The sequence below is a fragment of the Heterocephalus glaber genome, unplaced genomic scaffold (assembly GCF_053883595.1).
Source record: "Heterocephalus glaber isolate CG9 unplaced genomic scaffold, H.glaber_assembly_v1.0 deba00001067, whole genome shotgun sequence".
Taxonomy (NCBI): domain Eukaryota; kingdom Metazoa; phylum Chordata; class Mammalia; order Rodentia; family Bathyergidae; genus Heterocephalus; species Heterocephalus glaber.
The window spans coordinates 1906651-1976925 of NW_028258187.1; the positions used below are offsets into that span (position 1 = coordinate 1906651).

At 51.5% G+C, this 70275-nt stretch overlaps 1 protein-coding gene and 1 pseudogene across 4 annotated transcripts; both read left to right on the plus strand.

The window, feature by feature from the left end:
- Nucleotides 1-9404: 9404 nt before the first annotated feature.
- Dusp10 (dual specificity phosphatase 10) lies at nucleotides 9405-42072 on the plus strand. 3 transcript variants are annotated; one of them, XM_021246431.2, is made up of 5 exons: nucleotides 9405-10263; nucleotides 11214-11365; nucleotides 12147-12998; nucleotides 38017-38385; nucleotides 40884-42072. In XM_021246431.2, exons 3-5 carry the CDS (start codon nucleotides 12188-12190, stop codon nucleotides 41147-41149), a joined length of 1446 nt encoding a protein of 481 aa, XP_021102090.1. In that variant the 5' UTR covers nucleotides 9405-10263; nucleotides 11214-11365; nucleotides 12147-12187; the 3' UTR covers nucleotides 41150-42072. The 3 variants fall into 3 exon arrangements, with proteins under 3 accessions (XP_021102090.1, XP_004867470.1, XP_087065981.1); XM_004867413.3 differs by lacking the exon at nucleotides 11214-11365 and having other exon boundaries at nucleotides 9406-10263; XM_087209855.1 differs by lacking the exon at nucleotides 9405-10263 and having other exon boundaries at nucleotides 10271-11365.
- An 11165-nt stretch (nucleotides 42073-53237) lies between these two features.
- Nucleotides 53238-63984, plus strand: LOC147828475 (ATM interactor pseudogene; annotated as a pseudogene). Its single transcript, XR_015450735.1, has one exon. The product of XR_015450735.1 is annotated as an ATM interactor pseudogene (transcript).
- The last annotated feature ends 6291 nt before the right edge of the window (nucleotides 63985-70275 follow it).

Consider the following 70275-nt stretch of genomic DNA (forward strand, 5'->3'; position numbering starts at 1 on the left):
CCCGTGGGACTCAGATCCCTCTCTGTGTCCCAGTGCTGCACTGCAAAGCCTGGATCCCCGAGACCCTTGGCATCCCCTGCGGTCCCCACTCCCCTCCACAGGAGCTGAGGGCCACCTGTTTCCTGCTCCCTCACCTGTCCTGCCCCGGCCACGCCCTCTGTGCACAGGGTGACTGCTGCCACTTCCCTCGCACCAGCCACATCTCTGCTCAGCAGCCCGCATCCTCTGCTTTGCTTCAGAGCCCAGAGCTCCCTGCCCTCACTGGGCACTCTGCCACCCCACAGCCCACTGCTGCCTGGGTCCCAGGACTCCTCCCAAGCCTTCCTCCCACCTCAGCCTCCTAACACTCCCTGCCAGGAGGTCTGCTAGTCACTCAGCAGTCACCCCTTCCCACTGGTTCCTACTGTCCCTGCCCCTTCCCCTCTCACTTCTCTGACCACGTGCCCCCTTTCCTCTTCCGCGGGTCCCTGAAGATGGGATCTATAGGCTCCTCTCCCCAGCAGCGGTGGAAGTGCGTTCTTGGGTTCAGAGCTTCAGCTCTGCTTCTATTACCTTCTGCAAAATGAAGACACTTGCACTGGGGCACTTCCAAAGCCAGGTGTAGTTTGCACCAAGAAAACCCATGCACATGTGGTATGGGCTATGGAGGGACAGAGGGAATGCACTTTGAAAACGGGAGTCAGACCAGGAACCATACAGCGATGAAGACACTTCTCAGAAGGAGGCAGCCCGCAGAAGCCATAGGAGAGGCCCAGGGCTGCTGTTTTTGTGGAGCAAGCCCCTGGGCACAATGGGCACTCTAAGCTCGGATCTGGATTCACACAGACCTTAACTGAAGTGTGCAGCAGGCCACACGCTGCTGCCGAGCTGAACCCATGAGCCTCTTGGGCCATGTGTGGCAAGTGGCCCCGCAGCATCGACGTCCCTAGAAACAGTGGTGCAAAGCAAGGCTCTGGTGTCCCGAGCTCCTGAGTCAGGTCCGGCACCTGTGTGCGCTCAGAGGATGCTGATCTTGGTGAGGAGCCAGCGAGAGTTGTGCATTCACAGCTGAGCACCCACTCACCCCGGGCAGAGAGCGGGAAGACAAGGGCCCTACACCTGCAGAGGGAGCGAGTTCCTATCTCCCAGGTGTTTCTGTAGACTGTGGCTTCTCCTAGAGCCAGCTGGCAGCCCTTAAGCTGAGATTTCACAGTAATTCTGCCACATGCCAATTAACTTGGGAAGGCAGGAGAAAGGGGAATAAAGAACCATACGAGGTGTCATTAACCCTGGGTTGAAAATGTCTTTCTTTAATACATGCTGGCAAACCGGGAAAGCAGTGTGTGCTTAGCATGGAGAGTCCGGATGCACTCAAACATTGGGATCCTTGGATCACGGTTAAATGTACGTTTCGGGGAAAGCAAGCACATCCACTCTCTCTTCCCTCAGGCTGCAGGGATGCATCAGAGGCTCAGGAACATATCTTTACTTTTATCTGTCCGGCTTCCAGACTGCTCTAGAATCCCTAAGCAGGAAGACCTGTTGGGACTTTCCTCCAATGAAGGGTGGGGAAATTTGTTTTCTTTTTTATTAGTAATCTAAGTTTCTTAAATGTACCCCTGTTGCCCTTTCAGGGGAATTTTAAACTCTTGTGAATGAAGACACGTGAAAGTAAAGATTAACTCAATTAAGATATCATGGGTAATGTGGACAGGTATGAATGTTACCTGCTACAGTGCCCATCTCTCTGGCTTTGCTCTCTGACCCTTGTTCACCAAAGAGGGAAATGGTGCATTAGTCAGAGCTTCCAGAGAAACAGAACCGAGAAGACCAGGTGTGCCATGCACAGAGAGGGATCTGCTCAAGGCATGTTTGCAGGCTGGCAAGGCTGGACCCACAGGCACAGGCTGGGGAGAGCCAGGGCTGCCGCTGGCATCCAAGCATCACCTGGCAACATCCTTTCTTGCTAGCAGGTTCTGGCCAGGCCTTCTCCTGATTACATGAGGCCCAGCGACATCTTGGAGGACAGTCTGCTTTATTCACAGCCAAAGATGGCCTGGCAGGAACAACCAGAGTGGGCTGTTTCTGGCCCGAGGCCCAGTCAAGCTGACACACAAAGTTAAGCACTCCAGGTGAAAATCCCCCTGGCTTCAACACACACAGGGCTGAGGCCTCACCCACAGGTGGGGCATGAGCCGCTCTCTGCACCAGGGGTCAGAGGGGCTGCCTTTGGGGTTCCCCTGGTTTGCAGACAGTGGAGCCAAGCATGGTGGATGCTCTGAAGGGCCTCACTCTGGCTCCGCTCAGTGCAGGGCAGGGGTCAGCGTGCCCCTGTCTGAAATGCTGAGCTGCACAGGAGCAGCCCTGGCCACTCCTTCCCGCCCTTGAGCGCCTTCTGCCAGGGAGCAGCTCGGGCTCCAGACCCCGCCTGTGTCTGGGCCGTGCTCACCCAGCCAGCCGGTGAGCCTGGACCTGCCCCTGCCTCCCTAGGCCTGCTCTGCCCAAACCCAGCCTTCCCACCCTGATGCCAGAAAGACAAAGAACGTGCGCACGACGCCCAGGCCTGCCCATCTGCATGTGGTCCCTCCCTCCTGGTTTCACAGGGTCACCTCGGTGGTTAGAGGGTGGCGAGGGTATAGGAGTCTATACCAGGGACAGCGGTCACAGCAGGCAGAAGGGCTGACACAGCTGGCAGCTGTCCTGAGCGCCCTGGGGAGCTTGCAGGGAGAGGGTCCATGTGACAGGATGCCTGGGGAGCCCCGGCCTACTGGTGCCTCCACCCTGTGCAGAATGCAGCCGTCTCTCTGTAGCCCTGGTTGTGCTACTAATCCAGTTTAAAGTTCAAGGTGTCCCTTTTCCCGGGCATGGGCACTGCACATGGAAGGATGGAGGTGGCCCGGCATGTCCCTCCCAGAGGAAGGTGATTCGCTGCCTGGCTGCCGGCCTGCCTCTCTGCATGGGCAGATGTGGGACACGGGGCCCCACTCAGCCTGGCCACTTCCAGATCCAGTCTGTTTATTTGTGCTGCGCCTCCTTGGAGAAGGCCCCTACTCCAGCTGAAAGGCTAGTGGAGTCCGCAGAAACTGCCTGCTTAATTCTCAGATGACTTGAGCTGACCTGGATTCGCCCAAGCACCTGCTACATGCATGGTGCTCTGGGCTCAGGACCCACGGCCTGCGGGGGCCAAGAGCACACAGACAGGTGCAGCTCAGGGCTCCACACAGAGCGGACTCTGCCCCGCCTGGGAGGGCCTGCAGGCACCAGTATAAGTCTCAGATGGTGGCGTCATTCGCTGTGTCAGAAGCCAGGGACCCTCAGAGTGCCGTCCCTGGGTGGGCCTCCAGCAGGTGTGGCCACCTTCCCAGAGCCACCACAGGCAGGGCTTCTGGTCCTGCTCCCTGGCCACTGCAGGGTCAGGGGATGTATTTCTGTTCAGAGCACCTGCCCGGACACAAAGAACTTGTTGACATCCAGTGTCCAGGATAAAATGCCTTTTTTATGACAGCAATTCACAGTATCAGTCAGGTGTCAGTGACTATGCAGGAGATTAACACCAGGAAATGTATAGCTTTGGGGTCTCCAAGAAGAAAGATGCTGAAAATGTAGTCGGGTCTGGAATGATCACTAAAGACCCACATCTTTATCTCCAGAGATAAACACGTGGTCCAGCCTGTGGGCAGTGACTGAGTGGTGGTGGAGACTTCAGGAGGTGGGGCCCAGTGGGAGGAAGTGAGGTCACTGGGGGTGGGGCCTTGAAAGGGGGTTATGGGACCCAGCCACTTCCTGTTTCCTCTGCGACGTGCTGCCTCACCACAGGCCCAAGAGAGCAGAGCCAACCAAGTAGGACTGGAACCTCTGAAACTGTGAGAAAAACAAACCTTTCCTCCTTTTAAGTGGATAATCTTGGTATTTTGTCACAGCTAACACAATAGAGCAAAGGGAGATATTGTACCTTTCCTCTCCTGAAAATGATAAGAAGGAAACATTTTCCCATGCCTCAGGACAATCGTAATTGCAGGGTCCTGGCTAACCACAGCATCAGGTATGTGTGGATTAGAAGGAACTGTAATGAGAAAGACATTGATATTGACATAGATGTCAGGGAGAAAGAGGTTGAAGTTAAAATGTTAAAGGAGAACATGGTAAAAGGCAGAAGAAAACCCCCAAGTGATGCATGAACACTGGAATTCTCCTGAGATAAACACCTGGTTGGTATCTGCATAAATAGTTCAAAAGAGGGATTGAATTTACTGACTTCAGAGGTCCCTACACTTCCAGTTAGTGAAGAAAATGAAATCAGTGGCTAAAATCCAAGCATCAGTTGAGTCCAGGAATGTATCTACGAAAAACACAATTCAAAGGTGTGTCCACTCCGTGGTCTGGATGTTTGTGTCCTCCCGGTTTCTATGTTGAAATCCCAAGACCCAACGTGATGGTGTGGGGTTGTGGGTCCTTTATGCACTGGGGGAACAGAGCCCTCCTGAAGGGTGAGCACCCATATAAAGAGACCTGACAGGCCCCTGGCGCTTCCTCCACATCAGGACACAGGAACAGGCTGGCACTCTGCAGCCTGGGGAGGGTGCTCAGCAGAACCCAGCCAACTGGCAGCACAGGCTTGGGTGTCCAGTGTCCAGAATGGCAAGGAATGACCTTCCATTGTCCTTAAGCCACTCCGGCTATGGTACTGTGCTGCAGCAGCCCAAGGAGCCTAGGGCAGTGAGTGTCAGAGCACTCTGCTCCTCCATCTGGGCGTCTCCTCCCACTCACTCAGCAGGAGCGCCCTGAGCTCACAGCCACACTGGTGCTGCTCCTGCGACCATCCACGCATTTGGACCCTCGGCCAACTTCTTTACAGAATCCACGGTAAGAGTCGGGCTATTTCTGGAGAAGAAAGCAGCAGTTCTGATCTGGTTTCCTACTTGGAGGATGCGGTTGTGAGACTGAGACCACATGAGGATGAAGATGCTCAGAGGGTTTGGAAGAAAACAGAGGAAGACAGACAGCTCTCAGCAGTAGTCAGCCTGAGATATACTGCAGCCAGGGGGCAGAAGTCAGTAAACCATGAGAGTTCAATAGTGCCCCCCGCCCCGGCTAAAGGCAGATGCTCTGAGTCTGGCTTTTTGTGTTGGTTGTGCTGTTTTCTGGCTGTGTGGGCTTGGGCAGGTTACTTAACCCGTCTGTGTCTGTTTCCTCATCTTTAAATCAAAGTGAATAAATCAAAGTGCACCTTCAGTACGGGTGTGAAGATTTAACTGAGCTGATGTGAGTAGCTCAGAACAGGCTGGGCAGAGTAAAACGCTCAGGAAGTGCTGCCTGTCATAATTTTATTTCTGAACTCTAGATCTGTAGAACAGGTTGTGTTAATATTTACTTGCAGAGATAAACGAGGTAGGTTGTGATGCCTTTGGTCGCCCACAGGGCCGTGGTCCAGGATGCAGAAACAGTGCATCATGACTCTTGGTTCTCAGCATGGGTGACCTCTCATTGGTCCACACTGGTCGAGACTTGTGAACTTTGGAACGTCTGCATCCTGAGGTACCGCGGGGATGGAAGCCGAGTCTCAATGCAAAGTGTGTGCTTATAGCCAAATCCTACGCACAGCCTGGGGGTAATTTTCTGACATGTTCTTAGCGCACCTTTGTTTCGACTGTGATATCACACAAGATCAGACATGGAATTTTCCACTGTGATCATCTCAGTGCTCAAAAGCTGTCGGGTTTTGGAGCATTGCTGATTTCAGAGTGAGAATCTCCACCTGCATGAGGCCTGCAGCCTGTCAGGGTCATGCTCAGGCGGCACCTGGCCTTTGGACCTCACACCGTATGGCACACCTGGGTAGCACAGTCAGATGCAGTCTCCGGAGGAGAGGCCCAGACCTCCACCTCGGGAGCCTGGCAGCGTCTCCCAGGCACGCAAAGCAGCTGCTCAGCTGGGAGGGGAAACCCTGACAGTCACTGAAGGAGGCGTTCATCTCGGAGTGTGTGGCTGGACCCACATGGCCGGTGCCTTAGCTGTGTGGTTGGTTGGTCCGTGATGGGTGTAAGCTTGTGCAGGCGGTCCACATCCTCAGCTGGAACCATGACAACAGCAGGCATCTGTGAGGTCAGCCAAGGAGCTGCCTGGGAAGGGGGCTCGCCCTTCATGAATACAGGGAGCTTGTGGGTCGTCCCTGTCAGTACCTTCCGGGTGGCCAGGAGAGGCTGGGCCGAGCTCCACTGTTGTTGTTAGACAGGGTCTCATTATGTGGTCCAAGCTGACCTTGAACACACACTGATCCTCCTGCCTCAGCCTCCAGATTGCTGAGATTACAGGTGTGCACCCCCACTCCTGTCTTGGGCCCGACTTTGAGGAGAGGGCAGAAGCCACATGCTGAGGCCATGCGCAGCTGGGGCATGTTGTCTCCATTCTCTGGGCCTCAGATGCTGTACAGGTCAACATCCGACAAGCATGGAACCACAGAGGAGCCCAAAGGCCAGCAGGGCCCTTTCTGCAAATGCCCTGCTGTTGTGTTGTCTTCGGAGTGAAGCCTTCCACCACGTGTCCATGTGCAGGATGGAGGGGTGGGGTAGGTGTGTGGTCACTCACCTTGGGGTTCTGTCCCTCGGGGTCTCCCTGAAACAGCTTAAGAACCAGTGGCCTAGAAAGGCTCTAAAGTCCCGTCCAGACCCAACATTGTGTGGTTCCAGTGGCTTTGGGGTCAAAGTGACCTGAAATCCAAGAAGCAATTAGGTTCTACAACAGCACTGTCCAAAAGAAATGGGCAAATTGTGTCAGTCATTGGAAGTTTTCCAATAACCATATTCTACATAAAAAATAATTGGAGAAAATTCATTTTAATAACATTTAGCTCAATATAGCCAATATATAAGCAGTTGAATGTGTAATCAGTGTAAAAATCACTGAGCTCTTTTACATTTGTATATGAAACTTGCAAAATCCAATGTGTGCTTGAACCTCAGGTGCCTCTCAGTTGCACAGGGTGAGTGGCCGCTGCTTCGGGCACTTGGACATGCATGGCCCCGAGCCTGGGGCTGTCCTGGGCAGGACCACAGTGGTCCCACACTGTGGACCAAGCATGTGGCCTGCCTCTGGTCCAGCCCACAGAGCCACAGTCCCACTCGTGCTGCTGTGACGAAATACCTGAGACTCGGTAACTTACTCGGAACAGACTTATTTCTCAGGGTTCCAGAGGCTGAGGAGTCTCAGGGAGGTGCAGGCCGTTCCCGTTTTCCCCTCTGGCCAGCGCCTGGTCTCTGCTTCTTCAGAGCATGCTCACACGGCAGAGGGGACAGGGATGGAAGGGAGGACCCCATTCCTCATCCCATCCACACGGTGGCAGCCATGCTTGGGGGCCCCCCTTAGCCGTTCCTTCCTTAGCCAGAGCTTGGTGTGGGACGGCTCCCGGCTCCTGGGCCTGGCCACAGTGACTCCACCCTGATGCTGTGACCTCATCACTGCCCTGCACTTTCCCATGCTCAGCTCGTCCCCACTTCTGGTTGACTGAATATCTTCTTTATCAGGAATTTAAGATTGCCATGTTTTCTCTAAGCCTTTCTCTGCCTAATGCTACAATCTCCAGAAATTTACCTTGACCTTGAAGATTACATTGAAGGTATCATTCGAAACGCTTCACTATTTGAACACACATAGGGAAGTAATTTAAATACCATGTTTGTTTGACGTCATCCATCTTAATATCGTATGTCTTACATCTGGGCCTAAGTTGTCTTCATCTCTCGACAGGAATACACAGCCTGTTGCTTGACTTATGTGCAGGACCAAAGCTGTGACCCAGTGCGGCTGTTACAGCACCCAGACACGGTGAGGATGCTTCCTTGTTCTCTGGGACTAAAAGTGCATGGAGACTGCTGGTTATTGGTATGCAGATGAGGTTGCTGGCCACTGGCTGAATGCACTGCAAACTTAGAGCCACAGGCAGTAAGTATTTCAGGCATTTTCACTGCCTACACCAGACTCAGAAACAGAGGCCAAATCACCTCTTCTGGTCCAGAGGGAGCTGAGAAGTGCCTGGAAAGCAATGCCTCTAGGTAGTGATGTTTTTCTACCACTCTATAATCTGCACATAAGATTTACACATAGAGATGCCTAATTGAAAAAAGAATCACGCCTGTGTATATACCCAGGGTCTGGCAATCACCCATTTTTAGGGTTTTATAACTGATGAGCACTTTTACCATCTTTCTCAATTTTTCAGCCTGGATGATTTAGATTCTTAGTTAACTGAATTATAAGAATTCAGAGCTTGAAACTATTATAAAATACTTGTCTCATTAGAGGAGTTACACTTCTTGGGGTTGTGTCCCCTTGAAGACTTTGAAGCACACTTCTGGAGTTGTGCACATCCCTGCCTTGGGGGCAGAGCCTGGTGGCAGTAGCAATGCATGAATCATAGATAGACCTTGAGGTGCATGAGAGGACACAGGAAAATGACCCTTTTCTGAACGCCTTTGAGCCACGGGGAGTCTGTATTTCCCACCATCACTTGCACAAGTATTCTTCTTTGTCTTCTGAGCTGGGGTCTCGCTGTCTTACAGGTATACAAATGAGCACGATCCTCAGCAGCCACAACAGTCAGAACCAGGACCTAGAATTCTTCAGTCTTGGGTGTGCACGTCTTCCCCACAGTTGTGCTTAGGAAGAGGCCTCAAGCCTCTCAGTCCCAAACCATCTGCGCTGGCCTCTGGGAAGCTCTCTTCTGCTTTCTTTGGAGATCACCCGGGACCCACCTCAGAGGCGGAAGGACAGAGACCTGGGGTGGCTCCCAGGTACCACCCAGGGGCAAGGGGCAGGGGGAGGGCCGCACCCCAAACCCTAGCTGTGCCGGATGCATGCGGGAACACAGGCATGCAGTGGCGGGGCTGTGTATGTGTGCGCACATGGATTTGTGCTCTCCAGGGTTTCTGGTAACATCTGAGCTGAGAACAGGTAGCCAGCGGTGGTTGGTGCCTTCTGACTTCGGATCACTTAGCGTGTTTCTCAGGCCTGGATCTAAGGTAAGCCTTCAGGTAAGGGAGAAGACCACGGGCAAATAGGCCACAGTGCTCAGAACACGTTACTCCTCTGTAATTATTTCGCTTTGGCCCTGATCCGGGCTCCAGGGAGCGGAGCGGGGCAGGACTGGCTGTTTCACCAAGAGTAGGAATCTTCAGGTGTAGACTCCAGGGGCGGCCAGGCTTTGCCACTCCTCCCAGTCGTCCAAGGCAGCCTCCTTGCAGATTCCAGAGGTTCCTGGGACCCCGGGCGGCTGGGGCTACCTCCTGCTCTTCCGCGACCCCTCTGCTGGCCACAGTTGGGAGTCGCGCGAGAGAGGCGGTGTCGCCTGCCCAGGTGCCTCCACCCGGTCCAGCGTGGCTCTGACCTAGGTTCCGGCTCCTTTCCGCCCGCGGGGGCCAATCCGAGGGAGAGGAGGGGCCGGGTGGAGGGGTCCAGGCGCTGGGGCTCCGACCCCCCCGCCCCCCGCGCAGCCTCCTCCGAGCAGCCTGGGGCGGGGCGGCTGCTCCTGTGGGGAGCACCCGGGCAGCCCGAGAGCCGCGACTTCTGCGGGCGCCCGCGGTTCCCTAGGGACCCGGACCGAGCGGGGCCGCGGTTCGCCTTGGAAAACCAGCCCTGCGCTTCGCATCTTCTGCCTGGGTCCCGAGTGAGGGGGGCCCGTGGGGTTTCCGCGGTGGCCCGAGGTGGGCGGCGGAGGCTGCGCAGTGTCCCTGGGTGCGGAACTCCGCGGTTGCCAGGTATCCGCGGGATGCGGGTGTCCGCGGGTGCGGGATCTCGGAGGCCCGGCTACAGAAGGGCACCGGCTTCACCTCGGGCGAGCGCAGCCCCGGGCTCGGGCCGGGAAGGGTTAACGGGCGGCCGGCCTGGCTTCCCGGGAAATAGAGAGCAGCTGCCCGCCAGCCGGCCGGACTTCTCAAGGGTTTGATTGGCTGCCAATGACATCACCGCCAGAGTCTCAGCATCGAGGCCCCAGGCCCCGGCCGACAGACCCGCCCAAACGCCGCGCGGCCACGCCCCCAGACACGCCCCCGACCGCACATTGGCTGCTGGTCTCGATGAGGTGGCGGTCCGCCTTCTCTGGCTTCTGATTGGCTTAACTCGCCGTCGGTTGGCGGCCGGCCCGCCCCCTCGGAATCATACATTTACAGTGTAGCAAAAGAGAAAGTAACTATGTTGCTGCTGGAGATCAATGAAACCCGGTGAATGGGCTGCCCGCGCGAGTCCACAGCAGAGGCGCAGCGCCCGGCAGTGCAAGGCTGGTCGGTCGAGGAAGTAAGTGGAAGTCCCTCGACCACTCAGGGGCGGTGTGTGCGCGCGCGTGTGTGCGCGCGTGTGTGAGTGTGCGCGCGTGTGTGTGCGTGTGTGTGCGCACGGGAGGCGGAGAGGGGGAACGGTGGACGCAGGACCGCGGGTGCTGCCCGGGCCCTGCGCGCCCACGCCGCGGGCCCCTTGCCCTGGCCGGAGGGAGCCAGGTTTGTTGGGATGCTTTGCGGCAGTTTCGCCGCCGGCGTGTGAGCGCCCTGCGCGGCGAGGACCGGGCGGTGGGTGCCGCGAGCAAGGAAGGCGTTCTCCAAGCGCCGTCTCCTCCGGGCCCTGCGCCGGCGAGCCGGGTCCTCGTCCCGGGGCTGCCAGGCCGGGCCGGCGGTTCGGGGCGCCGCGCACACCGCTTCTCTGCTGCAGGGACGCAGCCCACCGGGAGCGCTGGCCCAGGCGAGGGTCCTTAGCGTCGGTGAGCGGGCCCGCGTGTGCGCACTGGCGGAGGGCAGCGGGCTGGTCCTGGACGTCCGCCTCGGTACCACCAAGGCAGGCTTCTGCCCCCCAGTCCAGCTGGGAAACAGTTGCAGCAGCGGGAATAGTACTCGCTCTCCAAAAAATACTACGCAAGGGGGTGGGGAGTGAGGGCGGGAGGCTGGGTCTTCGTTCCCATCCAGGGATGCGGGGAGAAGCCCGAGTCTGTGGGGACCTGTGCCTGGCTGTGCGTGCGTGTGTGGACTCCGCCTGTGACACTTTGGCTGGATGTCAGAGAGCGGTGTCGGCCGAGTGTAGACAGATGATAGATGATATTTTTCCAGACAGCTCTTAAAGTTCGCTTAGGTGAGCCGCTGTTGCATGGGTTTGGTTTCACGGCTGTGTGCATCTGTTAGAGAGGAGCCAGCAGAGCCGTGGAAGCCTCTAGTGCCCACAAGGAGTGGGGAGCGAGGGACTGCCCCTTCCCTTCGCAGGCTCCCGGGAGCAGACCGCAGGTGGACCTCTGTAAGGACCCCAGCTCCCTCCCGCAGGGCACGGCAGTGCGGCTGCTCCAGCCCGGACGCAGCCTGTGCAGGACATTCGAGGGCAGGGAGGCCAGGCCATCGGTCCTGTCCTCAGAGGCCAGGTGAGCGCCGGCAGGGGATCGGTGGGTGATGGAACTCAGGATGGGATTTCCAGACCTGGCTCCTCGGCCGGCCATCGTGACTTCATTTTAGCATACCAGTTGGTAGTGCAAAGGGGAAATGTAGGTTAGTTTATAAGAGGCCAAGAAGGGACATGAGGTCCGAGTGTGACTGCTGTGGTCTCCAGAGGACCTACTAGGATGGGGAGCAAGAGTAGCTCCTACTTAAGTTGATTCTCTCAAGAGGTGCCTTCACTCTGACCGGTAGAAAGTTGACATCCACCCTGAGGTATATTTAGCGGCTGAGTACTTCTGTGTGCCAGGCCAGTGTTCTTGGTTGGCTCTGAATTGCAGTGGGTTAAGGAATTAAATAGCAAGCACCCGAGGGTACACAATCGGGCTTCCTCCGTGGAGAGTCCTTCTGCCTGGGAGATGTGGCCCAGAATAGATCCTCTGAACAACTCCCTTCTGTCTGCAGCTTTCTGATTCTCTGAACCCTCACTTTCCGGAGGCTGAACTTTGATGCTGCCCATGAAAGTTTGTTCATTAACATTTGCAACATGAAGTCCAACGTCAGGGTAGACTTAGTGGCCAGATACACAGGGCCCCAGTCCGCATCCTGTTGAATCCATCAGAACGGGTGTCAGGCTTTGGTAGCTGTGACAAAGGGCAATTTGCACTTCGCCCAGAGATAGGCAAAGGCTCCCCCCAGAGAATGGATGAGACTGCCTTTTGTGCCACATGGTGACTTTATTCTTTCTTTTCCCCTTCCCCTTCTTTGCAGACTCTTGAGTTCTTCTTGAATTACCAGTGTTCAGCCTCTTCATGCCTCCGTCTCCTCTAGATGACAGGGTAGTAGTAGCACTGTCTAGGCCCGTCCGACCTCAAGATCTCAGCCTTTGTTTAGACTCTAGCTACCTTGGCTCTGCCACCCCCGGCAGTAGCAGCCATCCTTCTGTCATTGCCACCACTGTTGTGTCCCTCAAGGCTGCGAATCTGACATATATGCCCTCATCCAGCGGCTCTGCCCGCTCCCTGAATTGTGGATGCAGCAGTGCCAGTTGCTGCACTGTGGCAGCCTACGACAAGGACAGTCAGGCCCAGACCCAAGCCATTGCTGCCGGCACTGCCGCCACTGCCATCGGAACCTCTGCCGCCAGCCCTGCCAACCAGATGGTCAACAACAATGAGAACACAGGCTCTCTAGGTCCATCGGGTGAAGTGGGCAGCCCTGTGACAGGGGTCCCCAAGCAGCTCACCAGCATCAAAATCATCTACCCCAACGACTTGGCCAAGAGGATGACCAAGGGCAGCAAGAGCCACCTGCCCAGCCAGAGCCCTGTCATCATCGACTGCAGGCCCTTCATGGAGTACAACAAGAGCCACATCCAAGGAGCTGTCCACATCAACTGTGCCGACAAGATCAGCCGGCGGAGGCTGCAGCAGGGCAAGATCACTGTCCTGGACTTGATTTCCTGCAGGGAAGGCAAGGACTCTTTCAAGAGGATCTTTTCCAAAGAAATCATAGTTTACGATGAGAACACCAATGAGCCAAGCCGCGTGATGCCCTCACAGCCTCTTCATATAGTCCTCGAGTCCCTGAAGAGAGAAGGCAAAGATCCTCTGGTGCTGAAAGGTAAGGATCCTGCTCCCCTCCCACCACATCCTTCTTCTTGCCGGAATCCCCCCAGACCAAGATAGACTTTCTGCCCACCTTCTCCGTGCCCATTCTTTAGGGTTTGGCTATTGTGAGAAAAATGCAGCAGCCTCGGGCTGCTGGCTGGAAGATCTGAGTGAGTCCTTGCCTGGACTGGCTTCTGATGCATGGCTAGGGCAGGCCACGTCACCTCTCAGAGATGGTGCTCACCTCGAACCAGGGCCGATGGGAAGTGAAGCGTGGCTGGGAGCTGGGTGAGACTCATTGCCTGTTAGACCCAGTGCTGTGGATGGAGCAGAGGAACAGAGTAGTGCTGAGCTGGAGAGGACTGTTCTTTGGGAGGAAACCTCCTCTTTCTCCCTCTCTGGCCAGCTTGGCTTTGGATGGTTGCTAAAGTGACCTTTGAGAAGGGCAGAGATCTGTATGAAGGCCCCAGTGAAGAGGAAAAGTTCACCCCTGCAGCCATCACTCTGCCCCATCCCCAGGGGGACAGAGGCAGTTTAGTGACCTTCTCCCTGGCCTGCGGTGGTTTTGGGCCTCACTTGATGTCAGCTGGCATCGTGGCTTTTCCCAAGAAGGCGTGGTGGGTGGCTTTCCCTGTCCATGGAATGTGGAATGACTGTGGTCAAAGGAGCTGCACCTGGAGGAGGAATTCAGGACCCTCCTCTGGGTGCCTGGTAGCAGGGCTGCCTGGGCTGGCAGGGGGGGTCCCGTGCCTGGCCCGCCTGTCCTCGTCACCCCTCGTGTCCTGACCCTGTGCCCTTCTCCTCTGGGCATCTTCTGCCTGGTGGCGGTAGCAAGACAGTCATCTTCCTCCCTTTCTCCTCCTTTGTGTTTTGACCAAGGTGACGGTGGTTTCTGGGGCCCAGCTCAGCCAGCTCCCAGACGTGTTGAGCCCCGGTGTTGCTGGTTGCCCCCTCACCGTGTGTGTTTAAATTGCCACCATCCGCTTAGGTGAGCCCAGTAGTTTGTCTTTGTCTTTGGGGAGCCCCTCTGCCATTGCCTCCTGGGTGACGCCTCCTGCCTTCTCTCATGCAGTGGCCTTGGGGGTTCGATCCTAGGTCCCTTTGCTGTCACTCCCCTCCCCACTCTCCACTCCTGTCCTCAGGCATGCTCCTTGGGCCCCACTGTCACAAAGACTTGGCTTTCCCTGCGAAGGGGTCTTCGGTGAAGGAGAACATCTCACAACTGTATGCAGAGAGATCCGGAAGTCGGGCAGTGTTGGGTGATGGTAGAATGTTTTCTTGGAGTCTCACACAGGTTCAGGATCCTCCACAAGCTCTGTATTCCATTTCTGTTTTCGAGTGTGGTTGGCTCCTAGTATTTCCTAGTGGGCTCCCCCTGCCCTTGTTCTTGCGTGGTAATCTTGGCTGGGCTTGTGTATCTCAGATGAGAAAATACTGTCCACAGAGTTCCACTTGTGACAGTTTGCCTCGGGAAACAATGACAAACAGTCTTGCTGGTCTCATTTCTCCCGTAGAGTCGATATTCTTGATGAAAAGCAGGCTTCTTGTGTCTCCATAGTCTGAAAGGCATCAAGCAGTACACATTCAGATGACCCTGAACTTGGGTGTGGGTGATTAGGAGGAGGTAGATCCTGACTCTGCTGTGCTGTGGGCCTGTCAGGTGGTGAGCAGAGAGTGTCTTGGGGCCACTGAGAAGGTGAGGTTCCTCTCACTCTGCTCTGGGTGCAGCTGGGTGCCAGGCAGCCGGCTGCCCCGTGCCTGGGTAAGATTGCCTTGTGGGGCGGGGCGGACTGCACTGACCTCACCACGCGCAGCCGCAGGGAGCACTGGGTGTTTTCGGGCTGCTGAGCCTCGGCTGCGATGGTCAATTTGCAAGACGCTCTGGTAATAGGGGTTGGGTTATTTGTAATTTGGGGGGCCTTTTCTTCAAATATCTGGGGATCTGGTGGAAAATACATAGTTCAGGAGCAAAAGGGTCTCATTCTGTGGGTTGTTCTCATCGCTCATGTGGCATTGATGGCAGAGTGCAAAGGGAAGCAGGCCTGGGTGGTTAGCAGAGCGCCTCGCTGCGCTTTCTCCCGGGTGAGCCTGCGGCTAATTCCAGGCAGCACTGAGGCAAGGGTAGGTTGGGCTTCCCTCAAGGGCTCGGTCAGCAACTTCTCCCGGGGCTCGAGTGGGTCCGACAGACCACGCTGCTCTGGCTTTTCCTGTGAGGTTTATTTTAGGAGCCCTGTCCCTTGGTGATCTGAGATTGCATTTCAGCAGGGGTGGTAGTGGTGTCATTGGGGCTGCGTGTCTTTGGCAGGGCAGTTGCGTGGCTGGGCTGGGGTGGTTGGGTGATGAGGGAGACACATGCAAGGCCTTGTGCGTTTATTTCGGGGATTTCAGTGCAGTCTCGGGTAATCTATGACTGCCCCGGACGAGTCCCTGGCCGTGTTTGTAAACACTGGTTGCTACCCTTGCCACCCAAGCGCTCCTCCGGCCCCATCCGTGCCAGGCTGTCCGCTGTGTTGCTGCCCGTCAAGCGCGGCTGCTGGTTGCCGTTTTGGTGATGCTGGGTCAGGTCGGGAAGAGGTGCTGAGCACAGAAGCCCCTGGGATTACGTCCCTGCTCTAATTTACAGCCCCCTCCCCTCGTGACCCAGGCTGGACCCGGCTTAGTCTCATCTTCCGAAGAGTAAGTGGCGTTGAGCCCCAGCTTCTGCTCAACCTGACGAAAATGACCAAGATGAATACTCAAGGCTTCTCGACATCTGTGAAGGATTACAGTCGGCTTCACTGAAAGCTGATTTTTAATCAGCTGTTACTTGGTTTCTGGCCACAATGCATAAGACGGCAGGCAACCCTTGACCTTTCCTAACCAAAGCACCACGCTTGCTGTGGTCCCCGGAGGACCCCTTTGTTCCTAACAAAGCTAGGTTCAGGGAAAGAATTTATCTGTCTTTTACCTGGATAGGGAGACTCTACTGCTGCCTCCTTTCTAAACACAATATATGCCTTTAAAACTTTTATCATAAAAAATGTTGTTTAGAGAAGTAGAAAAGTATAGAATGAATATCCTTGTCCCTGTCAACCAATAATGGTTGAGTTTCCCTGTTTGCTTTCTCTTTTCTCTTTGTTGAAATTTTGTATGGTACAGACAACATTCAGATATGGTTAAGTATGTTGGCTAAGACTTAATATTTTAAACTTAGTAATGCTGGGAATATTTTATAGGGTAGTCGGATGTGTTTGCTGCCAGCTACCTCAGTGTCATGTTCCTGTCTGAGTGTTTTTCAAAGACAGGGTCCCAGGCATCAGAAGAAGCTGCCCACAGAGGGGAGTGAGGTCGCTGGGCACCTTAGGGTGCGTCCTGGCTCCCGTGTATGTCTGAGAGCCCTGGCCTTGCTGCCATGTGCTGCCATGGAACACTGACTGGCTGAGCTCCGATCTGTGATGCTACTGGGAGTTACTTTCCTACTTCCAAACATCCCATGCACCCTCTGAGAGGGCGGCAACCTCAACTGCATGTTTTCCCTGCTCACAAAGGGTTCCGAAATAGACGCATGCAGGTGGTGGCCATGAGATGGTGCTGGGAATGACCACGCTCAGAAATCAGAGGCCCTGGGAAAACAGTTTTTTCTCTGCTTTGTTTGGGAGGAGGTGTGAATAAAAATCACCCCTCCCCCCCCACAGGACGTCAAGAGGATTTTTAATTGAAAAAATTAATTTTTAATATAGCTCTTGTATGAAATAAAATCCATATCTATGTTCACAAGCTTAACTGTCAATATTCTCAGCCCCTGACTCACGCCCAAGGCTGGATGCCAAACATTGGCTTTGCAGCAAAAAGGGGAGAAGTTGAGGCCGAACTTCAGACTCACTGTGTCCAGTGGTGGCGTGGCCCTAGGGCAGGGCGCTTAAGCCCTGCAGTCCTTGCTTTCCTCCCTCACAGGAGGTGACGCCGTTGCTACTCACTCTCTCCTAGTGGCGGTTCAGGAGCTAAGCGCAGTAATGTGTTTCCAGTGTTCAGCGTAGCACCTCGTACCAACAACCACTTTGTAAAGGCGGCTCGCTGTTATTATTACTATTGATCGAACAGAAATACGGTGCCAGTAAAAATGTAATCTTGCCTCTTCTTACAAAGGAGCACAAATAACAAGCTACGTCTAGCAGTGCGTACTTGGGGTGTGTGTGTGTGTGTGTGTGTGTGTTGCTATGGCCTAAAAATAACTTGGTGACTGTGACCTAATTTAAGTAGATACAGTTGGAGTGCCAAGTAATTGCAAAAACATGTTGAGTCAAGAGGCTAGAGTAATTTGGACCTATCTTAGAATTATTTGTAGGGTAATTTCTAAAAACGTGATGATAAGTCTGTCCAGCTAATGTCCTGTCCTAAGTAATGAAAGTACAAAACTTTTGAGCTTTGCTTTTCCTGGTGTCTCCTCAGGCGGACTTATTTTTAGAAGGAGGGTTGTAGTCTGACTATAAAAGGGTAGGTGGGGGCGGGGTCCTGGACCAGGGGCTGGCTGCTGCCCTGTCCCTCAGTCCGCCCCAGAGCCTGGCCCTCAAGGGCACAGGGTGACCTGGGGTCCTGCTGCTCGGCAGGGTGGAGCTTGGTTCCTCACACCTGGCCACAGTCTGCCTCCCCAGGTACCCCTGTGTCCAGCAGCACAGAGGGGTCCAGGTGCCTGCCACGGTGGGGGTTCCAGCAGCACAGAGGAGTGAGGGGTGCATGTGGACAGGGCACGCAGCTCCGGGGCTGGGCTGCCACACCGGCTGCCGGCCACCCCACAGAACCTTTCACCTAGAGGAGGGCGGGGTCCAGGTGCCCCAGCCCAGGGCTGTGGGAATGGGTGGCAGCCGAGTTCACATCCTCCCAGGCCCATCCTCGAGGCCAGGGCCGGCAGACTGGTCAAGGTCAAGCTCAGGAAACCCAGGACGCTGGGGGAGGATGCGATGGATCGGGGAAAGCTAGGCAGGGGCGGAAACTCAGGGGGCAGAGCTGCTTGTCCAGTTCTGCTTAAAAACTCGCTTGCCAGAGAAGGGCGGGTGGGTACACATTCCCTACCTGTCCGCAGCAGAACTCTCCCTCCCGGCCTCTGCAGGTGCCTGGGGCTGGGTGGAGCCTTTGCTGCAGGGCCCTGACCAGGCAGCAGAGCCAGGCCCACCTCTTGGGATTTGAGAATCTACTCTCGGAGCTGCAGGGTCCCAGCCCTTAGGGTCTCAGCTCCCGAGGCTGCTCCTCCGGATCCCTGGGGGTGGCTTCAGACCTCAGGTGCTCAGTTCCTTCCCGAGTCTGGTCGAATTGGCCCAGGCTGCAGCCTGCGTTCAGATGGAGGTGTTGAAAGCTCCCTGGGTGATTCTAAGACGCAGCAGAATTGAAGAACCATGACCTAGTGGAGTCTCCTCATCCTACGGTCATGGAGATGAGACCGAGGTTGGTGACTTGTCCAGGATCACACGCACGATTGCCAGATTGATAGGTGGATCTATGGGTGTGTTATCGAGCAACAGTACCTAATATATAGCATAAAATATAAACTAATGTATTAAATTAATACTTTTGAGCAAAAATACCTTTTTTCTTTTTTAAATTCTGACATTTCAGACCAGAACCAAAGGTTCTAAGTCTAAGCACTTTGAACTGCTGGTTAGCAAGCAGTTCATGGTCTAGATTTTACCTGGCCCTAGAAATACAGCCAGATATTAACACTGATTTAATTCCATCTTCTGAGTAGCTTAATGGCTTAAGCAAGAGCTGAAAACACACATATCAAGATGCACTCCCGTATCTCAAGCTTCCACGACATTTGTGTAGTGGCCGTGTGTGGGCCAGCTAGGGGCAGAGGGTGCTGCTTGTCCTCGGCCCTTGCCAGGGGCCCGTAGCCCCGTATGCAGGGCTGGCAGGGTCCCCGGCCATGTGGGAGGGGTCCCCTCGGCCTCGCTCTGGTTTATGGGCCACTCACCTTCAGGGGGTGCCTTAGTTTACCTCTCTTGAAAAATAGCACACCTGTTTTAAGCACCCCGTGGGCCAGCAGAATTTCCCCCAGCCCCGATGTGAAAAGCAGGGGTCTGCTGGGTGCTCACGGCCTGAGCCTGAAAGCTGCTCTCCACTGGCCAAGCTCGCCTGGTGCGGCCCCCTCTGCAGAGCACAGTGGAGCTTGGTCGCTTGGACCAGAGGTTGTGGACGCGCCGCTGACAGGAACAAGGCCTGGGTTTGTTTTCCTACGCGCTCTGTGAAGAGAGGACGTGCTGGGCGTCTGAGCCCGGCAGACAGTTTCAGTGGCGAGGCTTTGCCTGCTTTCCAGAGACCGTGCCAGCCGCGCCCTGGTGGCGGCTGGGGTGCGGCCCTGAGCGCCGAGAGTCCCGTACCCTGCTGCTCCCTGAGCCCTGTGGCTCCCGCTCAGGCAGATTCTCTGGTGATGCTTTCCTACACCATAATCCGATGGATTCAAAGAGACGGAGAAAACACTGAGGCTGTTACTGTGAGACATTTGGAATGCACGGTTTCGTATTCATCTCGATGGGATTTCCCAGCTATGAAGTCTTTGACTCTTCAGTGTTTTTATCCACACCCTGAGGGGCCACAGCCTCGTTTGCAGGCCCGCCTGCAACTCCTGTTCCCACATGGCAGCCGGGAGCCCTGCTCCCCAGCAGGGCCTGCATTTTCTGTGACCTAGAGGAAAAGGACCCGGGCCTTTGCACAGGGAGCCCGCTGAACCTGCCTGCGACTTTCTTACTAGACAAAGGAGGCGGTTGCCCCACACCCTGCCTCTGGTGAAGCAGGAGATCAGTTACAGGAAGAGAGGGGCTCAGGAGTCATCAGAGGATCTGAGTTCCAAAGTGATTGACTTGTAGGAAGACTGCTCCTCCTCTGCAGCCCCAGACCGAGAGTTCATGGAGAAGAGCATGCAGCTGACACTGGTCTGTGCTCCTGCCCTCCCGTGTCCCCATGGGCCCAGGAGCCTCATCATCTGCTGTCCACGTCCACTGTCAGCTGAGGCCTGAGCCGCCGTCAGCCGCTGCTCTGCCGTCCAGCTCCATGAACCTGAATTTTGTCCCGGTCAGGAGGTTGCTGTCCACTTCCTCAACACCTTGCATTTATTCTGTGGAGAAATTATCTTGTGTTCTTTAAACCATGGCCCTGGAGCCCACTGTGCTGGACTCAAGAGAATGAAGGACAGCCTGGGAGGAGAGGTGGTGGCAGGAGGGACGGCAGGAAGGTAGGGCTGGCTCATGGCAGCAGCACATCCTGCCCTCGGGCGTCTGGGTTCAGAGCTCAGTGGACATTTTGGCACAATCATTACAGTGTCTCTGCCTCAGGAACAGTCACACTGGAGCAAACATCCGGAGGCCTTTCCCAGAGGGACAGGCAGTGTTTTCTTAGGACTTGTACAGTATGTCTGTTCTCACTGTGTAGTACATGCTGGCCTTGAGCTCACAGGGATCCTCCTGCCTCAGCCTCCCGCGTGCTGGGATCACAGGTGTGCACCACCAGACCTGGCCTCTATTCTCATCCAAATGCTACATTTTTATGATAAGCCTTCAAAAGGATGAGTCTGGTTCCCATGCAGTGATATTTTAATCCACCGGCAAACATTACTCAATGACATGTGAGTGCTCTGGATCTGACCAATCTATCATCCTTGAAATTACAAAATTACTTTCCAGAGAGCTCAGAAGCATAGGAAGAAAGGTGCAGCTCCTGGCCACTTTCTCTGCTGGCATCTCCCTCAGCTACCAGAGCGGCCTAGCGGAAGGAATTTGAGGGACAGATTTGCTCCTTCTCTCCCATGAGTGACTGGTGAGTGGAGAACAAGGATTCAGACCTGGTTCTTGGGCTGGGCTCTGGCTGTGTAGTGTGTGCTTAGCACACACCTGTTCCTGGCTTTGCCCCCAGAATCATCAGAAACAATAAACAAAGAGCAGGAAGGGGGTGGGGCGGGGCTCAGTGTAGAGCACCTGCCTGGAGTGAGTTCCAAAGCCTGGGCTTCCATCCTCAGCCACAAAATACAACAACAACAACACACACAAACACACAAAACCCAACAGAATCCACAAACCCAGGCCTTGGGGTTTCAAATCCGGCTGTCTTTGGACTGGGCCTGCATCTGGATTCCTCAGCTGGTTGTGTTCATCCTGGCACTGCCTGCTGAGTTTTCTGAGGCTCACTCAGCCCCCACCCTCTGCACTCTGCTGCTGGTGCACCCTCGAGTGACAATTCCAGTGTGAAGGAGCATGGCCTGCTGTTCTGAGAGCAGAGCAGGCTTCCCTGGGACCCCACCCCAGGTTCTAGCTCAGCCTTTGGAAACGTCACGTTGGGTTGTGGCAGAGCTTTGTAAGGAGTAAGGAATTAAAGAAAGTTTTGGAGAAAGGCAGTGATCATGGCTGGCATTTTTGTTGTGTTTTTGAGCTAGGGTCTTGCTGTGTATACCAGGCTGGCCTTGAACTCATGGCAATCCTCCTGCCTCAGCCTCCTGAGTTCTGGGATTACAAGCATGCAGTACCACACTCAGTATTTCGGGCATGTATGAAGTGTGTCTTATATTCCAGATGTGCTGTGAGTGTCAGATCTTGTGATCACACTCGATTACCTGTGGTGAGCAGGACTCAGGAAGCGCCAGGTCTGGTCCGGAGTCCCTGGACTGGCACACACGCTGCTGGGCACAGTGTGGCTGCACTTCTGCTTGGTGCAGTCTTACAGCCTGGGGCTCGAAACCCATACACCCCCTGGGAGCCTGCGGAGGAGAAGAGGATGCTGCTTCCTTCCTCCACATCTCTTCATTCATTCCCAAGTGGGAAGCAGAAGCGGAGATGGTACGGGAGATGTGAGCTGTGACTGTCTCAAAGCCCCTCACACGCACACATGCTCAGCTTGTGTTGAGCTCATTATTGTCCTTGAGTGTAGACGATAATGCAGCTACAGACTTTCCCTGGTGGCTGTGAGGAGAGACTATTGAGAAGCTGTCATCCCCCTCAAGAAGGCGAGGTCCCAGGGACAGGGTCAGAGACCCTGTCAGGGCTCCACAGCTCCTTCCTGTGCCTCCCTCATGACTGCGACCCCTTCTGCATGGAAGGCTACAGGTGCAGTGTGGGTGACCTGGGGCACTGCCATGAGGGCCCATGGAGAAGGACCCTTGGAGGAAGGGCAGCAGGTGCCCAGACCCCGGCTGGGAGCCGCATTTGTCAGGCAGAGTTCTGTCTCCTGGGGTGCCAGCTCCACCCCTGGGGAGCACGTGACTTGTGCCCCTGCTCTCCGTGCCCCCCGAAGCTTTGTCTGGTGGCTCCAGCCCCAGGACCTCCAGGAAATAAGAGCAGTCCTTAGTCTGCAAAGCAAAAGTAATTGATTTAAAGTTTTCAACAATTCCAGGCTCCATGTTGGTGGCAAACGCTCACACTGACATTGCGCAGTGAATTTTCTGAGCCCCCAGGCACTTTGGTGTTGAAATCCGTGTTCTTTGGGGTCCCTTACACAGTAGGCTGTCACTGTGAGGTGAATGAGAAAGAGTGAAGGGGACTTTTCTGGGTGCATGGGGGTTCCCGAGCATCGGCTCCGTCCTCTGTTCACAAAGTGGGAGCCCGGTCACCCACCGAGGGGAGGCCGGCAGCTGGCAGCAGGGATGACACAGGGCTTCACAGGTTTGTTTTTAATCCCAGTGAATGCATCACCCTTTGCCTGTGGGAAGCTGGTGTCAGTCATCAGGCCTGTGGGGCTGACCCGTCAGTCCGCTGCGACTTTCTCCTCCTTACAGGTCACCATGTGACTTCTCCGTGCATGGCCGCAGTGCCCCGGAGTCCACATGGGGCCTGCCCGGGGACACCCTCTTCCCGCAGAGGATGGATGGTAGGTGGTCAGGAGCACGGACGCTCGGTCCACTTCCCTGCCACTGTGACCTTCAGCAAGTAGCTCTCCTGTGACTCATTCAGCTGGTCCGTAAAATGGGGAGGCAATGGCATGGGCCCAAGGGAAGATCACCGCAGATGATGCACAGGGCCATAGCTGCACTGCCACTGGGAGGCTGACATGCACTAGCAGTTCACCATCACTGTGATATCAGACATCTGTATGATTCATCATCTGCTTATACCCCAGGGACACGTGAGTGGTCTGCTTCCTCAAAACATGGTGATGTCACCACTGACCCAATGTAAGGGAAGATTCTTTGTTGCTTAGTAGATCTTTTTGTGTGTAGCATTGGAAAAATCTGGTATCTAGTGAGGTGGGCAAATGATGAGGTTCTTTTTCTAAATTGGTGCCATACTGGACCATTACTGTATACACTGTTTCCATGTAAGAAAATCTCATCAAATTAAGTCTTGGCAAAGACTCAGTGTACACTTTTTGCTGGAATGTGAAGAAAATTTTGGAAAAGAGACAAAGAGGGAGGTGTGTGTGGCTCCGACAGACCTGGTTTCCTCCTTGCCGGTCGCCCTTGCTGCTTACCCCTGTGAGCTGTGTGACTGATTTCCCGTGGAAACCGAAGTTCATTTTCGCCTCGCAGCCACACTCTGGCCTCCAGTGCCCTCTTCGTCATCTGCAGTGTTCCGCTCCCATCTGCCCGGGCCCTGGAGGAGCCCTGGAGGAGCCCTGGAGGAGCCCTGCGGGGCCCTGTCCGCCCACCCTCTTGGAGGAGCAGGGAGAGCGGCCAGTGGTCTGGGTTTATCTCTGTATTCCCTTGATTCACTTCTACCTTTTCGTTTCTAGTTTGCTCCCCCAGATACAAGAGCCAGGAAGCTGTCTCAGTCACTCATGTTAAGGGCAGTGGGGCGCGTGTCTCTGGGCATAGATCTTTCACGCGTGCTGTATGTGCACCACGGGCCCCCTGAGCTTGGGGGGCGGGGGTGCGCCCTGAGGACCCCGGCTCACTCCCACAGTGAGCAGGCAGTAGGGCCACAGCCGCTCAGGTTGCATGAATGTGATGTGGGCCTGAGTCGCGCCCAGCTTTGCACAGTGGCTGTGCCTGCACCCCACCTGGACCCTTCTCCCCAGCCTGGGTCTGGACTGCGCCGAGGCCCCGAGTCGAGTCCTCACCCAGGCGCAGGAGCAGGGCCCCAGGCAGGGTGGGAAGAGGCTCTCGTAGCCCTGCCTACCTGGTCGAGGGAGAGTGACCTGTGAGCGGCAGATAGTTAGCTCTTCTTCCTGCACAGTGGCTGGAGTGGGGCTGTGCCCCTGATCCCCGCCTGGCCTCGCACCGTGTATGAAAGTGCACGCCTGTGCTTAGGCTGATCTCTTTGCTCCCGCCTTGAGGGTGCAGGGAGGCCCACTGGCTGTGGGGTCTCAGCAGAGCAGGGCGGAAGCAGAGTGATGGGTGCCTTGCTGTGTGTCCCAGACCCAGAGAGGCTGCACAGGAACTGCCATTCTGTGGAAGGTGCTTGGGGCCTGAGACTCCATGACAACACTGCCACTGCTGAGAGTAACTGCCTGACACCAGACCCTGCTAGTGACGTTCTCCCGGACATAGAGCGGGCTCATCGGGTGGTGTGATGGGCTCTAGGGGCCTGCAACAGCTGGGCACTGCCACTGCCCCGTGAGCCCGGGCACCTCCCTGCAGCCTTCCCGGGGTCTTCACCCACTTCGAGTCCCAGCCTTGTGGCTCCTTGGCTTTGTGCGTCTTCCACGGGAGCTGGGAGCCAGAGGGGCCTGTGGGAGAGTGGGCCACGGGCCCGTGCTGTGGGTTCACGTGTTCCTTCCCCTGAGAAGTGGCTGATGGTGTCCTGTGTGGCCCGCTGACTTCCTGGCATAGACTAGCATGTAGTGCTTTAGAGTTTAGTCTCTGGTCGCTGTCCCTACATGCGAGTCAGCACATGCTCATACACATATGTGCACACATGCAGCATTTGGTTGACATTTATAAACAGGGGTGAACGTGGCATCCACATTTGCTCATTTAATGAGTGCATACCTGCTCTTCCTGGCCCATTTCTCCCTGCCGTGTCCAGTGTGGCAGCTGTGGGTCAGCAGGGCTGCTGAGGCCCTGAGACAGGTATGTGGTGTCTCACATGCACTGCAGCCATGCAAGATGTGTCAGTCATTGTTTCAGTATTGATTACATGTTGAAATGCTAAGATTGGAACCTGTTAAGTAAAATATATCACCAATGTTACTTTGTAACATTGCTTTGTTCTGCTTCTTCGAATGTAGCTACTAGAGAGAAAATCTTGTTAGTTGCTCTCAAGTGCTGCTGATCTCACAAGTGACAGAGCCCTTGATAAGTACTATTATTATCCCCAGTGATCAGTATTATTGACAAGTGTTATTATTATTCCCAGGCTTTTGCTGAGGAGACTGAGGTTGAGAGAGGCTAGGGAAGTTCCTGGAGTCACAGAGCAGGAACAGCCTCCATCACCCGGTGGAGTGCAGCAGAGGCTGAGTTGCCTTTGTCCTGATTTCTGGGAGATAACCTCTCCCCCTGGATCTGCAGAGTGCTGGGCCAGTCTGCACTGCTGATGGCCCTGGGCCACACCTGGGCGTGTGCAGAGGCTGACTTGACTGGAGGTGGAGCTGGTCAACAGACAGCCACACCACCGGGGGTCCAGGCTCCAGTTGCTTGCTCAGCCCTCCAAAGGGAGCTGGCTGGGGTGCCGCTCAGGCCAGGGCCAGTGGTCTGACCAGCTGTGCTCGAGTGCAGAAGCCTGCCAGACAGACTGGGCACCCGAGCCCTAGGGGCTCTCGATGCTGATCGCCCTGCTGTATCAGCTGGGCCATGGGTCCTGCATCCAGGGGACAGGGCACACAAGCCCGCGTTCAAGACCCTCCCAGACCCGCCCTGTGTGTCTCCTCACTCTCCTGTCTTGATCTGTGTCCCCGTGGTGACACTGTGACCCTGGGGGAAGTGTCCGTTGGAGCTCTGAATCATTCTCGTGAGTCGGTGAACCCAAGGGCCGTGGAAGCCTGGAGCTGTGGCCCTGTTGGAGGTGATCTGGAGATGCGGACGTCTTGTTGGGGGTAGCAGCCTTCATTGTGGAGTCTGCACAGAACGCGTTTAGCATCGAAAGCACAAACATCTGCCCTGCCCGCATGTAGGTCCTGGGGATGGTGGTGGGCACCACGGGCAGCTTCACGTGGCCTCTCCAAGCCCATTTTCTCGGTGGCTGAGACACTGAGCTCTGGACTTGGAACTGACTCAGGCTTGGATCAGCTGCTCCAGGCCCCTAGGCCTAACCTGGAGGCAGTAGACCCATGACTGCTGCAAGCCCCTCACCCTGCAGGCTGCGACCTTCGAGGCCCTTTGTGTCTTCTCCCAGTGGCGTCACATGAGAGGTGACGTGTGCGTCTGCTGGCCTGTATATATCCTGCACAAGTCCCCTTGGACCCGGGATTCCTGTTTGCCAACAGTGGGATCGGTGCAACCGAGTTCCGTGTGCAAACTGATGAGCAGTACTACAGGTAGGCAGCTCTGGGGCTTGTGGTAGCTTTGTGATCGTGTGTGTGGTCGGGTATCACACTTCTGCACTGCAGCATGTCCTGCTCCATCTGCTCAACAGGCTTAACCATACATTGGCTTTCCTTTGGGCACTTACTTTGGATCTGTTTGTTTTTCCTTTGATGTTTTGGGCTCTCCTTCCCTGCCTGTACTGGAGCCACCTCCTGGCTGGCTCTGCTAACCCTCTGCCCACACTTGGGCCCAGCCTGGGTCCTGCGCAGCCTCTTAGGTCAGCAGCTCCTAGAAATCGGATGCCCAGGAGGCCAGAGTTCTAGGAAGAGACAAGGGCAAACCCCGTCTTGCTGCTGGGAAGTTTCCCAGTCCTCGAGAACTGGAATTGGAACCACTGGGTTCCTTCCCTGTGAGGAACTTCCCTGGGCACAGTGCTGCCCATCGGGCATGTCCAGCTGGAGGCTGGGGACATTTCTGCCCGACACTGGGCCTTCGAGTGGCTACTAAAGGAGGTGGAGCGGAATCGTGGACAGCAGTAGGTGAGGCCAGAACCTTGGGTCCCCTTCCCGTGTGCCTGCAAGGTCTCACCTTCCTGGGGATCCAGGCTGTGAGGGTTCCTTGCCCACCTTTGAGAGCCACCAGAATGTGTCACAGCCCTGAGGCAGTCTTTCTTGAGAGAGGAGGAAGTTCCTGGATTTGGAAAAAAGCTCTTTAGAGACAATCATGTGATTCTAGATGACCACAGGGTTAAGTGACTGCCTGAAGGCCAGAGTTAGGGTGGGGAATGGGAGGAATTCCTGACTACAGACCTGTGCTGGGTCCCTCCATCAGCAGGCAGGAGAAGCAGAGCCATGGGCACAGGGCACAGGGCCCTGTCTGGGTGTTGTGTGCAGCTGAGGAGTCTGGGTGGAAGGCCGCCAGCCCCCAGAGCCATGGTGACCTTTCTGTGAGCCCTCAAGCCCTTGGTTTGAGCAGTCCCTTCCTGTTGCCGAGGGCCCTCAGGCTGCTTCTCCCTCCTCAGCCTCCTGCCCTCTCCTCTGCCCGGCACCATGGTGTCTGTCCCACGGCCTGGCCCAGGAGGCCTGGAGAGGGACAAAGGCCTTGGCTCCCGGGCACCCGCTTGTGCACTGGAGCGGCACCCAGCCGCACTCCTCCACCCCTCCAGCCTGCCCTGCCTGGGGCAGCGGGTTATGGTGCTGTCCTGGAGCTGAGGTCCCTGGCCAAGCTGCTCCTGTGCATGCCCAGCCTATGGCCTTGCCAGGCCAGCGACCAGCTGGTCCTTAGCGTTGTCCACCAGCCTCTGCTCCGGTTCCTGCCTTCTTTCCTGGGGAGACTATTTTTAATCCCCAAGTTCCCAGCTTCATGCTGAATGAGCATCGCATAACTAATGGCCCTTTCTGTCTCCTCCCAATGTTCATTTACCTAAAAATATTTGATGAGAACTTCCTGTACGCATCAGATGCTAAGCACTGAACGCTACAGTTCTTGTGGACGCCGAGTAGTAGCTCATTTAATTGCCATGATGACCAGGGCAACCTCGGGCGTTGTTGGTTCTATTATACACACAGGGCAAAGGGGTCAAGGTCACAGGGAGGTCATGGGGCAGCCCGGCCCTGCACGCTGGACGTCATGCTCTGCGTCCCCCAGGACAGCCTCAGCTTTGGGGCTCACACTTCATAATAACAGTGAGCAAGGAAGGAGTACAGCTTTGGTGGGTGCACGCCGGGTGGACAGTGCCTGCCTCTGGGTGTGTGGGGAAGGACCCTGGCACGGAGTCTCGGGGATCTGGTTTCCTTGAGGTGTAGGTGTCCCTGCGTCCTGGGAGCCCCTGTCCTGCTGTCCCTGTTCTGTGACCCTCGCGGGGTCTTCGGCCCCCAGAGGCTCCTGTGCTGGAAACCCTGTCCCAGGGGCGGCTGGAGGTGAACTGGTGCCCTGCAGGGACGGCTCTGTCTCCTGTCTTCATCCCCAGGGCTGCAGGAAGCAGCTACGCTCCTCTGAGCTGGAAGCCAGTCCAGGAGAAGGCTCCTAATGGTGATTAGGAGTCTGATTGCTTCCCCACCCCCTCCCCTTCCCCGGGCCTCCAGGTGATGTGGAAAGCAGAGGCCGTGCCTCCCTGGGGCCTGGGCTTCACCCCTAGCAGGCTCGGATGATGACCTTTCCTGCCTGGGCTTCCAGCGGAAGGCTCCGCAGCCAGCCGGAGAGCGTGCTACCCCAGCACGATGCCCTCGCCTGTGGAGAGTTATGTAATTGGACTTCACTTGCCTCCCCTGGGGGAACACATTTTTGCTGTGAAACTGTGATGTGTTTAATTTGGGGTCTAAGATAAATGTTGATCCTGGGGGGAGGGTTGTTAAGCAGCAGTTTTCTCTGGGTACTGTGGGCTGGGTTAATGAATAGCTTTCCTCTGTTTGTTTGTTTAGCAGCGCTCAGTTATTAGACTTCTGTACTCCACAGCAAAGCCAATTTCTGGTCAGAGCTTCTGGTTGGATGCATGGGGGAAGTATGGCTGTGTTGTATAGCCCTCCTCTGGTTCACATTCTCCCTGCCTCTCAGGAGAGGCGTTCTCCCTCTCGTGTAATCCAGCTCCATGGATTAACCAGCAAGGAGCTTTTCAGAGGGCAAGGAAGGTGGGGTTTTACCGGTAGTAGAGGAGCTTCCAGCTTCAGTCCACTGGGCCCAGAATGATGTCATCTGGAGGGCGTGGGCAGATGCTGGTCTCTGGTAAAGGGTGCATGTGATGAGAGGGACATGGCTTTAGGAAAGGACCTGAGTCTGTGTCATTGCCTGCCCAGGAGTTGAGGTTCTGAACCAGCTTTGAGGGGCATTTGTGTTCCAGCAGGGAGCACTCCCATCCATACCTCGGCCCGCTTCCGGCCTGACTCTGAGGAATGGCTCTGGCCTGGGCAGCCCGCATGGCTCTGTGTGGCTTTAACAGTGGGCATTGCAATTTACGCTTCTGTGAGCTTTCCTGGGGTTCTCATGGAAATGGTGCTCCTACGCTTGGCTGATGGATTAGTCCATTTCTGCAGCTACAACAAACAACCCAGGGCCAGGTACTTTAGAAAGACAAGGAGTTCATTCAGTTTGCAGTCGTGGTGAGGCCACATCCCATCAGTGCCATGCTGGGGCTGGAGCAGAAGAGACCCTGGGACAAGACAGGAAGACTCAGGCCCAGGCCAGGGCGTGCACATCCTCACCAGTCGGCAAGTGGAGATCCCAAGTCTGCACTGCCGGGTTCCAGCCAGGGCTCTGTCCTGGTGTGTGACAGCTGCCTGTCTGCCATGTTCTCCGAGGCAGAGAGGACATCAGCACACAGTGCTCTCATCTTCTTCTAGTCTTCTAAAGGCTCCGCCCTATGGTGCCCCAATGAAGACCCCAGCCAGGCCTGTCCACACCTGGTCTCCAGTGCCCTCACATCGAGCCCTGGGAACCAACAGCGGAAGTTCTGAGAGAGAGAATTAGTCCATAACATGAGCATTCGGGGAAAGAAAGAAGAATTCCATGTGAGCTTTGGAGTGTGTAAGTTGCTGTGTGAATCAGCTTTCCCAAACTCTCATGAAATCCAGAGGTAGCAGCTTGGAAGGAGGAAGGGTTTGTTCTGGCTCACGGCTCCACAGGTGTCTGTCCATGGTCCATGCTCCACTGTCTGGCCCTTGGGCAGCACAGCGTGGCGGAGCAGAACTGCTTGTCCGGTGTAGTGCAAAGTGGTGGGAAGCAGACAGGAGACCAGGCCCATCCCTCACCTGCACCCCCTTTTCTAGATGTGCCCTTGGTTCCTCACCCACACCCCCTCTCTGGGGAGGCCCTAGTTCCCTAACCCTAGCCCTGCATTCCTCCTGAAGGCTCCACCCCTCCCTGTAGCACCAGGCTGGACTCAGGTCCTTCAACACACGGCCCAGACCCAAGTGATGAGGGTGGGTGTGCTGCTGGTGGCGCCACGCCTTCTCTCCCTCTCCCTTTTCCTCTTGAGCATTTATTGGCCACCTGTCATATACTCTTGACCATTCAGGCTCTCTCACTGGGCTCAGAATGAGACCAGCCGGAGACCCCTTCCCCCTCCTCCTAGCTTGCTCTGCTCCCCACCGACTGTGAGGCCCTCACGCCCGCTCTGATCTCTGGGACCCTGTCCTGCCCAAGCCTGCCAGCCCCTCTCATCCTCCAGGCCCCCGCCAGGCCCATCTCATCAGCCTCCTCTGCAAGCACCGGCGACTCCCTGGCTGTGTATCCACCCGTGTCGCCTGTGTGTACCCCTGTGTGCCACCTGTGTGACTGGTGAGAGGGCTGGGGAACAGGGAAGGGACACCAACACATGGCATCGCCTGCTCTGGCCCTCGTGTGTTGGGCTGGGTTTGACCTGGAGGCAGGAGGTCAGACCGGGGCAGAGCATGCTGAGCGGCTGGAGACTGAGCCTTGCCTACCCGAGGCCCACCTGCGGTGAGGTGCGGACTGGACCCCGCTGTCTTCTCTCAGCCCTGACCCAGCCCCAGCCTCTGTTCCTCTGCTTCCTGGCAGACAGCCGGTCACAAGTTGGCTTTTCAAAAATAAGTTGAACGCATGCTCTGTAGATTCATGGAAGAGCATCCCAGGTCTCGTCCACCTCTCCAGCCATCCACGCCGGTGGGTTGGGGAGCTCTGGAGGGGAGGTTGAGGCATTCCTAGGCTCCCCTTGGGAAGCAGCCCTTTCTCTTCCCCTTTCAGCTGCACCCGCTTCTCCCAACCTGGGGGTTCCTGAGCCCTGTGCACTTAAGTTGGACTCGCTCATCTCCAAGTCATCTGCTCATTAGAGTAACACAAAGCCGCCTAATTGGAGCCTTTGTGGAAAACTGCGGGAGTGTCATCAGCTGTTGCTTCTGTCAGAGCTTTCTGTGCTAATGTAAATACATGAGGTAACAGATTTGAAGGAGCAGGCTGTGTTTACAGAGGTGGGGGATCCTCCGGAACATTCTGCCAGTGTTATTCAAATGTACACAAACGAGGCCTGCTCTCCCAAACTGGCTTCTCCCGAGCCCTACAGGGGAAGGGTAGGACAGCTTCTGGAGGGCACCCCCTTGGTGGGGTGAGATTCGGTTCCCAGCCCCTCTGAGGCACCTGTGTGGTCAGAGGGGACCTGGGGGCTGGGGATTTTAAACTCAAACACCTCTGGGATTAGCCTTTCTGGGAGGGTTTTCTAAGAAAGCTTTGTTTCAATTTTTAAAGATCACAGTTCTCAAATCCTTTATCTTTCCTATCAGTCCACTTGAGAGAGGTAAATATTTAGGCAAGACTTTCTTTTGAGAGTCTAGTGAAGATTTTATCAAAGAAGGAAGCAATATATTTGAAGACAGCGGAAAAAATTACAAAAGTCTCCCCCCCCCCTCCAAAATAGTTGTAGTGATTGAAAATAATAGTAGAAGCTGGCAGAGCCAGACCATGAGAAGGAAGCACACTGCTCAGGAGACAAAGCTGGGGAAGGAGCAGGCCACTGTTCTCTGTTCTGGGGTCTAGGTTACTTACTATTCTCACTGCTGAGACAAATACTCAACCCCCAAAGTTAAAGGAGAAAAGGTTTATTTAGCTCACAGTTTGTAGAGGATTCAGTCCATAGTCAGCTGGCTCCAAGGCAGGGCAGCAGGACAGAGGAGAAACAGTCCATGGCAGGGTAGAAGGCAGCAAGGCAACAAAGCAGCAAAGTAGTGAAACAGCAGAAGCAGCAGCAGCAAGCCGTGGCAGCAGCCTCTTTCTGCCCCTTATATTCTGTCCAGACTACATGCCCTTGGGGCAGGTATCGATCCCACCCAGGGTGGGGCACCCTTAATCCTACCGGGCCCTGTGCCAAACCAATCGGACCAACTTAGTAAGCACACACCCTTGATCCCAGCATCACACACCCTAGATCCCTCCACCTCTTAAAAGCCCCACCTGTGACCACATGAGGCTTTGGGGGAGATCTAGATATAAGCCATAATATCTGGGTAAGTGACTTCACCGTTGAGCATCAGCTTCTTCCCAGAAGGCTGGAATTTTTAATGTCACAAATCTGAGGGCAAGAAAAATCATGATGAAGCCAGAGTGACAAGGATTGGATAGTGCACCTTCCGGAAGCATCATTGAGCTAAATGATGGGACTTTGTCCGGCAGAAAATCCCAAAACAAGACTCAATAAGCTCAAAATTCAATCAAGTGCTGGTATAGATTTTGTAGGAATTTTCTTTTCTCCCTTAAAACTGCTAAATACAACTAGGTCCAATTAATATGAGGTAAGATCAAAACTGATCATTGGTCTCTTGTAGGAGATAGTTTTGTGATGGGTGCTTTGGGATTGATGTCTGCCTGTCACTTGTCACTAAGGTAGACACCAGCAAAACCCCTTTGCTTTATTGTTTAATCAATTGCTTCCATACAGACACTGCCCACCTAGCCTATGCCTGTCCCTGTGGCTCCCCTTGGTGTCCAGCGCATGAGCAGCTCCCTGTCCTCCTGTGGCAGAGGAGGAGGTCCTGGGCTCGGAGACGCCCCCCAGGGACAGCGCTGCTCATCAGGAAGTGCACAGAAGGAGGGTCGGAAGTGGGCATCTCCACGGGGTGGACTCGCTGTCGACAGGCTGTGTGTCTGCATGTGTGTGAGCTTGCAGAAACTGACTTTTTAGAGACACCTGAGAAAAATCGTGAACACTTCAATTTAGTGAGGAAATAGAAGCAGAGAAATGTTATATATGACATTATATATTCCTGTGCATAACTTAACTTATGGAGCAAATAGAAGTATAGGGAGTATATAATATACTTCACATTTGTTTCTATGTTTCAGACCTTTGTCTAAAATTTCTCTGTATGATATATATGTGTATATATAATGTGTGTGTATAAATAAGTATTCCAAGAAAATTCTTCTCTAGGAACGCACATTTTACTGTTTGATAAGCATATATGTCCCCTCCTCCACCAATTCTACTGAAATTGGGCCATGAAGAACCAAGTCTCAGGAGCTTCCGAGGGAGACCCCCACCCCAAGGCCCAGCTCTGGCCTGGCCTGCGTCCCTGCCCGGGGCCCGCAGGCTGGCTCTGGTCCTCAGTCTCTGGTCACCTCCACACTTCCAGTTTCTCACGTCACCCAGTGTTGCTCCCGATCATGGCGGTTCTGCAGCACTGCACCTGTGAGGAGCCCGGAAGGAGGTGCTGTTGTATCCACCTGCAGGGCTGGAAGCCTCGGGTGGAGGTGTTCAGAATCCTGCAGCGCTGGGAGGTGACTGGAGTCGGGATCCTAACCCACTCAGGCTCCCATTGTCACCAAAGCACTGTTTGATTTTCAAAGCTTGGTCACCCAGTGAGGCAGATGAGGTGACAACAGGAGCAACAGGTGATTGGTATGCCACAAGCAGACTTGCAGAAGAGCCCAGTTTGGAAGCCCCTTCTCTGGACATGGATCCTGTTTGCTGACCTCTGAGGGAGGTTTTCCTGGCATTTCTGGGAAGCGCTCATTTTCCAACTTAGCACAAAACCAAAAGGGTGTGTGTGGAAGCACTGTCCATCTTTGGATCATCCAAGCCCCTTGCTTAGGGGTCCCGGATGCAGACCTGGGTTCTGTGACCCTGCAGCCCAGCCCTGCTTCCTAGTCACACTGCCGAGGGCTCCTGCAGTGCCCCAGCGGCAGCGGGATCTGAAACCCAGCTGACACCAGGTCGCTCCCCACCTGGACTCCCTGGCTTCTCGCTGAGCCCTGGGAGGAGCAGGTGTGTGGTTCCCGTGCATTTCCTCTGAGGGTGGAGAGGCCAGTTCTGAGGCGAGGTTTAAAGATGCTTTCACCCAGCACAGGCACTGATTCCCGCAGGCTCTGCTCGGGAAGGCGGCCGGGGTGGGGGGTTCGGGGAGGAGGCAGGATGAAGAAGAGGAGGTTTATTTTCATAATCCAGTCTTGTCTGGAAAACCAGGAATCCAGGGCGTGCAGTCTTTCTTGGGCACTCAGGGCAAATACAATGAAGCCAGGCAGAGCTGTTCAGGCTGGACAGGGGACTGCGGCTCCCTTCGTGTAAGACCATAGCACGCACACTTCAAGCTGCTCAGGAGTGTTGGTTCGTAGTTCTTTCTCTAAATAAAAATTTAGAAGTGGGGCCGGGGATTTAGCTCAGTGGTTCCGGCGCCTGCCTCGCCAGCGCAAGGTCCCAAGTTCAATCCCTGGTACAAAAAAAAAAAAAAAAAATTTAGAAGTAAGAACTCTGGAATATTAGCATATCATTTGGAGTCTTTTTTTCTTTTTAATGTGCTACTGGGGATTGGACCAGGGTCTTCACCCTTGAGCTGTGTCCCCGGCACATTTTTATTTTGAGACAAAATCTGGCCACACTGCTAAGTTGCTGAGGCTGACTTTCAATGTGTAATACCCCTGCCTCAGCCTCCCGGAGTGCTGTGATTACAGGTGTGTCTATATAGTAAGCAAATTTTTAAAAAAGGATTTTAAAATGGTACTTTCCCAAAGCAATAAGAAAAGTCCTTCCTATGTGCTAGATGTTATTTCAGAGTACTTTAGAATTGGCCAGTTTAATCCTCTGAGGTAGGCAGTGTCACATTTCCTGCTGTATACACGGGGAAACCGAGGCAGGGAGAGGTGAGGACCCTGCCTGGGACTTCACTGGTATTTGGCAGGGTGGGGTTGGACCCCAGAGGCCTCCCCGAAAGGCCCCGCTCAGAATGGCCCTGGGGAGCATGTGCCTGTGGGCGGGGTGAGCGCACTGGGCCCTGAGAGGTGAAGTCCTGACACGGGCGTCTCAGGGCACAGAGCTCCCCACGCAGCATGACGCCCTGGCCCCGGCGGCATCTGGCGGGGAAGGCGGGCAGGAAGTGGTTGGCGGAGGAAACCATGTTCGCCCACTCCTCTCCTGAGCTCCCGCAACGCCGCTGTGGGACCACCGTCCATTCCTCGTCCAGCGTCTGCCCAGCGGACCTGCAGCGTCCCCAGGTGCCCTGTCTGCTTCGGGGAGCCACAGCGACGCCCTCGCTCTCTGCTCTCCTTCCAAGCCTCGCACGGCCCGCGTCCCACATGCCCGCACACTCACAGTCCTGTGCACGTGGCCCTGGGACAGGAGCCCTCCCGGCCGCCAACCTCCTGCCACCTGTGCCTTACGTCACTAGCCTCCCGGGGCACGGGTGCACCAAAGGCCTTGCACAGAGTGGTTCTTCTTGCATTGTTTGGACTCAGGGAGCTGACACGGAGCCAGCTGATGTCATTGTGTGTCTTTGTGTGGCTGCCATGGCAACAGGGCAGGTGGGGGCCTGGCTGATGTCATGGGGAGGAGGGGGAGAAACAGTTTTAAAAAGCCTGGGGTGTTTTTTCTGAGTGTGGGTTTCCTGGCAGACTCTCCCCCTTTCTTTTTTAACTTGCTACTTTTAAGACAAATTACAGCTCGCGCGCCCTAAATAAGAAGAAAGTTTTTCTTTTTCTCCTCCTTAAGAAACTCTTCTGAGCTTGTCATTGTATTCTCTCATCGGATGTGGAAAAATGTCACAGCCGCCCTTTTCTGACGAGAAAGCATGAGTTAAGTTCCCATCGCAGCATCAGCGTGGAATTGTTTACTTGGATTTTTGTGGCGGTAAAGCTGAGCAGACTTTCAAATAACTCTTTGAGCGCCCTTCCGTGGAGTGCCGGATGGTGGCACTGGGTGGTTTTTATTTATTTTTTGAAGTGTCCGCTGGTGAAGTTTCTTCTGCTTTTTCACATTTCTTTGGACTTGGAAAATTCTCTTTGGGCTCCAACTGTTGTTTCCGTATAACAAAGCCATCCGTAGGAGCGCATGTAACCGTAGACATCAGTCAGTGTGAGTTTACAGCTCGCTCTTTGTCTTCAAAAAGTGACGGTTTGGGTTTTAGCCGGTTTGGCACAGAAAGGGGCTGTGGCACTGCCCTTGGAGTTGCCGTGGACCTGCCCCTCACCTCCCCATGGGAGGACGTGTCCGCTCGCCCGCCCGTCCAGGCTGTGAACGCCCCGGACGCGGGCTAGGCTAGGCCAGGCCGGAAGAGACTGGAGCGGGGCACACGCAGGGCACACAGACTTCCCGTCCTCTTTTGGACGCTGCTTTCTGCTGTGTCTCTGGGACGGTGAGAGGGCTCGAGGCATCTGTCCTTGGGCTCAGCTGCTGCGTCCTGATGGCTTTCAGCGAATGGAGGTTTCCGGTCTCTCCCCCTTGAAAGACTAGGCCAGAGAGTGTCCCGTTCTGTCCGGTTAGAACGACAGCACACGGGGAAGACGGCAGCCCCATTCTGCGGCCCTTACTTGTACACTTTGAGCCTCACGGTACTCCTCCGTGTGCAACACACATCAGAGGAAAACTTAGTGAACTAAATTTCTGTTCCTGTTGCATAGTCCTTCATCTTTTGCGGAATGTTTTGAACCAGCTTTCTTTTCATGTATTGTTATTACACAGAAGTGTTCTCTTGGCTCTTGTATTTGCTTCTCAACTGTTCTTTTAATGCCTGTGTATTATTCCACGGAACGAATAATAGTGTTTGCTTTTATAGAAGTCTTTCTTTGGCTTTTCTCTTGGCCTTTCCATTAAACAGAAAGTACTGTGGCTAAACGGTGGCTAGCATCTCCGCTTATGTGGCTCTGGTTTCCCTGATATTCATCCCTGTAAGTTAAGATGACACTTGTTCAGGGTGGGGAGGGCGAGTTTGTATTTCAAAATGGGTGAAGTCTGTAGGCTGCACCCATACATAGCTAATGGGGCACAGTGAGCCTGGGTTCGTGTGTCTCTTACATCGCGTTTTCCCAATGGGCTGGGCTTTTCCTGACCTCCACCAGCCACGCACGGGGCAGGTGCTGCTCTCAGACCCCACGCCCCTGGAAGGTGAGGCGGAAAACCCCAAACAGGAGCCCTCAGGACCCAGCCGCCGGCCCCATGCTGTCTGTTCCAGACATCTCTCCGTACCTGAGCCTTGTGTAATTCCATTCACGACATTAATGAAATTCTTGCTGAGCCACCGTGTGCCCCCAGAGATGCACGCGACCCTTCACCCATTCTTATGTGTCCCAGAGCCAGATGCCCCTGGCCTCACCCTAACAGATGGGGAACTGGGGCACGGAGAGATGAGCTTGCCAGGGGCTGCTGGCACTGGGCATATAACCGAGGCATCCAGCTCCTCCACCGTTCCTGCTGGCAGCCACCCTGCTGGGCGCACTCTGGGCAGGCTGAGCTGAATGGGGGCCTTGGTCTGAGATGGAGGCTGCTCCCTGCTCCCTCTGCCCAGCACAGGGTCTCTGCAGGCCTCCAGGCAGGTGGGCAGCCTAATTCTGGGTGGGACCTGCTCCCTGCCTCATGGCACAGGAGGTCTGAGGGGTACATTCTCAGCTGGCACCAGTGGTGTTCCCTGTAATCCCAAAGTTCTGGGAGGCTGAGTCAGGAGAGTCACAAGCTAGAGACAGCCTGGGCAACTTACAGCCAAATGCTGTCTCAAAAGCTTTGAAAAGGGCTGCGGATGGAGCTCAGTGCAAAGGCCCTGGGATCAACCCCCAGTACCCACAAAGAAGCGTGTTCTGAAGCCCTCCATTCAGGGAGGGAGACTGGTCCGGGGGCCCAAGCAGACCCCAGCTTTTGCGCTGGTTTCAGGCATCTAGGAGCCCCGTCCCCAACAGCAGCCCCAGCCTGAAGGCAGCGGCGCCCCATGCACAGCCCCCATGATCACCGTGGCTTTCTGTGTCTGCGCAGGGGGGCTCAGCAGCTTCAGGCAGAGCCATGAGAACTTGTGCGACAACTCCCTGCAGCTGCAGCACTGTCGAGAGGCCTGCGGGGGGGCGGCGGCGCCCAGCCTGCTGCCTCGGCCCGGGCCCAGCACGCCGGACATCGAGGGTGCAGAGCTCACGCCCGTCCTGCCCTTCCTCTTCCTGGGCAACCAGCAGGATGCGCAGGACCTGGACACCATGCAGCGGCTCAACATTGGCTACGTGATCAACGTCACCACGCACCTGCCGCTCTACCACTGCGAGAAGGGGCTGCTCAGCTATAAGCGCCTGCCGGCCACCGACAGCAGCAAGCAGAACCTGCGGCAGTACTTCGAGGAGGCCTTCGAGTTCATCGGTGAGTGGCCCTCCGGCCTCCGCCCGGGCCACGAGGCCTGGGTGTGCTCCTGGGCTGCCTGCTGTCACCAAGCCCTCCTGGGTCCCGGCCGCCAGTGACACTCGTGTGGCTGGGTCTGACCACCTAGAAATGCTCACCCTCGGGCCAGGGACACTGGCTGTGTCCCCCTCCTGCCGGGTACTGGCTCCACCTGGCCCTTGGGGGCTGCTTCCCTCAGGTAAACTGAGCTGCCGTCCCTGTGGCCTCTTCCTGGAGTTCAGGGGAAAGGTCGCCTTTGCTGAGGCTGGTCCTGAAGGTTGGAGAGTGTTTATTTTTAAAATTTTTATGTACGTTAGTCCACCTTAGTTCATGAGGCTCGTGCTCATCACGGGGAGCTGGGGCAGGGACACGGCACAGCTTTATTCTTTTTGCATCTGCCCCCATCTTAGTCCGCTTCCCCTTCGAGAAAGATCTGTCTCCGTTTCCTATTATGTCTCTTTTACTTTGCTTTTTATTCCCGTGTTGGGTTTCTCATATAAGAGAATCCATGCAGCACTTAAGCTTGTGTGTCTGGTTTACTTCACTTCACAGCATGGTCTCAAATGCCTCCATTTTCTCACACGGACTCGAGTCTGTCCTTTATGGCAGAACAGTGCTCCTGTATGTGTGTGTGTGTCTACCCGTCATGCTTTCCCCATCCGTCTGTCTGTTCATAGATGTCTAGGCTGCTGCTGAGATTTAGGGGTGTGAAGGTGGACATGCATGGAGCGCTGTGATGTGAGGTCTTTTCCTCTCCTGAAGCTCTTCCGGTCGAGCAGGCCACACAGCCCCGGACATTTCTTTCTACCTGCTTTTCTCGGTTCTTAAACACTGCCTAACAGAAAGCAGCCAGTGACATGTGTGAGCTGGAGCGAGGTTTCCTTTGGCCTCCCCTCCCTCAGGGACCTGGGAAAGGTCAGGTTGGGTTACCCCCAGTAGGTCCCAAGGAGGAAAATTCTTGCTCAAACCATCGTGGGGCTCAGGTGGTCCCTGGGGAACACTTCTGCTCGGCAGATAGCCCACACTGTCAAGCGACTCCGAGCTTTGTTGCCCTGAGCAGTGCCTGGTACTTTTCCTCGATGGGATGGTGCTGCTGCGGGTTGCTCCCGCCTCCATCCCGGGAAGCACACACTCCGGGCTGCCGCTCCTCTATCAGAAGGAAGCCTTGGGTCTAACCCATGCTGGTGGACTTGGCTGCTGTCCTGGCCAGGGTGCCTGCGGTGTGGGACCCCGGGGTGCTCAGGGTGGAGGGAAACTCAAGGCGGCCATGGACTGGGAGAGGTGACTTTTCCACGCTGTGGGGCTGACAGAGAGGGCCCAGGGCCCCTGACAGCCTTTCCACAGCGAGCTAGGGCAGCATTACCTCACCAGCCAGCAATGCAGGGCACACAGATGCCTCCTCTGGCCTGGAGTCATGATGAGGAAATCTGCGCTGAGGAGATGAGGGACTTCCTGCTCCATATCCGATGTCATGGCTGCAATTCCCCTGGACTTAACTCCAGGTGGAGGAAGTTGGGAAATTGTTTGCTGTTTAACGAACAGCATAAGAATGCTTATTCTAATAGGACTTCAACCAAAGTGCTTGCTTCCTTATAGATTACTCAGGTTTACCTGGCTTTTTAATTTTGTTTTTAGAAGGAAGACAAAACCAATAACAAATAGCATTTAGCTTGAAGAACAATTCAGAATCACAGCCTACGGGGGCAGAATTTTTTGCCCATTGTCATCTTGTTGTATAAACTGAGATCTTATCGGTTTCCTTTCGGGAAAGCAGGGCAGGTTTTAGCAGCATAATGACAGTCTCTGAGAGTCTCATAGGAACTAAGCAGTGTCTAGGGTTAGGGTGGGACATTTGGGTGCTCAGGAGGGGGCACTAGCCCTACGCTGCAAATCTGAGGCAGCCCTGCAGCAGCCGTGTTTTCGGGTGAGAAGCTGAAAGGAGCACTGTTCAGTGGAGCCTCTTCCTCTGTCCTCGGTCAGGTTAGGCAGGGCTGAGTCTCACCCCCTCCGGATGGTTGCTGGACAGAGCGGAGCAGCTCTAGAGCATGAAGGGAGCAGTGTGTTCGTTCTCTGACACAGACGGAGGGACGCTGTTAACACTACGCGTGGCCCGGCAGGCGGAGTGAACCTGCCCCAGCAGGAGAGGGAATACGTTGCACACGCACGCACACAGTGGTGTGTACCTGTGCCTGTGCCCGCAGCATCCCGCCTCCCTCCTTTCTTCTCTCAGTCGTGCGACTCCAGGAAACGAGCAAAGGGAACAAGAACAGGGTGTGGGAGAAGGCCGGCTGGGTGACGTAGGTCCCCAGACTCCCTCCCTGAGTGCCTGTGTGTCGTCTTCCCCCTCCTGGAGGGGCCGAGTAGCCTCTGATGTAGCTGCTTGTGCGGGTCGGGCCTACACTCTGGCCCGATCCGGTGCCCCCGTGTCTTTTGTGGTGTGGCTGGGGCGGGCTGACCTCTCTCCTCTCTCCCCCATCCAGAGGAGGCACACCAGTGTGGCAAGGGGCTCCTCATTCACTGCCAGGCCGGCGTGTCACGGTCCGCCACCATTGTCATCGCCTACCTAATGAAGCACACGTGGATGACCATGACGGATGCGTACAAATTCGTCAAAGGCAAACGACCAATTATTTCCCCAAACCTTAACTTCATGGGGCAGTTGCTGGAGTTCGAGGAAGACCTCAACAATGGTGTGACCCCACGGATCCTGACGCCCAAGCTCATGGGCGTGGAGACAGTCGTGTGACCACCGGCATGGGGCAGGTGCTCCCGCCAGGGCCGGGGGAGGATGGATTCGGGTTTTGTCAGTTTTCTTTCTCTTTCTCTGTTTTAGTTGGGGTATAGTTCGTGAATGGAAGCAAATTTGTTGAAAGACTTTTTATTTTTAGCAAGTGTGAAAGACTGTAACTTTTGAGGCCATTGAGATTCACTTCCTGCAAAGTGACAAGCAGGAAGGTTAAAGAAGTCATTTGTTAACCCAACGATAAAAATGTAATAAAACTGGCTCTTCCCCTTTTCCTTTTAAGCTATTTGTAGAGTTTACAACTAAATAGTCTGTGCAGGTTCATAGACCGAAGATACCAAACCTTAAACCAATTCAGAAGAACCCAAAGTGAGGAGCGAGACATGGAATGCTGCAGGCTCGGGTCCCCCGGCCACCACATAGGAAACCAAACCCGCCACCCACGCCCCGAGTGCCAGCTGCAGGGACGATCGGAGCCGCGGTGGCCCCAGAACCCTTCTGCCTTCTCTAAAGAGACCGAGTCGCCGTTACTCTGTGTGTTTCGTGCTCTGGATCTTTTCCCCCTCTCTGGTTTAAGAGATCTTTTGAATAGCAGGGAAGTGACCATTACACCGCCTGCCTTCACGGGCTCCAGTGCAATAATGCGGTGTTTTGAGTGTGCAGGGAGTTGAGGCTGGCGTGAGTGGCTGACGGGGTGAATTTGCCAGCCGGGGAAGGGATTCCACACGCTACTAACTTCCTTCCCACCTTTCCCTTTTGATTAATTCTGGTTACAGTGCCATAAAAACCTTGTTACATATGTATATCAGAATGTAAAAAAAGGCAAAAATTTATTTAAAAATATTTTTCGCAAAAAAAACCAACAAACCTTGGTGTGTTTCTGTTGATTGTGTAAAAATTTATTTTCATTATATAAATGAAACTCATTTCGGGACGTGTCGTTTTTTCCTCCCTCTTCTTTTACCTCAACTCAGCATCACGACCCCCTTATATCCAGTGACCCGTGCAGCAAACGCAGGGGGAAATGAGACACACGACCTCGTCCAGGGACAGGGACGGGGCGCACAGGGGGATGCTCCGGGATCCCGACGCACCCGCGTGCACCTGTGCAGCCGCCATTCTGGTGCCATGGTGTCATCTGCCGTCCCACCCAGTATGCGGCTCCCGTGCCCCCCACAGGCCAGAGCGGGCTCGGGCTTCCCACCTGCCTCTGAGCCAGGTCGCCCGATGTGGTGCTCAGTTGGAAGCCTGTAGTACACCTTTGTGCGGGCCTGCAGTTCCTGGTCCTCACGGTCCCTCCCTCCTCCGGGGGCCCTCTGTCACTTGACGTCTCTCCCTCTCTGCTCCCAGCGGCACAACCTCTGTGTGGGGTCAGCTTGCCTGAGGGCCCATTCCTGACCTTCAGACCCTGGGGTCCATGGGTTCTGTGACAACAGATGTCCAGAGGGACATGGTGACAGGTGTGCGGCCTGCTGAGATTCGCAGGGGTCGGGCTTGACCCTTGGTGTGTCTGCTTCTCCGAGATTGCCTTTGACATCAATATTTTGGTGCACGTCTGCTTACGAATTTTATAACAAGATATTTTGCCTTTTATATTTTAAATAACTTTTGGCTAAAAGCTATTTAGATTTTTCTTTTATGATTAGAAAAGAGGAGATTGAATTTAACTGGAATTCACTGAACTGCTTAGGATTCTTTTAGTTTGATAGGAAGTGTTAATCAAGCGAAGAGTGAGTCCTCATTATGGTATGTTTTACTCTAACAATTTGTTAGGCTATTTCCTTGGTGCTAGAGCATATTTAAAGAGCATATCAGCTTTAGATACATAATTAATGATTTAAAATATATAGTAATTTGCCAGATATTTTTTTCTGTTTAAATTTGAATTTCACATTTCTCATAATGTAAAATTTTTTTTTCTCTTTTTCTTTTCTCCCTTTTCTCCCTTTCCTTCTTTTTCTTTTTCTTCCTTCCTTTCTTCCTTTCTTCCTTTCTTTCCACAAAACAAGGGAAAGAGTCGATACAGTTTCTGTTCTTTAGCTACGTGGAAATGATTTATGTTTTCTGAGGCTTATGATTTCGGGAGAAAGTCAGTCCTGAGGTGGACAGGAATCCTGCCAGCCTGCATGCCGAGAATTCTGAGAGGGACACAGGTCTTTTGCACTAATCTGCTCTGAGTCACTCGCCCTCCACCCCTCCCTGAGGAGTGGTGACCACTCATGAAAACAGTGCAGAAACCCAGCCTCTTCTCTGGAGTCCGGACTCCCTGCCCTCTGGGCCTTGCTAGCTCCTGGCTGCTGTCGGGCTGAGCTAGAGAGCTTCCTCAGAAAGCAGTGCCTCTGACCGATGAGTCATGGCTCCCCAGCCAGGGAGGGTGGTGTGGTGCTGCTGAGCTCAATCATTCAGTAGAATCTGTAAGGTAGCTAATAATTTTAAAAAGCAGGCACAGTAAGCACTGTACCTTAAGTGGAGCAGACCAGCTGCTGTGGGCATGCTGATGCTTTCCCAGCAGTGGAGTCCTCACCAAGGTGGAGTCAGCACTGCAAGGAACAAGCGGCCTTTGCCAGTGCTTCTGGACAGGGTGGATGGGGAGGGCGGGAGGCAGGAGGCTGAGCCGGGAGGATGTGTGCAGGGTGAAAGAGGAAGGTATGGACCCGCAGTCACATGCGGGCAGCAAAGGGGGATTTATGACCTTCTGAACACCTATTGAAACAGGAGGAAACTGGGGGGAGAAAACCTACATCAGTAAAGACCTAGGAGCCAGACCTCTCTCTACAACTGACTAAGAATGCTAAGAAAGTGCCCTAACCAGACACCTTCTGGAAGGCAAACCAAATGGAGCATCGATCAGGCAACATTGGCCTTCACCATGGTGGTGGATAGGCTCTTGTAAATAAGCCATAGGCATTTGTGGGATCCCCTCAAACATGTGACATCAGTGCCAGATGTTTGATTGTAAGGAGGCAGCTGTGACATGGACAGGGGAGGAAGGGAGTGGTAGAAAAAGAATAAGCCCTGGCCGGCAGGTGGGTGAGCAGTGACAAAGGGGTTAATGGGGCACAGGAGGGTGTGGGTACTGTGCTGCCCCAGCCTCAATTTCCTCCTCAGAGCCCACCTTTGTCAATGTGTTCTTCGAGACTCATGTTGGGTTTGATCAGCACCAGAAACACTGGGTGGTGTGGAATGAGCTGGCTCCAGGGAGCAGAGCGCAGGTCACTGTGGGATTGAGTGAGATGCCAGTGGGGAGCATTGCTTCTGTCTGATCATGGCTGGAAGTCTCGGGGCCAGTGTGGCCACCCAGGAGATGAACTTGCCATGAAGTAGAGGAGTTTGAAGGAGAAGGAATTAGGAAGAAAAATGAGGACCCACCTCAGCCCTGTATTAGCCTGGGTGGAGCTCCATGGATCTGGGAGCCTCTGCCTCAGAGCTGAACATGTGCCTCACCTGGACTTGGTGAAGCTAAGTGTAGGAACTTGAAGTGAGCTTCAGGAGGCGCTACCACAGCTGTTTCCCCAAGTCAAGGTGAGCTGCGGTAATGAAACTGTGTGCAGTTATGTTAGAACCTGGTGCCCCTCCAGAGTACAGTGCTGCTGCTTCCCTTCTGTTCCTCCAGCCTCGTGCAGATTTCCCCTATGCCAAAGCTTAACCCACGGGAGACAGGAAAGGGAACTGTAGGTGTGGGAACTGAAGTTCCTGATGTGGCCACCACAGTCCACCCCTTGGCACCCTGCCCATTCAGCCTCACTTCTGTCCACCATTCGGGATGTCCAAGTAAGGACAGTAGGAAAATGAAGCTTCTACCTACAGGATCTTTCTCTAGTACGGATGTTTTAGAGTATGTATTGCATCTTCCAGAACATTAGCCTGGCCCTGTTGAGTGCGTCATCCATCTAGCACAGAAACTGAATTGTCAGAAGAACCAATCCACCTTTCAGCTGCTTCTAAGTGATGGAGCACATGCAAAGACTAATGAATTCTATGAGTGTGAGCCTTTGCCACAGTTAATTTACCACATGATAATTTCCTTGGCAAGAAACAAAGCACTGTGGAAAAACATGATGGTGAATAAGATGTAAGAATTCTATAAGTTCAGAGATGCTGATTTTGGCAAAAGTACTGTAGGCAGGAAAGGCGAATCCAGATGAAGACTGAGCTTCTGTGGAGAGAGAACAAACCACAGCCCTTCCATGTTGGAAGAGATCCCAGTGACTGACCTGCTGTCAGAGCTGGCTTGTTCCCCCAGACTGTGGTGCTACTTTGGGACGTGGAGTTGGCCTTGCTTTTGGCGAGTCAGACATGTACCAGTGGCTATAGCCAAACCAACCTTGGTCTTGCTTGGTGGAAATTCGCACTGCTGGCCTCATGCACATCCTACATGTCTATACCATGGCTACTTTGTTCATGACCCAGTTGATCAAAGAAGGAAAGGTCTGGACAGAGTGACCTGATGGAGGTCCACAGAAAGTATCATCCTGCCGCTGTTGAGATCTTTCTCTCCCGAGCTGGCTTTGCTGAGCATCCGCATTGAACACTGTGCCCATTCAGAGGCACTGGTCCATCTCCCCCACTTTCCTGTCACCAGCTTTCTTCTAAGTCCCCAGTTATCCCCCCAACCACTGACTGCTGCCCGTGAAGCAGTGGAGAGCCACATCTGCAGTGCTTTCTCCTTTCAGGCCCAAGGAAGGACCTGGTGCACTGCAGAAATGTGCCCACCGGAAACCTCTCCTTTGCCTCTCCTCCCAGTCACCCAGAGCCTGGCTGCAAGGATGTAGCCATTTAGTTTGCATGACACCAAGCTGGTGTGCACAGTCTCTAAGGGGATCAAGTATGCTGCAGTCCACCCATCACTGAAAACTTCCGATGAGCTCCCAGATAGAAGTTCTGGGGTGCCGAAGCAGACTGCGGGTGTTCCAGTCGCTTGCTTATCCAGCATGCTTGTGCTTGGTCTCATAGATTCCCTTGCATTTGACAATAGGACACTGCCACTCATGCCCAACTTAGACACTTGCTGGGTTGACAACATTGAATTCATTGTGGAAAATTCAGGTTGTATAAATTGATGGCCCACGATCAAGCTTCCAGGTTAAAACTGCTATTCAAGACTTTTTTTCTCAAGAAGGTGTTATAGTTTTGCTCCAAAATCCCGAATGCTTGCTCTATGATTCACTTATTGGTCAAATGGCTCCAATACAGGGTCCCTGTCTAATACAGATATCTTTAGTACTGTGGGAACTACTGGATGGAGAAGTAAAAGCAGTCGGGATGGCAGCCTTGGCCTACTGCAGAGGCCTCTTATTCTGGTCCTGCCCCGAAGCCAATGTCCTTCTGTTGTCCTTGGTCAGAGGGCTGATGCAGCGTGCCCAGGGTGGTAGATGTTCTTTCCACTCCCAAAGGGCTCCTCGTGGTTTCTGCTTGGTGGTGGCAGGGATCAGGTGCATGTTAATCACATGCATGAAAGGGATGTCCCAGCCTTCTGGAAACCCCAGACATAAAAATCTCCCCGGGTGCCGGCCCCTGAATACTGGAAGGTTTAGGTCCCATCCTTCTCATCATCAAGGGGAAGTGAAACGTGTATGTGTGTTCAAGCACAAACGCCCTGAGTATGTGGGGGATTCAGATGCCAGGCGTTGACAGCCATCCCTCCACGTCTGAAGGACATGCCTGTGGTAGCCGAGCCACTGCTCACCATGTACAGGCAGCGTGGCCTCAGTAACACGGTCACTTGTGTGTAGCATGTGGCAGTGGTAGACAATAGTCCCCATGGACAAGGCTGTGACACAGGGCTGCAAAGCTGACATAGCCCTGCGGTGAAGCTGAAGCATACACATTACTGACTCTGCCAGCAGGAGCCAAATTGCTTCCAGTGACCTTCACCAGGGGTCAGAAGACTTTTTTGTAAAGGTTGATGATAAAGAGCTTGGACTGTGAAGGACAAATGGGCTCCGTCATAACTACTCCACTCTGCAGTTGTCCAGCATGGCAGTCCTGGGCAATGTGCACACAGTGTGATAAACAAAGGACAAGGACGCTACTGCTGGCACCGTCTGGTGGGAAGGCGGGGTCTTCAGTAAGAGAAGTGGCAGCACCGACCATTAGCGACAGTGTGTGACCCGTTTCTTCGGTGGGGTCGGGAGTGAGTTGCAGTGAGAGAAGGTGTGTTTCACAGAATGCCATGAGCTCTGGGCCACCAGCATGCAATGCTGTCGGTTTCGTGGGAGTTGCGTGCTGTTCCATTTCAGATTCCAGCTTCTTAAGAAACATCATGGGAGGTGACACCTGGGTCTATGGTCACGATCCTGAGATCTGAGCTTCAGAGTTCTCGATGGAAATCACACAGTTCTCCCCCTGAGGAAAAAGCGCATCAATCAAGACCCTGAATCAAGGGGATGTGATTGCATTTTCTGACCTTGATACAATTGCAGGAGCCGAGTTTGCTCCCACACGTTTCAGAGAGGCCCGTCTAGGGCCGCAGAGCTCAGGTGCCCCGGGCCTGGCAGGGCTGGGCTTGGCAGGGCTGGGCCTGTGCCTGGACTCTGCTCAGGGCCCTCCACGAAGGGGCCCTGTCAGCATCGGCCCCCAAATATCAGAAAATAACTGAACGGCTGTGCAGGGACTGCAGGCCCAGCGTGCTTTGAGGGCCCCACTTGGGGGACCCTCGTGGGCAGGGGGAGCCCGTGCTGGTGCAGGGCCCGGAACTGTTTAGGGCCAGGGTCCTTATTACGTGCCCTGGAATTTCCACCACCCGCATGTCCTGTGCTTGCACTTCCCTTCCTTTCCTTTCGCTTTGCTCTGCTCTCCCTCCTCTCCCTTCTCTTTCCGTCTCCCTTCTGTCCCATCCCTCCCGCCTTCCCCTCTTCCTGTCTCTGGCTCTATCTCACTCTCTTCTCTCTGGCTGTTCTTGTTCAAATACAAGATCCACAAGCCCAAACCCTCCTCCCTTTCTGGCGTCTTGGTCCCACACAAACTGTCCTCCCCGTGGCTGCTCCAAGCCCGTGGCCTGGCTGCGCAGGCCTGGAAAGGTCAGGACACCACCCTGGGCCAATGTGGCTTCCATTCTTGAATCATGTCTGACCTTCTCGAGGGGCTCAGAGGCCGGGGTGTTTCTCGTTGTGGTCCACCAACGTCAGAATCCTCCAGCCTGGAGCCTTGTCCCTTCTCCCTGCTCTCTGAGGCCTCTGTGGAGCCTTGGGCCAGGGTCCCTGAAGAGAGGGTGCCTGTGGGTTTGCCTGTGTTCAGCACAGCCTGGTTACCCACAGGTCTGGAGCCAGGAGGCGGAGGAGCGGCTCCAGTCCAGTGCACAGTAGCTCGCGTTGTCTCTAATTGCAGGGGCTGAGCAGATAGATGTCTCGTTGATCCTCCCCAACAGCCAGAACTGCACCCCAAAATAGCCCTGAGTGTTGCCAGGCCGAGCCAGCTTCGGGGCCTGTGCTTTTGTCCATATTTGGAGAGGGAGAGATCCCCTCCCAGGGACGTGCCTGTGCGTGTGCGTGCCTGTGCGTGTGCGTGTGCGTGCCTGTGCGTGTGCGTGTGCGTGCCTGTGCGTGCCTGTGCGTGTGCCGGGGTGAGGAGCCATCTACTCATCTGCAGTTGTAGGTAAACACAGGAGCAGGGTGCAAAAGTGCAGGCTGTCGCAGCGGACGGGGCAGGTTTGGGCCTGGAAGTTATGTAGGCGCTGAGACAGGTCCTTCAGGTGCCCTCAGCGTGTGCTGGGCTCTCAACCTCTGCTGTGCACCTGTCACTCTGTCCTTTCTGTCCCCGCTAAGTGAGCCTCTGATCTCAGTCACTGCACTCTGGCGTGAACTAACCGCTCACAGGTTCGACCTGGTTTTAGCCTCGCAGCCGATGAAGGTCATTTTCATTCACATCCTCCCAGCAGCCTTGTGGGAAGTAAATCAGAGGGGATCTGGCTGGGAATAGACACTTTGAGCACAGGTAGCAAATCGCAGAGCTGGGGAGAGCCCAAACCCTCCCGGTCCTGGGAGACACTGGGTCCTCGTCAGTGTCTTAGCGTGGAGGGGAGAGAAGACTCTGGGATCAAGCATATCGGGGTTTCCACCTCTGAGACTTCCAGCAAGCTGCTCAAACATCCCGAGCCCCTGCCGAAAAGCTCGAGTAAGGCACCAGAGCAAGGTGCAAGTAAGGGAAACCCCTTCAACTCCGCAAAAGCTGTGCCATTTGGCTCTTGTCCTGCGGAGAAGGTGGCTCGTGCGTGTGTGTGCTCTGTGCCTCACGCGTGCCGCTCAGCCTGGCCTCGGGTCCCCCTCTCCGCCTCCTTCATGTTTGTGGTGCTGGGAGACAAGATACTGGGAAGCAGTGCTCACTGTTTTCAACCTTGATAATTGCACTGTGAATATTGATGAACATTCCAAGGAAATATGCATGTGGATACTTGGAGGAAAGTGGCCCTGTTTTAGGTAACTACACCCAAGAAACTGTTATATGCAACATATAACACAACTGTCTTTATATACGTACACTTCTACATACAACAAATTATAAAAGTACAACTTAAAATATAAATTATAAAATTATTGTGCATAATAACTATGCAGTTATATCTAGTATTGATACGTACAAATACATATAATAACAGTGTATGTTATATTATTACACAGCAATACCAGTGTATGTAGGAAAAGTTTGCTAGTTGGTGAATCTGGATAAAGGCTATGTGGAAGTACTTTCAACTTTCTTGTGATTTAAAACCATGCCACCAAAAAGTTATAACAAGCACAGAGTAAAAGGGGAGCTGGTGTTTGTAGGAGCCCTGGTTACTGTGCTGTTGAAAATACACATCGTAAACCAGCAGCTGGTTTTGCAGAATTGGCATGAATGCACTCACATGTTAGTTGTTTTTGTTTGTTTGCTTTTAACAGATGAGGTCTTACTGTGTTGCCTAGGCTGAGCCCAAACTCTTGAACTCAAGGGGTTCTCCTGCCTCAGCCTTCCAAGTAGTTGGGACTACAGGTTCATGGGATGGCACTCAGCTTCGTATTTGCATTTTTAATAACCATGGGCTATTTGGAAATACCCATATTGCTGGACAAATGGGCCAATATATCTCTTGGGGGTTTTTGTTTGTTTGTTGTTTTGTTTTTATTGTTGTTACTACACCAGCTAGAAGGTCACTAGCCTATGAGGGGATGTTTGTGCAGGGCGGAGCCTTCCAGCGTGGAGCCAAAGCTGTTCAGATGTTAAATTTCAGATGAAGGCCTGTGCAGTCATGATGAGGCCGCCTCGTCCCAGCAGAGGAGCCAACATTTGCTTTCTGACTTACATGATTGCCACAGGAAGCTTAAAGAAGATTCTGGCTCCCTTTCCAGTTTATGGATAGAGTGAATCTCAAAGAGCCTTCAACAACCCACCCTCCCCTTCTCCCTCATACAAATGCAAGGTCGCCAATTTTAAATAAAAAACTGTAAACCTACATCGCCAAATTTGAAAGTAAGCACTGAATTCTCCAGGGGTTAGAAATAAAGGAGCTCAAGAAAAAAGAAGCAAGCAGGATTGAATCGCTCAGAGGGCTACGCGGCCAGGTGGAGCAGTCACTCTGCACCTGGAGGAGGGAGGAGGAAATCTATTCCTCCAAGAAGACCTGGCTGCAGATAGAATTCTGGCCCTGGCTTCAGGGTGCAAAAGGGGGTGAAGCGCGCACAGGCAATGGGGGAAAAATAAGAACCCAGGTACGTCACGTACAGGTGCAAGCACCCAGTGACAAATGTAAACGTGTTGTATACCTAAAATGTACCAATAAAAGAATTTAAGGAACAAAACAAAACGAAACAGAATCAGTAAGACGTTCCTCACACTCAGACATATGCAACCATAACCACTCAGAACCCCTAGCCTACCCACGCTTGAGTGTGAATGGAACTCTTGAGTTATCTCTGCTGTGAGGAACTCAGAGATGAGATGGAGATGCACAGCTGGTCCCGAGCCAGTGACAGCAAAGGGCTCTTATCAGAGCTGACCTCCAGCTGGCTCTGCAGACACACCCCAGCAATCAGAGAGTGTGTGAGCCCTCCGGAAACAGGTCGGATAGGTCCTGTATTAGCCTCAACCCCCAGAGACTTTCAAATTAACATGCTCAAGGTGTTCAAGTCACAAAGGATAGAAAATAATCCAGAATAGAATAATAGGAGATTGCAATGAGCACAACAAATGCATCTGAAAAGAAAAAAATAGAAATTCTCTAAATGAAAAATATAGTCAATAAAATATAATTAAATGGGCAGTTTAAACAGTAGATTATATTTATCAAAAGAGAGATTAATATTTGAAATAGGAAGAAAAGGTCCAAAGAGGTAGAGGTGGTGGGAGGGGAAGGGGAAAGGAAAGAAGGGAAAGGAAAAATGATGCGAAAAGAAAAAAAATGGAAACAAAGTCTTTGTAAATAGGGAAGGGTGGAAGGGGTGAAGGGTGCACAGGGAATGAGGAAAAAATAAGAACCAAGATACATCATGTACAGGTACAAGCACCCAATGATAAATGTAAATGTATTGTATACCTAAAATGTACCAATAAAAGAATTTAAGGAAAAAAAAGAGAGAGATTAATAAATTGCAAGGTAATTCTGAGGAAACCATATACGTTGTCCTAGGCAAGAACAGATTGAAAATTTGGAGGAAAAGTGGAAAGATACAGAAGACAGGAGAGGCTCTAACACATGTGGATAGAAGTTCCAGAAAGGAAAACTAAGGACAATGAGAATGGCTACTATTCAAAAAGATTAGAGTAGGAAATTCTGGAATTGAAAGAAGACACTAGATGTGGGCTGAAAAAGAACAATGAATACCAGCAAGGTAAACACGTTGATTCTTAGATGCATTGTAGAATAACTACAGAATATCAGGGAGATTAGAAAATCTTAAAAAATGAATACAGAGAGTTTTATTTCTAGAAATGGAAGGCTACTAATTTGGACCAATTCCCATAATGAAAACAATTAGTAAATCTGGACAAAATATGAAAAACATGGGTTTGAATAAATCAGAAAATGGCCAAGGTTATTTTGAATTCTGGAGACCAAATCCATGCCAAGAAAGCTCAGGTAAGTTTGCAGCTTTGGGATGCTTTCCTGCTAGTGGGAGAGGCCACAGAGAAGTTGAAAAGCTGAGCAAAACTCTTGCAAGGCTAAGTGGATTAGGGACAACGGTGGTGTTCAAAACCCTTCAAAGGAGACAAGGACCCTGGCGCACTTCCAGGTTAGAGTTGGCAGCCCGAGAGGTCGCAGCCTCGGACTGAAGCTGGGTCCTAAATGCACTGACGCACATGGAAGCGGTAATGCACCTTTGCAGGGTCTCAGTACTCACCAGACTGTGATAAATCTGGGGTTGAGTGTGGGCCTTGCATTCGGGTCGCTGCTAGATAGAACATTGTGCAGAGCTTCACACGACCTCTACAACGGGCGGGGGGTGGGGGGTGGGCAGACTGTACGTGTGCACCTGGGACCAGGTGGACCATTAATAAGTGCTTACATGAGGAAGCAAGATAACAGCATAACTAGAAATCAAGAGTATGACAGAAAAGTAGAAGTGGACTCGTAAGGGATATAGACGATGTATTTTCGGTTCTGGATTTTAAAGTAAAAGTCCGTTTCATCAATAAGACATGATAACCTGAGAAGTTTACAAGAGAACAGATTTCTTTAGGAAGGAATCAAATGGAAATTCTAGTACAAATAAAATATAGTAACTGAAATCAAGGGCTCCATGAATTAATTTAACAAAATATGAAGTACATAAAACTGAAGAGAGGGTTAGGGTACTTGAAGATTGATTAGAATGACATTCTTAGAATACTGTGTGGAAAACCAAAACACATGTGGATTGAGTGAAATATGAGGAAATACTTAAACGAAGTAGTGAAAGGGGGTCGTGCAGACCAACGTCCTGAGCACCGTGCGCAGCTGAGGCCAGACCCTGCCCAACAGCCTGGAGCTCAGCATGCACCTGGCCAAGAGCCACCGCCTGCAGGGATGGCACAGTGCGCCCAACAATAAGAAAAGACTTGAAGACCGTACCAAAATTCTTCTGTTGTCCAATTGAAAGGGGCCCCAGCAGCCCTGATGGACCATTTTCAGTTTTCTCTCATAAAAAAGCACTTCATGAAGATGCACGCAAAGGAAGCACAAACGCACCAAGTGTGGCAACACGTACGGCAACGAGTGGGACCTGAAGAAGCACGTGGAGGACCCGGCAAGGCCTCCGGGGCACGGGCGGCGGCCCCCAGCCAGCAGGCGGGCTCTGCAATCGCACCTCTGCTGCACAGGCCATGAGATCCCCGTGGAGCGCAGGGACCCACCTAATAAGAAAAGCAAAATGGAAAACGACCTGCAAAACCAGAAGTTGTCCACAAAGACCATCGAATCCTTGAGCCGCCAACCAAACCCTCGGCCAGAAGCCCAGGAACTGGAGACTTCAGAAATAAAACTCATGCCCTCTCTGAGGACTCCTGCGGCTCCAGGAAGCAGAGCGTCACCACGCCTCCACGGTACCCTCAGAAGCTGCTCCTACCGTCATGCAGCTGTCGCCTGTGCCGGCCTTTGTGCTCACAGCCGACTCTGCGGCCCAGTCCGTGGTGTTGGGTGTAGATCAGGGCTCAGCAACGGGTGCGGAGCACCTGGTGCCCATGTCCGTGGAAGCTCTGATCCTCGGCCTGGATTCCGAGGCATGCTTCCTGAGGGAGAGCCTGCCTCTCTCTCTCACAAGTTATAAACCCGGCGTTGAGCCAGTGAGTACGGCTGTTCAGGTGAACTTGGGGAAGAGTCCTTCTAATGCCGTTGTCAAAGGAACGGCACTTCGTCCATCAGCATGCAGATGGGTCTGACCCGTGCCTCGCCACACTTGGTCCTCTCTGCCCCGTGGCCTGGCCCTGACTCCTGCGTGTCGTCTTGCTCTCAAACCGACCTGTCCCTTGATCCCTGAGTGCCCCTTCCCAGTAGTGTTCCCACTCGGACGCTGCTGCCCACCTCTAAAGCAGTGTCGTCCATCTCTGCTCAGACGGATGCTTTCATCAACGCCTGTCTCCAGCCAGGTGGGGTCTCCAGGGAGACCCAGACCTGTGGGCTGCCGGGGGCCCCCAGACACCCGGATGCAGGTGGACCAAGCCAGGATGTGCGGGGACATTTTTGAGAGCGTCCACTCAGACAGCGTCCCCACGGATAATATTATAAACAGTAGTCTAGTAGCAGAGACCGTCACTCACAGTTTGTTACCTCAGAGCAACCCTAAGCCTTTAAGTGAAGATATTGAGAAATCTGCACCCAACTTAAACTTCAGTGTGCAGAATGGTATGCTTCTCACAGAACATGACAGATAACCAGACTTACACCATAGATCTGCTAAGCGACTTAGCAAACATCTTGTCAAGCACTCTGCCTGGTCAGGCGTTGGACAACTGCGGTCTTGTGTCTGATGCCAATCCTGGGGCTGACACCCAGCTCCCCTCTGGCCCCATCCAGAACCCCAGCATCGATTTTGATATTGAAGAGTTCTTCTCCACCTCCAACATCCAGACTCAAACTGAAGAGAGTGGCCTCGGCTCCATGGCCACGGAGCCGGTCCTGGAGTCGCTGGACAGAGAGACCCAGAGGGACTTCATTCTCGCAGATCCGTCTGCTCCACCTTAGGGGTGCAGGGGTGGGGCTCGCTTCCTAGGGCTCCAGATGTTTGACACGCAGACCCAGACAGACTTAAACCTTTTCAGACAGTAGCCCTCACCTGCCCCTCGGCAGCTCCCTGAAACACTGAAGCTTTTCTATGAGTACCCACTCATTCGACACTGCCCGAAGTGTCCCTGGTCCGGAGAGCAAGGTGCCGCTGAACAGCAACGAAACGAAGGCAGCCATGGACGACTTCCCGCTGCTGGATTTGGCCTGGACACCATGGAGTCTCAGTTCAGCTCCGTGGAAACCCAGACGTGTGCCGAGCTGCACAACTTCTAAAGGATTAGGCCAGTGTGAGTGGCGGTTGGCATTTCCTCCCAGACTGTAAAAAACGAGGAGCAGGGATGCCAGTATTAACTCTGTTGAATGTAGTCCATGAAGCCGTTGCTTAGGTTCTTTGTGATTCTTTGCCTTTTGTATTTGTAAACAAACATGCAATTTGTGTATAAATGTGAGTGTATTATAAAGTGTAAGATGTTGATCAGAAAGAAAGGAAAGTAGTGAAAGATCCAATATATGTGTAACTAGAATTCAAGGAGGAGAGAAATGGAGAGATGGAAGCAGTATGTGCCTGGATATTTTTCTAAAACTTAAATAAGATCTCAAACTATAGTTAAAGCTATAGCTTTAAAACCTACGAGTCAAAAAGATAACTCAAAAAAGTCAAATCTTAGCATGTCATAGTTAGGCACAGATAAAAAGAAAAACTTAACAGCTACCAGAGAAGGAGAGGAGACAGTTGCCTTAAAAAAATTAGCCAAAGGCTAAGAGCTGATTTTTTAATGGAAATAATGAAAACCAGTGGACAATTAAATATCTTTTAAAAACTTATAGAAATAACTATCAGCATAAAATTCTACACAACGTGAAAATACATGTCAAAATTAATACAAAATAAATAATATATGAACTTAAATATACACATATATCATACAAAAACATCATGTCCATTTGGAGGAGTATAAAGTTAAAATTTTTCTCAGTCTTGATATATTGGACAAAGTAAAAGTACTGATTTATACTGAATTTTGATAAGTCAAGCATTCATATAATAATTTTAAGTAAAAATGCAAAAGTAATATGTGAATAGAGGAGAAAAATAGTATAATTTTTAAATGTCTGATTGATGCAAAAAGAGAACATGGAATGAAGTATAAGAAAAATGGAACACATTGGTTATATAGAAAATACATAATAGTGTATTCAAAGCCAAATATATTAATATTACAATTGGACAAAATGTAAATGGTCTAAATATCTTAAATTTGACAGTTTGAATATGAGAGAGAGAAAGAAAGGGAGTGAAAGGGGGAGAGGAAAGGAAGGAAAGAAGGAAGGAAGGAGAAGGGTAGGAAGGAAACTGCCTGCACATTGCTTATAAGAGACACCTTAAGTAAAAAATAAGACAGCTTGAAAAGAAAAGCATGGGCGAGGGCTGAGTCGGGCTGAGTGGTTGCAGCCTGACTGGGACCTGCTTCCTCCAGCTTGCTCCACCAGCTTGTGACCAGGACAGGTTTGGGACCAAGACAGGGTGAGGAGGACCTCCCCCGGGCACACCTACCAGCCCCAGCTTGGCCAAGCAGGCACCTCCTACAACAGGCCCCCTGCCCCCTGCCTCTGGCCTGGCTGTGCAGCTACTTGGTTCCACACTGCAGAGGCACAGGGGGACATAAAAGCCATTGTCCTGAGCTGCAGAAGTGAACAACACAGAGAGGGCCTCTCTCAGGCTCCATGATGAAAACAAGCCCACTGGAAAAGTGAAGAGAATCTCTGCAATAAAGGCACACCAGACCACCATGCTTGGTAAGTTGGAGGGATCATCAGCTCCCATTGGAACCTAGACTTTCTTCAGGGGAAAGGCAGCTGAAACCTGCAATAGAACCTTGCAGAGTGCAATTCTGCAGGTAGACAGGGAGCTCAAGTTGGGACTTGCAGCCAGAAATCTGCCTGAATCTCATGGGTCTGGGACTAGCTTACTGAGACTCATTGACTTATAACTGCACACTGCTGCCCATATTGTCTATTGTGACAGCAGAGACATACCCTGAAGGAGGCCCTTCATTTTTAAAGGTGATAGATTAATAACTACCACAAATTGTCATTCTCTAATGATGTATTTGATGCTATGGTGTTGCTGATTGTATCACTTGGGCTAAGGTGTTGTGATTGAACTAATCAGTTGTCCTTCCTGGTATAATGAAAATGAGATAGCCTCAGAGCCATTAGAGACTCAAAACCTAAAGACCAGCTATATCTGGAAGACATCTCTGAGAAGCAATCATTCCATAAGGGTTCTAAATACATCCACAAAGATACTTACAATAAGCAACTTCAAAATATCAACTGAGGACAGTACCAAAAACAAAAATGAGAAGACATTTAAGCAAGTCACAAACACACACTTCCACCCCTCAAAAGGCAAATTCTGGGGGAAATGAGGTGGAAAAGTCTGATAAACAACCACCTGGATACCCTGAACTGATAGCACAGGAAGTAACAAAACAGATGAATGAGGCTCTGGAAAAATTCAAAGCAGAAATAATCTCCAAGATAACTACAGACATGGTGAGCAGTGTGAAAGACATGATCAGAGGCTCCAGAACAGAAACTGATAAAAAAAATAGATGAGCTTAGAATCACGCTGGAAGCCATGAATGCCCTGCATAGGAAGGAAATGGAAACCATGATTGCCCAACATAAGAAAGAAATGGAATCCATGAAACAGATTCAAACAGATATTCAGGAGATTAAAAACTCCACTGAAAGCATGCAGAGCAGATTAAGAGAATCTGAAGATAGAATATCAGATATAGAAGACAGGATTGCAGTGAAGGACCATGAAAACAGATATTTCTTAAAAATAGTAAGGGACCATGAGAAATCAATTCAGAAGCTGCTAGATGACGCAAAGAAGAATAACATAAGACTGATAGGAGTCCACAAAAAAACCAGGAGAAAGTACAACTGACATAAAAAAACTGTTCACAGAAGTAATAGTAGAAAACTTCCCAGACAGAGGTTGAGAATTGGACATACAGATAAATGAGGCATATAGAACTCCACCTAGCCACGATTAAAAAAAAAACTACACCTAGACATATAATAGTCAAGATCCCAGAAACCCAACAGAAGAACAAAATCCTACAGGCAGTTAGAGAAAAGAAACAAATCACCTATAAAAGAAAGTCCATCAGAATCATGGCAGACTTCTCAACACAAACCCTCAACTCAAGGAGAGCCTGGAGTCAAGTATTTTGAGCCCTAAAAGAAAATAACTTCCAACCTAGACTGTGGTATCCTGCAAAATTATCTTTCAAAATCGATGGGGAAATTAGATATTTCCATGACAAAGAACACCTGAGAAATTTCATGAACACCAAACCAGCACTCCAAACAATTCTAAGCAATATCCTAGAAAAAGGCAATGAAGGTCACAACTCCATGAGGCTCAACAGAGGGAAGCCACCAGACAAGGTAAGAAACTAAAGGGAAAGGGGGAAAAAGAAATAAGAGCCAACAACAGTAAAACATCATGACAGGGATGAGTCAATATCTATCAATTATAACTATCAATGTTAATGGCCTCAATTCACCAATCAAAAGAAGTAGACTGACAGAATGGACTAAGAAGCAAAATCCAGCAATATGCTTTATACAAGAAACACACCTAACTCAAAAAGAAATTCATAGACTGAAAGAAAAGGATGGAAAATGGCTGTCCACATGACAGGAACCTGGGAAAAAGCAGGGGTAGCAATATTATTTGCAGACAAAGTAGATTTCGAACCAAAACCAATTAAGAGAGACAAAGATGGTCACTACATTCTTGTGAAGGGAACAATTCAAGAGGAAGAGATGACAATCCTAAATATATATGCATCAAATAAGAATGCCCCCAACTATACAAAACAAATATTAATGGATATGAAAAACCGAATAAGCACTAATACAATTGTAGTGGGGGACCTCAGTACCCCACTATCACAAATAGACAGATCATCTAAACAAAAAATTAACAACGAAATTCTAGAACTGAACCAAGCTATTGAACAAATGGACTTAATAGATATTTACAGAGTGTTCCACCCCACAAAATCAGAATACACTTCTTTTCAGCTGCACATGGGTCATTCTTCAAAATAGATCACATACTAGCTCATAGGACATGTCTAAGTCAGTGTAAAAGAGTTGAAATTACCCCCTGTATATTATCAGACCATAGTGCAATAAAATTGGAGATCAATAACATGAGAAACTGCAAAACTCCCACAAACATATGGAAATTGAATAACACCCTCCTGAACAACCAATGGGTCACAGAGGAAATTAAAGAAGAAATTAGACCGTTTCTACAAGTAAATGATAGTACCAGTACAACATGCAGGAATCTATGGGACACAATGAAAGCAGCTCTACACAGGAAATTCATTGCAGTGAATGCCCATATTAGGAAAACAGAGAGAACTCAGACAAATAACTTAAAACAAAGCCTCAAGCTCCTAGAAAAAGAAGAGAATAACAAACCCAAAGCTCGCATAAGAAAGGAAATTATAAAAATCAGAGCAGAAATCAATGCAATGGAGACTAAGAGAATGATACAAAAAATCAATGAATCAAAGAGTTGGTTTTTTTAAAGAATAAATAAAATTGATAAACCTTTAGCCAACCTTATCAAAAAAGGAAAAAAAGGGCACAAATCCATGCAATTAAGAATGAAAAAGGTGAAGTCACAACAGACCCAGCAGAAATCCAGAGGATCAATACCTACTTTGAGTACCTGTACTCTAATAAAATAGAAAACACAGAAGAAATGGACAGATTCCTAGATACATATGAATTGCCAAAGTTAAATGAAGAACATATAGAAATTCTAAACACTCCAATTACAACGAGTGAAATTGAAAATGTAATAAAATATTTACCAACAAAAAAAGCCCAGGTCCTGATGGCTTCACTGCTGAATTCTACAAGACATTTAAAGAAGAACTTATCGCCATTACTCTTTAAACTCATCAAGGAAATTCAAAGGGAAGCAAGGCTTCCAGATTCATACCTGGAAGCAAGTGCTACTTTGATTCCAAAACCAGGGAAAGACCCAACCCAAAAAGAGAACTACAGGCCAATCTCTCTAATGAACATAGATGCAAAAATCCTCAACAAGATACTGGCAAACAGAATACAGAGGGTCATCAAGAAGATCATACACCCTGACCAAGTTGGATTTATCCCAGAGATGCAAGGATGGTTCAACATTCATAAATCAATAAATGTAATATACTATATTAACAGAGTCAAGGACAAAAACCATATGATCATCTCAATAGATGCAGAAAAGGCATTTGACAAAATCCAACACCCATTCATGATAAAAATCCTACAGAAAATTGGAATAGAAGGTCTTTATCTTAACCTGATTAAGGCTACCTATGAAAAACCAACACCCAACATCATACTAAATGGTCAAAACCTGAAAACCTTCACTCTAAAATCAGGAACAAGACAAGGATGCCCACTATCACCACCCCTGTTCAATATAGTTCTGAAAACATTAGCCACAGCAATTAGAAAAGAGAAAGACATAAAAGGAATAAAGATAGGAAAGGAAGAAGTGAAACTGTCATTATTTGCTGATGATATGATACTTTACATAGAAGACCCAAAAAAATCTACCAAAAGACTTCTAGACTTATTTGACAGATTCAGTAGAGTAGCTGGATATAAGGTCAACATTCAAAAAACAATAGCCTTCTTATATGCAAATAACAGACTCACTGAGAGAGAAATTAGGGAAACAATTCCTTTTTACAATAGCATCCAAAAAAGTGAAATATCTAGAAATCAATCTAACAAATGAAGCACAAGACGTCTACACTGAAAACTATAGCACCCTGAAAAAGGAGATCGAGACGGATACAAGAAAATGGAGACATCCCTTGTTCCTCAGTAGGAAGAACAAACATAGTGAAAATGGCCATACTTCCAAAACTACTATATAGATTTAATGCAATACCGATTGAAATTCCAACAGTATACTTCGCAGAACTAGAGAAAATAATCCAAAAATTCATTTGGAAACAGAAGAGACCTAGAATAGCAAAAGCAATTCTGGGCAACAGAGACATGGCTGGGAGTATCACAATACCCAACTTGAAACTATACTACAAAGCCACTGTGATAAAAACAGCATGGTACTGGCAAAGAAACAGACCAGAGGTCAGTGGAATAGAAGATGCAGAAACAACTTCAGACATACTCAACCACCTCATCTTTGACAAAGGAGCCAAGCACCCTCATTGGAGAAAAGATAGCCTATTTAATAAATGGTGTTGGAAAAACTAGATTTCAACCTGCCAGAGATTAAAACTAGACCCATATCTATCACCATGCACTAAACTAAGATAGAAGTGGATTAAATATCTAAATATTAAGACAGAAACACTAAACTTGCTGGAAGATAAGTTAGGTAGATCTCTTGAAGATATTGGCATAGGAAAAGACTTTATGAACAAAACCTCAATAGCGTGGGAACTAGCAGAAAGAATCAACAACTGGGATTTCATCTTATTAAAAAGCTTCTGCACTGCAAGATAAACCACCAACAGAGCTAAGAGACAACCAACAATGCGGGAAAAAAATTTTAGCAGCTGTAACTCAGACAAAGGGCTACTATCTAGAATATATAAAGAACTTAAAAAAAATCAGACCCCCTCCAAATTCAAAGACCCAATTCAAAAATGAGCATCTGAAATGAACAGACATTTCTCAGACAAAGAAGTAGAAATAGCAAATAAACATATGAAAAATGTTCAGCATCACAGGTCATTTGAGAGATGCAGATGAAAACAACACTGAGATTCCACCTCATCCCAGAAAGAGTGGCTGCTATCAAGAAATCAACCAATAACAAATGCTGGCGGGGGTGTGGAGAGAAAGGAACCCTTCTCCATTGGTGGTAGGAGTGCAGACTGGTGCAACCACTGTGGAAATCAGTATGGAGCAACCTCAAAGAACTAGGGCTAGAGGTCCCATTTGACCCAGCTATTCCCCTGCTGAGTATTTTCCCAAAAGAATTAAAAGAATCATACCACAGAGATATATGTGCACCCGTGTTTATAGTGGCAGTTTGTAATAGCTAAAGCTTGGAAATAGCCCAAGTGCCCATCAAATGGAAACTGGATAAAGAAGATGTGGGTTTTTTATAAAATGGAGTACTACCCAGCCATAAAGAAAGAGAAACTACAGTCATTTATAGCTAAATGGATGCATATTGAGGCCATACTCTTAAGTGAAATAAATAGGACACAAATGTGTAAATGCTGAATAGTTTCTCTGGTGTGAGAAACTGAGAGTGTAAATAAGGATGAAAAGGTTTAATAACTAATAATTTATACTTGGAAATAGGAAAAGGTCCACAGGTGTAGGGGTGGTGGGAGGAGATCGAGAAAGGAAAGAATGGAAAGGAAAAATTATGAGAAAAGAAAAAAATGGAAACGAAGTCTATGTAAATGGGGAAGGTGGAGGGATGAAGGGCACACAGGTAATGGGGAAAAAATAAGAACCAAGATACATCATGTACAGGTACAAGAACCCAATGATAAATGTAAATGTATTGTATACCTAAAATGTACCAATAAAAGAATTTAAGAAAAAAACAATAAAAGTGTGGGCAAGGATACAAATATTAACCAAAGGATAGGGCCGGGGATTTAGCTCGGTGGTTCCAGCGCCTGCCTCACAAGTGCAAGGTCCTGAGTTCGATCCCCGGTACCAAAAAAAAAAAAAAAATTAATCAAAGGAAAACGGATCCATCCTTGTTAAGGTAGACAAGTGGATTTTGAGGAGAAATGTATTATTAAAGATAAATGTAAAACTGAAAGTGTAAATAAGGACTAAAAGGTATAATAGATAATGTGAAATAGGAAGAAAAGGGGCAAAGGGGAAGGAAGTGGGAGGGGTAGGGAAAGGAAAGAAGGGAATGGAATTAATATGAGAAAATGAAAAAATGGAAACAAAGTCTGTAAATAGGGAGGAGGGAGGGGTTGAAGGGAGGGCAGGGGAAGGGGGAAAAATAAGAACCAAGAGAGATTATGTAAAGGTGCAAATTTCCAATGATGAATGTCAGTATATTGTACACCTAAAATGTACCAATGAAAGGATATACAAAAAATAAAAATTAAAGTAAAAGAGTAAAAAAAAAAAAAGATAAATGTGGCTGAGAAAGGAAGAAGACTCTAAATAACCCTTTCAGGAAAACACGAAGGCTCTCCTTTGATAGTGTTGAGAGGTAGTTTCTCAAAGTTGAGCTGCACAGTGGCTTCTGAAACTGTGATGAAACACTCAGACTTGGTGACATGAAAATTCGTAGCTTGGAACAGCATGCCCTTTGAGTAGATCCTTTGTTCATGCATGGTTTTGCGATAGTTTACGTTGACCATTTATAAAATATCGATTCTCTGCATGTGTGAGTTTTCTATTGTTGCTGCAAGGAATTTCCACAGTTTTAATGGCTTATAGCAACATCAGCTTCTCCCCACTCTCGTGGGTCTGATATCCACATACAGCCTGGCACAGCTGGGTTCTCTGGGTTGGTCTCACAGGCTGAAATCAATGTGCCAGGCAGGATGCACCGCGGAGGGAGCTCTGGGGAGGAGGCTACTTCACAGCCCTTCAGGGTGTTGACAGACTCCCTCTCCTCCCTCACTTCCCCATGGTCCTCTGTCTCTAGGCTGGCTGAGGCAGGTCATATCAGAGTCAGGCTCAGCCCTCTCCAACCTTCTCTCACTTCCTCTCTTTTTTTTTTTTTTTGGTATCAGGGATCGAACTTGAGTCCTTGCGCTTGTGCAGCAGGTGGCAAAACCACTGAGCTAAATCCTTGGCCCTCACTTCCTCTCTTTTGTCAAGGACTTTTGCAACTGGACCTACTCTGATAATCCAGTGTACTCTCTGTATTTTAAAATCAACTGATTAGAAGACTTAATTATATCTACAGACTCTTTTGTCATGACACAAAACCAAACAATGGTGTGATGCCAGGGGCCAGAAAACATGTGTCAGACTTTTACCTCCTGAGTGAAGCAAGCTTCTAAATGTTGCTATGTTTCACTGCATAATATTTGGAAATTGTATTTGTTAACATCACCACCATCCTCATCAGAAAGGTCCTCAATTATTAGAAAATTTTCCAGCTAAGTGTCATGGTATGAAACTCATTTCAAGATAAATTTTTTTATAAAATTCTCAATTTCACTTGAAATCTCAAATTTTCATCATTGGCAGCAGACACTGCATTGCATTCCTTTAGTAACAAGTTATTTTCATTTTTGAGAAAATGTCTAACAAAGTACCAAAGACTGAATTACCATAGTTTATCTGTTAATAATTCTTTCAGGTAAAAACGCATGAAATGAGTTGGTTAGTTCAGCTAGCAACTCACACAAGCCCCAAGAGCTTTTCTCAAAGCAGCCGGGACACGTTGGTGTGCAGCTGTTTCATGCTTGCTTCCCACTTTGTCACACAGAAGGTAGAGATAGGTACTCAAAGTTAGAACTCATGTTCTAAATGGTTCACCAAGAACATTCCTAGGTGAAATGGGTGGCCTTTCCTTAACCGGGAATACATGCAGTGAAGGAAACAGTAACTACCCACACCATCTGGTGCCCCTGCCTGATCTAAGCTAAAGCACCAGCTGCTTGCCTATCATTGATTTCACACAATTGTGCAAATGTCAATATAATGAAAAAGCAAATAATGTCTTGGTGTCACTGTGAAAATAATTTGCAGCTAATGAACTCCCTCAACAGGTCTCATGGACCCTCGGTTTCCTTGGACCACACTGAGAACTGCTTATGTATAGCAATGTTGTTCAAAGGAGTATGAGATATATTTGAACATAATTACAGGAAGCTTCCTTCACAAAGCTAGTGATACATGTTGAAACTTAATTCCTCAAGAAGAAGTATAGTCAGAGAATAGTCGACTCTAGGGCCTTCAAGTATGACGTGAAGGCTTCCTAGTCACTTGTTGCTGGTACCTTGGAGACAAGCCATAGCAGCCCACTGAAGTTCTTTTAGAAATTCTCTCAGAGAGGTAACACTGGCGTAATGAATGGTGAATTAGACTCGGGGGTATCATTCTTTTAATATTAATATAAGACAAGGAGAGCACACCTTCTCCAACATGACAAAATGGCATACTATTTAGAATCTGTTTGTGTGGTGAGGAGGGATGAGCATAAGAAAGAAGTATGAAATGTGTCTGAACCTCCATTAACCATGTGCCACGATGGTGAAGAAGGCTCTCTGGAAAGAGGACATAGCTGGTATTGCCTCTTTCTTGGGTCACCCTCAGATGTCAACGTGATGTAAAGAAGGTAAAATTCCTTTGGAATGAACCAAATTCTAATTATCAAGCTCTCGTCCACCATGTGAAATTGTCTTAGTTACTTTTCTCCTTGTTGAGACAAAATATGCAACACACGAAGTTAAAATAGGAAAGGTTTATTTGGCTCATAGTTTGTAGAGGTTTCAGTTCACAGTTGGCTGGATCCAAGGCAGGGTGACATGGCAGAGGGACATCTGAGGAGAAACAGTCCATGGCAGGGGAGGCAGGAAGCATATGAAGCAGCAAGCAGCAAGTGACAATAGCAGTCCTCTTTCTGCCCCTTATATTCTATCCAGGCTACACTCCTTAGAGTGGGCAGCACTCACCCCCAGGAGGGGCACGCTTAACCCTAGCATTGCACAGTGAATCAATTCCAGCATCACACACTTTAGATCTAGTCACCTCCAAAAGGCCCTTATCTATTATACCACATGAGGCTTTGGAGGGGCATCTAGATGCTTATAAGCCATAACAGAAATACACTGGAGGCATTGAGGGCATCATCAGCTGGTGAGGAAGAGCAGAATCAGGCCGGTTTGTGAGGAGATTGTGTCCTTTGAGAAGGACTGGCCGTCCTCTGAGTGACAGTGACCTGCAGAACAGTGACCGCTGTGAACACTGTAGGGCCATTTCCAGGGAAGCCCAGTGGCCTTGATAGAGCTATGTGGTTGGTAGAAGGGAAGGGAGGGCTATTTGCTGATGGTACTACGTGGAGAGGTTCACAGTCAGGTCATCCTCCTGGCTCCTGCTAGCTGCTGCTTTAGTATTTGGACTCAGAGTGTGGTGGCTGTGCTTCATTCATTCTGCAATCTACCAGCATTTTCAGGTCCTCTTTGGCTAGCCTGATGGTTTGGAGTGCTATTGTTTAAGTCTGTTTTGTGCTATTGTATCAAAACACCTGTGGCTGGATAAGTTTTGGAGGCCCAAGAGCAATGGGAGAGGCTCATGGTGGACATGCATGTGCATGTGAGAGATGTCACAGGGCGAGTTGGGGCAGGAGGCCAGGCCCCGGCCAAATTTGCTGTTTGATGGCATCCTGCTCTCTTGGGACTAACACAGTTGCTGGAGACGTGGTCCCCTCACAGGAGGGTGTTGATGTACCATTGGGGGCTTCTTGGCCCTACGACCTTCCACCAGCCCTGTGGTTCAGCATCTTGGCATCATCACAGCACCTACACTACCAGCACGAGCACCCTGGGGCACACTCGGCGCTGCCTGAGCCCCATGGGCAGAGCAGAGGGTAAGCCAGGGCCTGGCGGGTGGATGTTGACTCTTGCCTGCTTCGTGGGAGAAGAAAACTACCACATCACCAAGGGCAAGGACTGTAGGTCATCTCTGCGGTGGGAATGATGGACGTAACCTGGCACTTTTGTCTGTGTTCGCGCTTTAGAGTTAGCAGTCCACTTAGACGAACATGTTGAATCCAAGAGAACAGCCTTCCCTTGTTGCCGTGGAATAGTGTTCAGGCGTGAAAGACTTTCCCTTCTTTGGAATGTGTGATTTCTTTTTTTTTTTGGAAGGACACAGCTTTCTTTTTTTTTGGTACCGGGGATTGAACTCGGGTCCTTGTGCTTGCGCAGCAGGCAGTGAAACCACTGTGCTAAATCCCCAGCCCCTTGGAATGTGTGATTTCTACACCAGATCTCATCTTTCTCTCCAGGATTCCTCTCCAGTGGGTGTTAACAAAGCTAAGCCAACCTCCTGATGAGTGACTGAGAGTCTGATCTATTCACTCAACAAACATGGACTTAGGGCCGCTGTGTCCGGGCACTGCATGTGATTGCGTTAGGCCAGTCCCTTACAGGTCTGGATTTACCTTCTGGACTTCACTTCCCTCTCTCCATTTCCATGATCTCAGAGAAGGACAACACGAAAGGTGCACAGGGCATCTGTGAACTGAGATCTGGCTGCAGCGTGGTCTCAGGATTTGACCCCTCTCGGAGGCAGCACCGATCCTGGGCTGGAGCTGGTTGTGGATTCCACACAGAAGTCTGCAAGGGGCTCCCAAAGTGCCCCAAGGCCACAAGAGCCCAGTGTCCTCAAATGGAGCCTCGCATTTACTGGCAGAAGGAGGAGTTAATAAAGCCATCAGAAGGAAGTGTGAAGTTGCCTCTGTCCCTGGAGGGCCTTTTGGTTGAGTCATGCTCTGCATCAAATTAGGTCCCAGTTTGCTTTGCGTGTTTTAGGTGTTCTTACTCTGGAAAGGAAAGGGATGCAGATTCCATTTTACTCTGCCCTTCAGCGTCCCCATCTGCCCTCTCCCACAGTGGGCATTGGGCCTGTGGAAGGACTGTGGACAGGCCTACCAAGGAACTTCAAGGCTGTTGCCAGTGACCCTGTCACGTCACCTTTCTAACAAGCCCTACGTAACACAGGCAGACAGATGCCAAGTATGGTGTCTGTGACGGTGACCTGGCTGGGCATACTTGACATACCAGTGACTTCCGGGTGGGGTGGGAGGGGTGGTGATTGAATCAGGAGTGCCTCACAGCTGTTCCCAGCAGAAAATGAGGCCGAATGCTGCAGGTGACTGTTGGGACCCCAGATTCTGACACCGCCACCGGGCAGTTTGAATGCAAAACTCCCTTTCTGAAGACCTTGAGGCCTCCTGAAGCTGTGTGTACCTTCCAGAGGAGGGGCCCTATTTAATCTCCTTCTGCCCTAACTGGGTTTGGTACAGGGAGGGCGGGTGTGTGGGCCACATCCAAGCAGACTGAAAGATGGGGACTCAGAAGGGCAGAGATGGGATCCAGCACCCTGTATTCTGGCCACTGAGGGTCCGAACGCTATCACCTTCTGGCACGTGCCCTTTCCCTGAGTCCCTATTGCCAGCGTGTCCTCCCAGCTGGGAGAATTAGGATGTTCCGTGGGAAAACACTCGGTGTAGATCACTCAGGCATGCGCCTGTGGTGGCTCCAGGTCACCCATCAGCTGCTGCGGTGCCTTGGGTGTGTGGTGGAAAGACACAGGCAGGTCCCGGGCGTCCCCAGGCCTGCTCAAAGGCAGGACCCTTGTCTCACCAACCTGATGGTCTGCTCACTACAGGGAGTGTGGTGAGACAGCTTTGCTGACAGTGGACCTTCGAACAGTGATTGAAGCAACCAGCTAGAAATCTGGCCATGTTCCTGGTGAAGAGAGAAGGGAGGCAGAAAGGCGGAGACAGGGAGAGAGAGGCAGAGAGGGAGAGAGGGAGACAGAGAGAGAGGGGCAGAGAGAGAGAGACAGAGAGAGAGAGAGGGAGAGAGAGAGAGAGACAGGGAGAGAGAGACAGAGAGGGAGAGAGAGACAGAGAGAGACAGAGGGAGAGGGAGAGAGAGAGGGAGAGAGAGAGGGAGAGGGAGAGAGAGACAGACAGACGAGACTGTAGCTCTCTGATAACAAAGAATTGGTAAGCCATAGTTTCCCAAGAGTACTGACACAAGCCCCGGCTCCTTGGCCACGTCTCGGGAGGAAGTTCCCTTCGTGTGCTCCCAGGAAAGGACGCCAGGAAAGGGTGGAGGAGACCCAGCGCTGGGGCGTCTGGAGGACAGCAGGAGGGGCTTCCTGATGGCTGAGGGCTTCCTGTGGCTCCGAGCGCAAGGCAGCTGAGCCACCGTCAGACGGCACCCACAGGACTGTGGGTCGGGCGGCTATTGGCATGCTGCCGTTCTGACTTCAGACTGCGCGGTGGCCGTCTGGTGGGTCTGGCCCCGGGCCGCTGTCCGAGGGCTGCGTTTGTGTCACAGCCCCCAGCTTCGACCTAGGTTGTGCATCTGTTTGGGCCAGCTTTGGGGTCTCTAAGAGCCCCCTTCACTTTTTGCCTTTTTTGCTTTTATGCACTGTTTTAAAATCACTGTGTGCTTTTAGTTATTTTCAACACACCTTTCTGTTGCATCCACAAAGTCCTGGACTTGGCCAGCACTCAAAAGCGCTGACTTGGAGGGGTCAGTGGTCCCAGTGGCTGCCACCAGCAGGTGCAGGCCAGGCTGTCCAGGGAAGGCAGGGCAGGTAAGCAACTTCCTGAGCTCTGGTGCTCCAGGCAGGGTGGCCATGTTAGCAGTGAGGGGTAAGTTCACACTTCAGAGCCCTCTGCTTTCTGCTGGGCCCACGGCACAGCTCACACCCGGCGTCGGGGCTGTCTCTTCCCAGCACTTTGAGCACAGGAGCTGTTTGGACCTGTGACCCTGCTCCTCCATCTCCACCTCTGCCTCTGCTCGCTGTCCGGGGCCAGGGAAAGCGGGCTGGGCCAGCTGGGCGGTCTACAGTCACAGAGCCAGGAACTTGGGATTAGCAAGAGGGGGTCAGCTTTTCTCTGGGGAGCTGGAAGCATGCTGTGTCCATCTGAGGGGTGTTGGTCCTCCTGGCATGGGGACAGAGAAGAGGAAGGAGATATTCTGAAAGGAGAGGTGTGGAGAGCAGGCAGCCTCTCTGTTTTGGGGTGCTCATCCCTTTCCTACACCCACCTTTTCTTGACTTCTCAGACCTGTTATTGAATCCTCACAGTGCTGTTTCTCTTTATTGCTTAAGCTTGGCCAGAGTGGCTCCTGTGACTTATATTCTCAAGAGTCCTAAGCTGGAAGGGGCTCGATAATACCATTTGTGATATCAAGGACCTTGGCATCTGAAGAGCAGGTCCACCATCTCTCGGGCATCCACTTGCTTCCCTGCTGGGTCATCCCGATGACTGTGCCTTTGTTGACCATCTTTATTAACCGCCAACTAGAATTGAAAGCTCACGGGTTAGAGAAGAGTTAGGTGCATCACATCCATTCTTGCTCATGATTCCGCTTTGACCCTGAGAGTTTGTTCAAAGTGATGGTGTATCGTGTGCACCCGAGGCTGTATTACACGTGTTGGGAGGTGGAATTCAGACTCGTGGGTCTGTAAGATCCCGGCTTCTGAAGCAGCCAGTGACACTGGGGTGACTAAATGTCGAGGGCAGAGGACTGAAGCTTACCCAGGTACTGAGATGTCCTGACCAGAACACAAGGAGTGGCCCGCTGTCCTGAGCAGCCCCAGCTTCCCACGGTGTTAGTTACAAGTGTTAAATTGGCTCATTATACGTCTTCTCTAAAACAGAACAATAGCAAAAAATTGCTCCTTA

Bases quoted from the DNA above. Each gene is read 5' to 3' on its own strand.
- Dusp10 (XM_021246431.2), top strand. From the start codon at position 12,188: ATGCCTCCGTCTCCTCTAGATGACAGGGTAGTAGTAGCACTGTCTAGG. The intron at 12,999-38,016 runs GTAAGGATCCTG...GTGTCTGCGCAG, and splicing joins AGATCCTCTGGTGCTGAAAG to GGGGGCTCAGCAGCTTCAGG. The intron at 38,386-40,883 runs GTGAGTGGCCCT...TCCCCCATCCAG, and splicing joins GGAGGCCTTCGAGTTCATCG to AGGAGGCACACCAGTGTGGC.